We start from the raw sequence: 61,364 nt of genomic DNA on the forward strand, positions 1-61,364 counted from the left end.
TTACTACTTACTACAATGCTGGTGCCTTAGTACAACCAAGAGTACCACACATAGAACAACATTATCGTTTTATTCTGGGTGGTCGTTATCAATGTGCTCACTTAGCAATACATTTCAGCGAATCTTACAGCATCGCGCAAGGTTTTAAAATAAATAAATAAATAAATAAATAAATAAATAAATAAATAAATAAATAAATAAATAAATATGTCTAGTGGTGTGTACATGAGACCAGCAGTAGCGTATCTGGGAGGAGTTTGTCAATACTGAATTGGAAGAGTAGCTTGTTCAGCATGTAGCCCCAGAGTAGTTATTTTTGTATTTCAGAAGGCTGTGGGTACTGTCAAGAGAAGTGGCGCACAGGTACTGTAAAGGCAACGCTATATTCGGCGACTTTTAGTAGACGAATCTCTTAGTCTGAATGGCTAAACAAATAAACAAGAATCAACTTTTAATTATAATTCAGAGACAAGCTGTAAAACGATTGCAAATACAACTACCAATCCTCTTTATGAACTACACAAAATTAATGAATCGCTAGCAATAGGATAGGCTAGAAGGACTGGACGGGCAAAACGGCACGTCGGGAAAGTATATTTCCAATAAAATGAACAATTGCTGTCTGTGTTGTGCACTTACTGTGTGCTTTTCTTCAGCATGCGAGTTCATCAGTGTGCAATGTACCTTGTGTAAGCAATGTGATGAAACGTTTATCCAGTATGGGCAATGAATCAAAAATAAACATTATGTTCTTGCAGGGTAGCAGTTAGAAAGGAACGAGAAAGCAGGCTGGATGCGAACGAAATCGAACAGAAACTGAACCGAGGAATGTGTGGTAAATCGTAGCACTGGGAAAGGTAAGTCTCAAGTGTGGCAGCATTCAGTTCGTTTCATTTGCTGCAAATTGCAAAGCCCGTATAAATCATGACAGTAGAAGCACAAAAACATTGTCCATGAAAACTGCTGTCAAGTTATCCGCATTCTGAAAGGTCTGTGTCAAACTATCCGCTAGTATAATTCGTTGGCGCGTCTACACTGAGTATAGTGGTACTTAATGCGTGAAATGTGGAGTACTCTTTTCATCTGCTTTTCGAAAATGAAATACCGTAGTAGTCAATAAATTAATATGAAAATTTGCTGAGTCACCTAGCATTTAATACTCTAGTAGGACAATGATATATTTTACTGTAGCCTACTGCTGCAACTTACAAATGCGATTTCAAAATTTACCAGTCTCTACATACATCAAATTTGTATTAAATGAGGCTCAGACTAAGAGCACACCAGAAATGAAAATGTTTTACCGCAGAAATTAATATCATCATAATTGTATATGAGATAAATGAAAAATACGAAGTATGAGAGTGTGTTACATGATACTTTTCCCCGATTAGTAATTAATCTGGATTAGTTATGACAAAGGTCCACACTGTATGAATACTAAATAAGATTATTTTTATTTATTTACCATCGAGGAGGTATTACGATTAAAGGCCATTATTACTGCATATAGGAATATATGATGGTACTATATGTTGGGAGTCCCTTACCCTGGAATTTTCTAAGATTAGTCAACACTTCCACCTGACTGGTGGAAAGCAATGCCCAGGTCATATGCATACAAATATGAAGTTAATTTACTGTCAGAAATGTTGTCATATGCCCATTTAAGGTCATTATAACAGAATATGGGCTTATATTGTAACGCTATCTTATAGAGGCCATTACACAGGATGTTTGACTGGGCATACTCTATCGCTGCTTCAGTTGTGTTTATATATACTTCAGCTATAAATGTTCACCGATTGAAGTAAATTCTAAGTTACCATTTAAAATTTAGAATAGTTTTGGGAAAACGTTATGCAACCAATGTATTATAATGAGTATAAATGAAAAATGAAGGTTGTAAACTACGCTGCATTTAAATCGCTGTTGAAATTTTTTATTTGGAAAAGCTGTACTTGAATTGCAGGTGAAAAGATCATTTAACCTGGAAACCTTTGAATTGTGAAATTATACACCACCAGCAATGCTGATTATTTTGATGAAAACCCCTTATCCATGACTGGAGTCTCTTTTCTACCCATTAGCTTTACACACACTTGCAGCAGCATTTTGAAATGCTTATTTGTCAACAAGTGTCTGGCTCTGCTCTGTACTTTCACCCACATGTCTTCCCTTTGTGTGTGTGTGTGTGTGTGTGTGTGTGTGTAAGTGTGTGTGTGTGTGTGTGTGAGAGAGAGAGTGAGTGAGTGATAGAGAGGGAGAATGCCAGAGAAAGAATTTGGACCCATTCTGTGTGTATGTGCGTGTGTTTGCACGTGTGTGTGTGTGTCTTAGTATTAAAAAGTCCAAACTAAAGTTATCCTGATCATATATTCATATGGAGAACCATTGAATCATAGTCACGAATCCACAGAAATGCATAGAAACTGACAACGGATTATTGATGTTGAGTTACTATTATGCTAATTTATACTAAAAGATTTGCTCATAATTTGATCCTTTTCCCCCATGTGTTTCTTACTTGTTCATATCTGGATTCTCAGTGTACCGTAGGATATTAACCTGGTCTCCCAAGCCTATGGTATGATACAGAAATGGCTGTGTTTGAAACACTACTATTAATGTCACCTGATCGGTATCGTTGGACTCCGAAGTTGAAGTTCAGTAATATGTGGGTGATGTCTTCCATATGAATAGGCCATTGTTGGGTGTATTTGAATGATAAATTCAATTCAGTAATTTAATGGGTTTTTTTTTTTTTTGTTATTTATTTATTTAATTTTCTTGCGGAAAGTGAACTTTAACTATCATTTAAGGCTTGATAAACAGAAGTATTTTCAAAAATTATATTTGATATATGTAATTACCAGCCTTGAAGATGCTCAAATTTTTATCTTTGTACACCAATCATACTATTTTATCTCAGCATACTATCTTTATACTTTAGTCAAATATGGGTTCATGTTCATTCTGAACTGAAAGGTGATTATTGGTGGTACCACTGTCTGTTTCCACAAGTAAAACTGGGTATCCAATGCACAATCCGATTATTTTGAAAAAAAAAAGAACAATGCTTTTTGTGCAATTTCACTTCCTTTTCCCCATGCTAACATGGAGGAAAAAATAGTTGAACTATGGGTTTATAAACATAGACCCTATCATGCAATCTTATTCAGGACATGAATGTCAAATTTACACAGTTAAACAGCAAACTCCATCCATTTACTCACCCATACAAAGAAAGCAAATAGAAGCAAGAAACAGCCATAGCAGTATCATTTACAGTATTATCATGAAATTCTGGTCATTCATGTGCACGGATATTAGCTTTTTACATATTTATTGTCACATTTATGGTATCACTGATATTTCATGAAATTAACATTTTGATGTTGCATATAAATGCTATAAATAATGATTTTCAAAAATTCTGATCTCTCTCTCTCTCTCTCTCTCTCACACTCTCCCTCTCTCTCTCTCTCAGGAAACAGAATGAGGAGAGTCAGAGTACTTTTTGTTGTCATTGGAGTTTTTGTTTTGTCACAGAAGTGTGATTCACTTTGTCAAATCAGCGGCGAACTAGCCTTGTGTGATGGTCGGTCCCTCGTCCAAGTTCCAATGTTACCCTCTTACGTAACCAGAGTTTCTCTCAGCAACAATTATATAGGCGAGGTCAATGAAACGTCTTTTGCTGGACAGGAGCAGCTGGAGTCAATTGACCTTGGGACACAGAAAACGGAGAAGCTTCTTGTTAGGAACAATGCATTTCGAGGGCTGACAAACCTGACATTTCTCCATTTAGGGGACATCCAAGCTCTTATTCTTGAACCCAGTGCATTTGCGGGACTGACAAACTTGAAGAGTCTGGTTTTGTTATACAGTGGCCTTGATGAATCCATTCTGGAGGGGGACTACCTACGTCCCCTTCAGTCGCTCGAAACCCTCAACCTCTTTGGCAACAAGATCAGCAGAATTCGGCCTGCCCTTTTTTTCCAAAACATGACAAAACTTAAAGAGATCAGCTTGAAACTGAACACCATCAGCAGCATTTGTGAAGGAGACCTGCTTGGCTTCCAGGGCAAGCACTTCCACCTCCTGGAACTGTCTAGCATTTATTTGCGGGACATGAATAAGTATGGTACAGACTGGAAAAAATGTGGCAACCCATTCGCAAATATTTCTGTGACAGTGTTGGCCTTGTCTGGTAATGGGTTTAGTGTTGAAAAAACGCAACTATTTTTCAAAGCAACAGAAGGGACCAGAATCGATTACCTCATTCTCTCCTCCAATACTATGGGCCGATCAATCGGCTATTCCAATCTGAAAGACCCAGACAAAAGGACATTTGAAGGCCTTGGCAAAAGCTCTCTAAAAATTTTGGACATATCTAAAAATTCAATTTTCTCTCTCCAATTTTCAGTATTCAGTGCTCTGAAAGAGGCAGAAGTGATCATGCTTGCTCATAACAAAATTAATCAGATTGACAAGGGTGCATTTTTGGGGCTCATCAGTCTACGAGGGCTTGACCTTTCAAACAACCTCTTGGGTGAGATCTATCCCTACACTTTTGAAAATCTTCCCAACGTTGTTCATATAAATCTGTCATACAACCACATTGGGGTAATTGTATACAAGTCCTTTGATGGGCTTTACAATTTAACTACTTTAGATCTCACAGGAAACTCTATCACTGTTCTTCATACATTTGCAAAAATACCCAACTTGAAGCAGCTCCTCTTAGGTGATAATGACATACAGTCTGTTTATGGTCTTCCTGTCTTTGCTAAAACAAGCACCGTAGTTGAATTAGGGAACAACAAATTGAGGGACCTTAAAGCATTGTATGAAATCCTTGCTAATCTACCTTATGTGCAGACAATTCTATTTGGATCTAACTTGATTTCGGTCTGTTTCCCCAGTCATTCCATACCACCACAGAACAGCCTAATGGTCCTTGACCTGCAGAAAAATGCAATGCAGTCAATATGGGCATCTGAAGTCTGCTTAGATGTGTTTGACAACCTCAGCAATCTCCATAGCATTTCTCTAATGGGTAATGCCCTCCGGTCCCCTTTACCGAAAGGTATTTTCAAAGGCCTGGTCTCTCTGAAGTCAATGGACCTTTCTTTCAACATGCTCACGTATCTTCCTAAAGATACATTCCCGAAAAACCTGAAATCTCTCGATTTGTCCCATAATATCTTAAGCTCTCCTGACCCAGACGCCTTTCTGTCTGTTGTGCTCATTAACCTGAGTGACAATCCTTTCTTCTGTGACTGCAGCTTGAAGAAGTTTCTCCCCTGGCTTAACAAAACAAATACAACATTCGCAAGCCCCAAGGAAAGCCTGAGATGTGAGTTTCCCAAGCAGTTGTTGGGTGTTAGCCTCGTGGATTGCAGTGCAGATGTATGCGAGGAGGATGACGAGAATCTCATGGCAGAGCTGAGGATCGTACTTTTAGTGACCTCCTCTACAGTCCTGGTGCTCACCACTGTGGGTGGCATTGCCTTTGCTCATCTCCGAGGAACCTGCTTCAACGTTTACAAAAGGGCCCTCGCCAGGGTTTTGGAGGGACCCCGAAATGATCCTGCCCAGGATAGGTTCAAGTACGATGCCTACCTGTGTTTCAGCCATACTGATTTCAGGTGGGTGAATCGTGCCCTGCTCAAGAGGTTGGACTCACAGTTCTCGGAAAACAACCTCCTCCGCTTATGCTTTGAAGCTCGGGACTTTATGCCAGGGGAGGACCACGTCTCCAATATAAGAGATGCCATCTGGCACAGCCGGAAGACCGTGTGCGTGGTGTCAAGAGAGTTCCTCAAGGACGGATGGTGTCTTGAGGCCTTCAGTTTGGCTCAGAGCCGGATGATTGACGAGCTGAGGGACGTCCTTGTCATGGTCGTGGTCGGGCGGATCCCGCACTACCAGCTGATGAAGTACCAGCTAATCAGGGCGTTTGTACAGAAGAGGGAGTACCTGCAGTGGCCAGAGGATAGCCAAGACCTGGAGTGGTTCTATGACAGGCTCACACTGAAGATTCTAAAGCAGGGGAGAGTTGAGAAGCAAAGTGACATCAAGCTTCAAAATATCCCCAAGTCGTGAATTTGCCATACCAAACTAAAACTAAACTACAACCTGAGAGAAAACCACCTCTTTTTGTATTGTTATGGAGGCTTGTGTAGGGGAATTATAAAAGAAACTGCTTTAAAAATGTTTTTAAATAAGTAGTAACCAACCCTGATCCTGGAGATTGTCACTTCCTGTAGGTTGTAACTTTAACCCTAATTTGCCACACCTGGCTCTACTAATTAGCAGCTCAACAACATCTCTTGCTGTTGAATGAGGTGTGCTTTATTAGGGTTTGAATGAAAACCTACAGGATGGTAGATCTCCAGGAACAGGGTTGGTTACCACTGTTTTAAGTGGTAAGTAAACAAACAGATGCAGTAATAAGATTTGTTTTGAAATTAGAAACATGAATCTGTTTTGCATTGACACTTAATACAGACCGCATTCTTTATTTTCCAAGGAACCCATTTAAAAATATCTCGGCAAAAGTTTTGATTGTGGGGAGTATCACCATGGAGTTTTTTGTGAATTTGTTCCTCATTTTCTTCTGACTTGTGGTGACATATTGAGGTCAGTGAATTCACTCAATTTCCTATACACGTTATGTCTTTCCTCCTCTTGTAGGAAGTAAAACTACCCCCCAGCTCATCGTACATATAGTGGACTGTGCACTTTGCAATCTTGCACACAGCAAATGTCATCCTAAAAGAAAGGAAATGCACAAGCAAGTGTTCAAAATATTACAGTCATTTGTCAATTTAGCCATTCTTTTTTATTTTCAAAACCACTGGACAATACAGTGGAACAATATGTGAAAACATTGCTCAGATGATTGGACTGCAACACTGAACCCAGTTTTCTGACCTCTTAATCTCAGTTTGATTGCCCCTTATTCTCTTTAGTTTTGTTTATGTTTCATATATTTTGTCAATGGAACATGAACTTTGTATCTCGGGATCAAGTGCTGTGCACTTTGTTGTCTTTTGTAATTTGTTTTCTTTCTTTTTTAAGCCATTTGATTATTTTTCTGGAGGAGTTGCCTATTTTTGTGAAGTCCAAAATATGCCGCTTACAATAATAATAAATCTGATAAAAATCCATCTGTTCCTATGACTGTGAGTGGATTCCTTGTACGCCTTATGTGAAGACAGAGGATCATTTGCTCCATTACAGCCATTACATTATATTACCTATTAAATAATGAAATTACATTTCAATGTATTACATTATATTTACTTAGCAGACTGTCATCCAGAGCAATTTACAATGGTACAAAGTAAAATGTCCAGTGTTAAATCAACTCTTACATACTACATGTGGTTCCGACTGCACTTAATGAATTGAATTAACACTGGACATTTTACTGCGTAGGCAAACTTAAGCCCAGCCTCTCAACTGCGGCTTCCAAGATTCCTATGCCAGCAAGTAAAGATGCAACATCAATAAATCAAAAGTGCACATTAACTAAGCTAACCAAGAACCATGATTTTTAAAAAAATAATTCTAAATAGAAACAGATTACATCCAAAGCAAAATCAAAGAAACATGGAACCATACAAATACAATTTAAAACCTTACAAATACCATAGCCTGCATGGTAAAGGTGGGAATGCTATGTCTGGGTCTGGGATAAGAGGGGTGTCAAGATGCAGTCTTAAAGAGGCAGGACTTCAGTCTGTCAGAAGAGAGCCCATTCTGCCTTCTTGACCAACAGGAAGTTTGCTCCACCACACAGTTCCACGTGCCTGAATGGGGATGGGCAAGCTTACAGTCTTTATACTATGACAATAATTATGCCTCTAATGTAATAATTAAAAAGCAACAATGCAGGGATTAGAAACTTAAGGGACCACATGCTATTTCTTATTTCAATGAATGAATGATAAGGAGATTAGGAAAAGATAAAACTTGCCAGTTACTCAAAATTTAGGGACTTCATAAAACAATTTCAGTCTCTAAGTGATTACTGTTTCTTACCCTTCCAGAACAGGGCGTGATGTGGAAGCGAGCAGTTTTACCACTGGGTAGCAGTCTAAAACTTTACTACAACTCTTCACAAACGCTGAATCCATCTGGTAGTGATTGCCTTGCAGATACATAATTCACAGGTTTAGTTTTTTCACAAATGTTTCTATGCTTTACGTAAGCACTTGGTGAAAGTATGTGGAGGAACATGCAGAATTCAAAAATGGCCATTTAATGTAAATTATGATCTTTCATTGTGCACAAGTGTTGAAATATGCATCCTTCAGATGCTGTGCACAATATGCTGTATTAACACAGTCACTTGTATGAATTGACTGAAAAATACTAAAAGTAAAAAAAAAAAGTTAGGGTCAGAGGTCAGTGCAGTGTTGCAATGTTTTAACTGGCTCATGTCCCAGAAAGGACAATTTCTTCCCCTTTCTGGCCACAGAAAGCAAATGTAAAAATTGCAGTTTTCATTTCAGTGATATTTCACAGTTCCTCTTAAGCAAAGCAGTTGTTAACACAATTGCATTGCATAGCCTGTGGTCAGAGCATGCATCACCCACTGACATGAAGCTAATGGGCACCAGCATGTGATGTAGCGGGCAAGGAAACAAGCCATGCTAAAACCTCAGCCTAGTCAGGACTGTGCTCTGCATGGCGTTTGATCATGAGGCTTGACAAACCCTGCAAGGGCAATGGCATGTTCCTCTCCAGCGATTTGGAAAGGAGCACCCCTGTTCCCATTCCAGGACAAAAGAGCACATGGCACCCCAGATGAGGTCCTGGGGTGAGCTGTCTGTACAGATGGTGCCTGCATCCCCGGTTCTTGAACAAAATGCTCTATATGTGCCTCCCTGGCCACCGTAGTCTGCTGTAGAAGGTGTGTGCCTTTAAAGCAGGGATTTACAAGTCCAGTCCTGTGGAGGTGTACACAGCGTCTCAAGGTTTTGTGGTTTCCTTTCAATAAAGAGCCAGTTTAGGCCTCGGTAACCCGGTGCGGTATATGGACTCATTTGCCAATCGATGACTCAAATTAAGCACTGAAAGCGCTGTTAAGAGCAAGCGCTTTCAACAAGTGAGCACTTGCTGAAGGTGTGTGGAGGAATGTGTGAAATTCAAAAACATGGCCAATAAATGTCAATTTCAGATCATTTCAGTGCTTTGGTAGTATAGGAGTGTTGAAATATGCAACCCTCTAGATGCTGTGCACAATATGATGTACTAACCCAGTCGCTTGACTGTGTTGACTGAAAAACAATTAATAGTAAAAAGAGTAAAATTGGGGCAGTGCAGTGTTGCAATGGTTTAACTGGCTCCCTGAATCCATGAATTGCAATGAGCTGTCAATTGTTCTTAATTAGATCCATTTAATGTCTCAATGTCTCTCTCCTAAATCGCATTGTGTCAGACATAGCTAGGCATAACATGAAGAATGCATATCCCATATTCACATCCCTGAACTTTTAATCAGTCAGATAAACAAATACTTTGATTTTATACAATGTTCATTATGGAAAATGATTCTTTTAGAACAGGGGTGTCCGATCTCATTTGAAAAGGACCATTAAATCACAGACTGAAGTCATTTTTATAAACACCTAGTCAGTGAAACTCTATCAATACATGAAGCCTGTACAATGTTAAGATGTCTTAAGGAACAATTCTGAAGGAACTTAAATACCAGTTTTCGATGACTTTCATTGCTCAAGAGATTGGCTGTAACAAAAACCAGTGTACGCAGGGAACCAAGTTTGAAAACCCATGCAAAAGAGATTTCTTATGTTTCACAGTTATTGCACAAGACCAAAAAAATAACTACTACCGCATGGAAGGAAGCAGTTGAATAAGCTTACTCTTATCCAACTGCCTTTATGTCTGTCAAGCTTTCAGCCGTGGTTTGTTGTGTGAACATCTCAGAAAAAACCTTGAATATCTTGAATTCTTGTTTTTCTTTGCAAAGTATTCAATTCTCTGATGCAAAAAAGTGGTGTAATATGGATTTGTTGTATTTGTCTGTATTCACTAGTATGAACAATGTGTCATCTCAAATTGCCCATGCATAAATCAAATACCAACTGAACAAAAAGCCTCAATCACAAAGAATAAGCTCAGCTGATTTCCCAGATACCATTGATGACTGTCCTGTTTTTTCAATGTTAATAGATACTCATCTATTACAAGCATCAAAATATGCTTGTAAATCAGTGGAAATAGAAAAAAATAAATATGCACATTTTGAAAGAATCTTCAGTTTATTCCATTTGTTGACCCTTTGTATTTAAAATTAGGTTTGATATGTTGCTCAGCATTACTGTGTCAGATCACACTGTTGATTAAGGTAGTTTATTTTCAATAAAATACACTACCTTTGAACTTTCTTCTAAGAAAATTAAACATTGGATGCAAGCCTAGTGCTACACCCCCAAGCAAACCACGCCACTTTGTTTGGGGGTGTAGTTTCTTTGAAATGGAACTCTGGAATTTGGAGTATGAAAGCAAACTGTTGTAACCACCGGTCACCACAGATGTCGCCTGTACCACCAATACTGAAAAAAAAAAAAAAAAAAAAAAAAAAATGCTTTTTTATATTGTTATTTTAATATTTTTATTTTTTAACTTGACAATAATGTAGGTGCGAAAAGACAGATACTGGGTCAACATATAGCGAGGAGCCCCTGTAGTCACTTTCAAGTTTCATCAATCTTTCATCAGTACGGATAATAACAGTACAATTTTTTTTTTTTTTTTTGTGTCCTTTTATTTTATGGCAATTTTATGGTTAAACTTACAATATTTTCCCATAATGTTAAGCAATTGAGAGATCCAACTAAAAATGAATGCACTTTACTTATTTATCAAACACAGAGCGGCACAGATTATTTTTGTTTGATGATTTTATTTTACTGAAAGGCTCAATGAGGAGATCAAGCAACATGTCATGGCTCAAAGCACTCAGCAGAGGTGGCTATTTTCTTCTGATATTATTGAGAACAGAACTTCACAGGTGGATTGGTTATTAGTACTCTAAGAATAGATAACGAGAACTTTATTATGTTTTAATGTAGCCTATATGGGTACACCACAGAATCTATTAATGCAAATTTGTTTGATCAGTTATGCATTACAGTGAAAGACCTGTTAAACAAATATGCTGGGGCATGTTGCATGGATACCTGGGAAGGCAGTCTTCAGGAATGTATTAGTGTTTGCTGAAAATAACTTGATTTAATTAATTTATTGAATTTTTAATAACCACCATAGAATTGCAGGCATTTTTGAGGATTTTGCCATCCCACAGTTCCAAAATCTTACAGTAAAAATGCGTGGATTATATATGAATACATGGGAAGGTGTTGTTCAAGAACTGAACTTTGCAGAAAACAGTTTGATTTCATAAGTTTATTGAATTTAAAAAAAATGGTATGTATAGACTTTAATGACCATTTTGGAGGATTTTACCATCCCATAATTCCAGATTCCTACAGTAAAACACACAAACACCTTCGCGTGGATACCTGGGAAGACTTCAATAGGTTTCGCAAAACTATTTGTTTTGATGATTTAATGGAATTTAAAAAAAAAAAAAAAAATTTTAATTGTCATGGAGTATTAAATAGCCTACTGCATTCTCGAGTATGTAATACTCCATTCCGGAGTATTTATTTATTTATTTATTCATTTGTTTCTTTCTTTCTTTATTGGAGTATTGAAAGCGCAAGTAGTGACTTCATCCGCGGTAGATTTGCGTCACAGTCGGGATATCGTAAAGAGCAAAGAAGAACGCGCACGAACTGTTTTGGTGCGGATACCTTGACCGATCTTTTTCATAGAGCGGAAGGCGTGACCGCAGTGAATAGACTGTTATAAATGAACGCGTGTGTTTCTTTTGCACCTCTACATCGTGAACCAATGCACTTGTTGTACGTCGCTCTGGATAAGAGCGTCTGCTAAATGCCTGTAATGTAATGTAATGTGTTGAAGATGAGGCAATTGGCAACCCACCACCAATATATTTTTTCACTGTCTTATCGTAAATTATTAATACTGAAGAAGACCACATCGGTTAAATAAACACGAAAATAATCATTTATAATCGACTGTGGGGGAACTCCTCAATTTTAATAATTTAAATGCCAAGTTACACATACAAAGCACTGTTTAGCTGGCCCTACCGCTACCATGGTGACTGACAGGCGAAGTCTTCTTGAAATAAATTGGAATGTAAATATGCCTAAAATAAATACGTATATAAATATGAGAGGAAATTAATAAAATCTTAATTTATAAAAATAATAAAATTTATAAAATTAATAAAAATTTACATTTTTGTCACATTTTGTTTTCCAAGGAAAACGTAGGGCTCTTAGTGTTGTTTCTTACATGTTAATGAAACAGTTAAACTGATTAGTTGTACCTCATTCGTCCTAAGCGACGCGTGAACTGTATAATAATCGCCTAGCTGTCTGAATTCCCTTTTTTCTGTGATTACGATTTGGTAGCCAAGTAACTATGAGGGAAAGTCACCCCACTGTTATCTGTTAAAGTAGGGTAAATATGTAATATTTAATTGCGACAAAGAAAGTAGGACAAAGTGTGAAGAAACCTTTGAAGATACAGGCTACCATAAAATCACAGTGCAGTCGTCATGAACTGCGGGGTGTCACCACATACGGCAGCCTAACAGAGGCTTGTGGTGTCAGTTGCGTTGAAGAAGCCGTCATGAACAGAATATCATTAGTCTTCTGGTCAGTAGGCTTGCTTTTTTCCTACAAAACATCGGCGGACACCAAAGGCAAGTAACAACAGCACACCCCTTCTCTTGCATTCAAGGCGCAGACAACTCTCTCTCCGAGCAATCGTGGATTTAAGAGCTTGTTTGTTGTGATGCGTTACAAAACATACTTATATTAAATTGCGGAAAAGTCGTTCTTGCAGTGTTAAGTTTTGCAGTTGACAGATGGTTTCTAATTTAGTTTTTGCATATGCTTTTATAATGTAGTTATATTGAAGTCTCCCATAGTCTATCTGTAAAGGAACGGCGAGGTGAGTTTAGATGTTATGCAAACGGAAACACTAGGGATCATCGAACAAGTGCATAACTACGACGCTGAAGTTGGCTCCCGATTCGCAGCTCCCGATTCGAAATTTCCGGTCCACCTTAAATCGGTTGCGTTATATGATTGGACGGTTTCTCGGTCGTAGACCCTTTCTGCTAGGAACAAGTGTCAGAATTTTGTGAACTTTTACATTTGGAGAGAAATTCTAATCCAAAAAATCACTTTTTTCAGTTGGCGTCTATTGGATTACATGGGAAGTTTGAGGTGGGACTATTTAAAAAATGCTACACTAAAATTTCACAGAAATGGGATAGGTTGTAGACCAGGACCCCTTCTGCTAGGTACAAGTGTCAACATTTTGTGAACTTTTACATTTGGAGAGAAATTCCAGTCCAAACTTTCATATTTTTCAATTGGCGTCTATTGGATTACATGGAACGTTTGAGGTGGGATTATTAAAAAATTCTACAGTAATATTTCACAGAAATGGGGTAGGATGTAGACCAGGACCCCTTCTGCTAGGAACAAGTATCAGAATGTTGTGATCTTTACATTTGGAGAGAAATTCTTGTCCAAACTTTCATATTTTACCATGACCAGAACACCAATATCTTCCTGGCTAGACAGGCCAGTCACTAGACATGTACACGGAAGTGGGCATAACAAGATACACTCTGCGGTGGTTAGCTAGCTGGCTAACCGCCGATACACTACCTTGTTGCAGACCCATCTTACAATATTCCCACACTTTGAAGGGTCTTGCAACCAAGCAGGTGCGCAATGCGACCGTGTGCCCCTCCGGGGACAGGGCACCCTCTGGTGCCCCTCTGACAGTGCAAACGCACGCTCAGACCCCAACAACAGACTGGAACTGAGGAGTAGCGACTGCTGATGGGAATTGGGGACTGGTAGCTGCTGGCTGGAACTGTGGAGTAATGGCTACAAACTGGAACTGGGGGGGGGGGTGAAGGTTACTGGCCAGAACTGGGGTGCGGCGATTGCAGGCCAGAACTGAGGAGTAGTGGCTGCTGATTCGAACTGGGGCGTGGTGGCCACAAACTGGAACTGGGGGGCTAGAGTTAATGACCGGAACTGAGGGCAGCGATTGCTGGGCAGAACGGGGGAGCGATGACTGCTAGCTGGTGCTGGGGAGCGACGTACAGCAGGCCCTGGTTCAGTCCCACTGGCTGATCAAAGCCTCTACCCCTGTGGAGAGAGCAGACAGACAAGAGACAACAGGCTACCGCCTCTCCCGCACCTTCTGGAGCGCCTGACCTACTTCTGGGTCCTCCCTGTGGGCCTGCAGGAGCTGACTAGGCTGAATGTTGTTTAGGATGCGGGGCGGGGCTGGAAGCAGCTACTTGTTTAGGGTGGGGGCTGTGGCTCGGGGGCGAACTCTTGGTCTCTCCTCAGCTCCTCCTTGAACTCACCACAGTAGCAGTGGCAACAAGAGCTACTCGCACGAAGGCTACGTGACAGGCTATTGCTGTTGCTGTACTTCCCCCTTGGCTGGTGCTTGAGGGCAAAGTGATAATTCTGTAGCAGCTCAATCCAGCAGGCTCTGTCCCTCTGGCTTCTTAAACTTTTTTCAGCCACTGTAGCGAGGCGTGGTCCGTATGGACCACTAACTCACAGCCATGCTGATACACCTTGATGTGTTGCACCACTGCCACCATTTTTTTTTTCAATTTAACATGATTACAGATCATACTCTGTAACCTCTTTTACCTCTTTTCATTGGTCTGTCAGGAAGTTGATGATTTTATTTCCAGTTTGCATGTACCGCTATAGGATGTTTTACATCAACTTTATATATACTGTATGTATATAGATATTCCCTATTCCCGTCGCTCTCTTATACTCTGTGCTTTCTCTGGTCCTTTTCACTTCTATCTCCTCTGAGAGTAATAAGTTCCCACGTTGTAATGCAGAAAATCAGATCCAAAAGTCACCAACACATTTAAATGCAGCCCTCCCTCTCTTAAAGTCTCCATGAGTCTCAATGCCCAACTGTCATTCCCAACAGGAGCAAACAGCGTAATCTTTTTCCTCAAAGCACTTTAGCGCAAGCCACGCCCCATAGTTGCAACGAATGTTCAAAATCGATTTCATTGGTCAACCCGATGAGCGCGCTGAGCACGCCCCATAGTTAAGAAAATAAGGCCTTATATTTTTTTTAATGCAGTCTGCTTTTTAACAATTTTTTGCCAGACATCTCCCCTACCATGCAAATCATCTAATTTGTAAGCAAACTTGGACATGTGTAATGTTTTCCTCTCTGACCTCGAATGAGTGATTCCCCGACGAAGGCCCGTGTTGATATAACAAATCAGCTTTTTATTTCCAATAATAATAATTAATTTATATCACAATAATTATTATTTATATGCAGGGTTTTAGCACACAATGAAAGTGTTCAGAGTGCTGAACATGGGTATGGATCTGTTGAAACAGTTGGGTTCAGAAAATGAACATATTTATTCCTCACGTCCCCAACAGGTTCAAATTGTTTTAATTTGCACCAAAATCTACACATAGCAATGAGATCATTTGGGATATAATGTGCCCAAATAAACCAATGTTTCTAAGGAAGGAAAAAAAAAAACATACTTAGGCAAGCAGCATTTAGGATTCAATGGATTAAAATTCTTTTAATCCATTGAAATTGAGAAAATTCCTTTGCTGTATACTATGTAGTTTATGAAGTGTAATTGTTCTGAAAATAAGTCTAATACCAGATTACTTTGTCATTTAGGTTAACTTACCTGTTCAGGTTAGGTCTTAAAATCTATGTATGTTACATACATATGTGTGCGGTTTTGGAAATGACTGTGTTCATTGACAGGTCCACTGGTGACCCTCCAGTCTGGGAGCTTAAGAGGGAAGTATGTGAACGTGAAGGGTGTGGAGACTGGGGTGCACACCTATCTGGGTGTGCCTTTTGCCCAGCCACCTACTGGGCCTTTGAGGCTGGCACCACCGCTGCCCGTAGAGCCATGGGAGGGAGAACGGGACGCTACACAGAAGCCGCCCATGTAAGACCAGCCAGACCACACCGTCAAGATATTACTCAATCAGTACATAGTTCAGTGCAGCAGTTTTTCTCTTAAAACTGCCATTACATATTTCCCACAGTAAAAATAAACCAACATAGTCACATGGCCATTACTCATGGTAATGTCAGACGATATTTTATTTCTGTCCTGAACTATGTCCCTCTCACACAGGCTTTACCGATTGCCAGTCACACATTAAGCCTTCTTTCTGCAGTTCAGCATATGCCTTACACAGAAAATGGCAATTTCTATAGTTTCTAATTACCCAAGTTCGCCAAATCTTTGCTTGCATGCTGTTGCTGCGCGAAGGAACACTAACAGCTATTGTCACAAAAAAAAATGTATTCTAGGTGTCTACAAAACAGGACATTCATGCTGGACTTACTTGAAAAGGTTTCGTTGCACATGGAAGTCCCTGCTGTTTCAGAAGACTGTCTCTACCTGGACATATATACACCTGCAACCTCAACAGCAGAGTCTAAATTAGCTGTGAGTCTAAATGATCCCCAGTGACACAGTTTATGGTTAAAATGATAACAGATGTGTCTTTAATGATCACAGAGCATGGTAAACATATGTCTGTATGCACGTTCACATGTGTATGTATAGATTCTAACTCTTCCGCTTTCCATTGATTCTAGGTCATGGTGTGGATCCATGGTGGAGGGTTTGTGATGGGGTCATCATCACTCCAGGATGCTTCTGCACTAGCAGCATATCAAGATGTGGTGGCTGTGGTGATTCAGTACCGATTAGGAATTCTGGGATTATTCAGGTAAGTTTGCACAACCACATTTTTTTTTTTTAAATTGGTCATATTAGGGAAAATTGCAGTGAGTAAACAGGGTGGGTGAGTGGTCACCATAGTGGGTGAACAGTGCGGGTCAATGGTCACCGGCAATGAATTAATCTCAATGAAAGAACCGCAATGAATGTTTGTCTTGTGGTCACTAGTATGGTTCCTACATTCCCTACCCAGCACTGGAGATGAACACGCCCCTGGGAATTTTGGATTTCTGGACCAGGTGGCTGCACTGCGTTGGGTGCAGAAGAATATCCGGAGCTTTGGAGGAGATCCGGGATCGGTCACCATCTTTGGGGAGTCGGCGGGTGGCGCTAGCGTGTCGCTGCAGGTGTGAAACTGAAAAACGAAAAACCTGGCACTAGCGAACACAAAAAAAACCTGAGCAGACACAGACTCATCTCATCTCAAGCACGTTTTAAATGTTTTAAAGATGATGTCGAAGATTAGTCCATTTTGTTTTATGCACAACAGAATGTTAAGCTCTCCATTGTTTTGTGTGTATGTGCGTGCGTGTGTGCGTTGTCTGCAGGCCCTCTCTCCCTTATCCTCTGGACTGTTCCATCGAGCGATTGCACAGAGTGGAACTGCAAAAATGAGAGGTATCTTCAATCCCAACCAATTTCCTACTGCCCAGGTATGTAACATACAAATGTCACACTCTTTCTTCAGAATAGCAAACCATGTCATAATGATACACCACAATTGCTATTAAGGAAAACTAGTCTCATCTAATTTTGTTATGTATCTCAGGATTAACTATGCTGTGTACACAGATGACCTGATCCCATGGCCCACTATTGTTGTTGTCCACATATCACCCCATACCCTGCCTGTTAATGGCTGTTAGATGACTCATCATTGTCAAACTGTTAACGTCTAGATGGTGGGTAATATGTCAGGCTGTGACATCACTAGTTCCAAAACGATTGTGGACTGCATGAAGCGGCTGACTGAAGAGGAAATGCTAAAGATTGTTGAAGAGGTGAGATACTCTGAACAACTACTGCCAGAGAGATCCAGAAAGTTAATATTTCAGACTTAGTGGTGACCATTTTGTCTGCACATAGATTTAGCCATCCATGATGAATTTTATCAGTGGCCTTGACAATATGATTTTGACATGGAAAATATTGCATGCGACCAACCAACTTTGACAAATTTGTTACTTCAAGAAATCAGGTTTCTAAAATATGTATCAATATATAATTGTCACGTGCCTCGACACACCCCTGAGGTGGACAGAAGAGCTGTACACAGGGACATGACGTAACATGATTTTCACCAGTGCTGGGGAGTTGTTGGAGAGGGGAGTTGTTGGAGAGAAAAATCAAACAAAAAGCTCTCTGTTCAATCTCACGGGATCTGGCTAAAATAAACGAAACGAACAAAGGCAAAATAAACAAACCACAATTCAGCCTTTCAGCTTCAGTGGGCGTGGTCCTCCAAGTGCCCCGATCCTCCCCTACAAACTGAGCCCTACCACAATAATGTGTCCTCATTAGTGGTGTGCATGGAGTCACGCAGGTTGTGCATCATGTAATTGGTAGCACTTTATTTGTGCTCATGTTAATCATAGAGTCTATTAAGTGTTATTTGCTGATTTGTATACAAGGAAATATACAGTTGATAGCTTTTTTGATTGTCAAAAAAATAAGTACTTTAAAGAAAAAGGGGTCATAAAAGGTCTGGCTAGTTTAGAAGGCTTTTGCATTTAGCATTCCAGTAGCATTCAAGAACCTTTCCACTGGTGTATTAAAATATTGATGATTCATCTTGCGAAATTGTTCTCAGATGATATTTCACTGTGCAGGCTGCTTTGGAGTTATTTGGAGCCTCTTTTCTTGCTTTAGACCACAAGCACCATATGCCCTGATGCTAAGCATTGTAAAGCTGGCAGGTCATGAGAAACTTCTCTAAATATGTAACATTTACAAAACATGTCCAAACCTACAGTAAAACTAAAAAAAATACCATATACCACAACAAGTGGACTATCACTTTAAAGCAGAGTTCAAGGGTAATAGGTGTGGAAGTCATAATTTGTGTCACTTCACATAGCCGATTGGACCAGAAACAGAGCATTTTCTCCTAGGGTTGTTCTCTACATTGGATGTGAATTTTTTTTAGGATGACATACTGACCCTTAAGTAAATCATGACAACTGTATGGAATAAAATGATGTCTTATCTGAAGAAATTTGTAATGTTCAGCTCTGTTTAATCTCCTTTGAAGGCAGCGCTTACTTATTTTTTGGTGACAAACGATGGACAGTTTCTCACAAAGTCGCCAGAGGAGGCCTTCCAGAATCATGAGATCCACAAGGTTCCATTTATGACGGGCGTGACAAACCAGGAATGTGGGTGGCTGCTGCCCAGTGTAAGCTATCTTAGTCATCATCTCAAGGATCAAAGGTGCTCCGAGTTCAATGAGATACACTCCTGTGGACAATGTTGGGGTTAATAATGAATACATTTTATTCAGCTTGGTGCTAGTTAAGCCCGGCTCTGTATTTGGATGATGATTTTTGAATTAACTGCACTCTTTGATATGGCTGTTTGTTGTACATTTGACAAAGCTAATATTAAATACCTAATGGAAGAAAGACATTCTCCCTCCTCCCCCCACCCAAATAAACAGTTCCTGGCGCCTCAAGGCTGGGAGGAAGGAATGGACCGAAGCCAAGTCTTGTCAGTCATGTCATTTTTATACCAAGAGGTGAGAGATCAGTGAAAATGTAGAGGTAACATGAGATCAGATAGCATGCATTAAATTACTGATGAGGACTGTGAACCTGTTCAGTGGTGTTGTTTGATGAGGGTCGTTGATGAGGATTGTAATGTTTTGTTAGAAAGCTAGAGGGAATTCCAGATGTATTACACAACGGATTTGTAGAATGTTACATGCAGTCAGTATGTCCCACTGTTGAAGCATCTCTTTCTCAAGGTCCCCCCAGTCTCAATGTGCTTTATTTTCTCCTGGTTAAAGTGAGATATTAAAGTAGCCTACCGTGCGGGACTTGTTTCATAGCCGTCGGATGAGAGGATAAAGGAACTGATGGCAGATGAGTACCTGGGCACTTCGGAAGATCGGCCGGCGATTCGGGACAGCGCCTTGGAGTTGATGGGAGACGTTATGTTCACCATCCCTGCCATCCAAACAGCCAATTCCCACAGAGGTGAGACCCTGAAGGTCAGAGGTCATCCTGAATCTACATGGCCATCATATTGAAGAACTCTCTGTTGTAGGGATGAGACAATTGCATATGCATATGGATATATTTATCGTTATTTTATTGAGTAGTCCTCCATTTAAGCAATCATGAACAGATTCAAATGTCCAAAGAAGAGTAGTTCCTAAGATGCATAAGAACAGAAGGGGGAAAAGAAAGAAAACAAAAAATAAACACCCCGTTTGTAATTCCCAGACTAACACACCCTCAGTATTCCTCAGTTTAAGCATTGTAACAACTTCATACCATATGTTTTCTGACACACAGTCTTTGATATGCATGTATGTAAATATGAATGAGCTGAAATATAAAACTGTTTTATGAAGTTGAAATGTATTCAGTGGTTCCCAAATGGGTTAATGAGTGCAAAGAGTACATGAATATTGACAAGGATTTAAAAAGGAGGAGCATACAAGTTTGAAACCTTTTTTTCAAAATCTTTTTTTTTTGGATAATAATTATGCAGCTGTATGCTAAAATGTTTTACATATCTATTTTAAAAAAATAGAAATGTTTTAAGTGGATAAATCATATTCATATTAGCAGTATTCCCCTACAATCTCCCACATCAGTGGAAAAACAATTTTGAGAGGTTTTAAAATATCTAAATGGGTTTCAATAAATCACCCAATGAAAAAGTGAAGCACATTTATGACCTAAACAGCTAGATTGGGCAGTTTTACGAAGGTACTCCAATTTACCTCTGCAAACACCATCAGTCTCCTGCTTTAAGAGGTCTCTGCTGTCATGTCTGCGTACGCCTGTGTGAATGTCCCGCTAACCCTTCCTTCAGACGCAGGTGCGCCCGTCTACCTGTACGAGTTGCAGGAAGCTCCCAGCTTCCTGCAGAAGAAGAGGCCCAGCTTCGTCAAAACAGACCATGGCGACGACCTCATGTTCGTATTTGGCTTTTGCTTCCTGGACCTAAATGTCACAATGGAAAGTACTTTGAAAGGTAAAAAGAAAAAAAATTGCATTGAATGCAGTCACAATGGCGTGCTGCGGATGTGTTGGAGCTGATCATTCGACAACCATACCGAGTATCATAGTATGCCTCCTCTCTCTCAGTCCAGTGCACAGAGGAAGAGCAGGAGCTTTCCAGGACCATCATGGCGTACTGGGCCAACTTCGCTCGCACTGGGTAGGGCCTATTAGGCAATTTGAGAGTCCTTTTCACAAGTAACAGAGTGACACCTAAATCAAAATCTGGCCTTCAAGGCCATTAGTGCTGCTAGATTTCTTCTCTACCTGATAGTTAATTGATTGATTATTGCCACTGATTAGCCAGAGATCAGTCCTGATTAGAGGGGACGAATGAAAACCAGCAGTGCTTACTGGCCAGATTAACTAAAGGTCCAGTTTCAAACAGGGATGTGCGTGGGGGGACACTTTTAAAAAGAGTAAGTTCTTTGATGGCATACAGCAAAAGTGCATTTTGTTTACTGGTTGGCTGCACAGTAGCTGTAATCATGAAAAAGACGTCCAAAATGGCATCCAAAAAAATAAGAATTTGAGTCACTGTGGAGTAAAACATACTTTGCCATTTCAAAATAAAAGTGGCACAAGTATGTAAGATTGAGCTGTGAACCACAAAACCCTTTAGTTTAACAGCTATTTGTTTCTGTCCCTTGATGATCTCTCCCACTGTGAGAGATTATCTTTGTGCCAAGCTTCAGATCCCTGCCTGTATGTCTGTCAAACTGTCTGTACGCTTAACATGGGACTTGGGGGGTACGGTGGTATACCTTTGTTCTGTGGAGGCTAGTGTTATCCTTGAGCTTGCGCTGTTGATGTTAGTGTTATTGTTGTGTTCATTATTAGTATTTTTTGATGTTGGTGTTATCGATGATTGATGACTTAAGTACAAAAGAAAATGACCAAACATAACGCACACACTGGGAAATCAATTCTAGGATAGTTTCATGTTGTGGTTTGCGTCCTTCCTTTTAACAAAATCTAATTTTGGGGCAGTGATCTACAGTGCCATGAAAAAGTATTCCCCTCCTTCCTGATTTACTCTATTATTGCACATTTGTCACACTGAATGGTTTCAGATCTTTACATAAAATGTAATATGAGACAAGGGAACCTAAGTAAATACAAAACATATTTTTCAATTATTGTTTCATTTATTTGATGAAATAAAGCTAAACGCCCATATAACCCATGTAAAAAATGAATTGTCCCCTTAGTTACTCAATTAACCAAATTTAATTTTTAATTAGATTCAGCCGGCTGCACACAACCAGGCTTGATTGTAGCCTGCTCTGTTGAATCTAAACCTCACTCACATTGGACTTTACCCAAGTGAAGTAGTCACCACAAAGGTTTTACAAGCACACTATGCTATGATCAAAGTAAATTCCAAAAAAAATTTGTAGAAATATATCAGTCCACAAAGGGTCACAAAGCCATTCCCTAGGCTCTGGGACTCCCTCGAACCACAGTGAGAGCCATTATTTCGCAATGGAGCACTGGTGACTCTTCCCAGGAGTGACCAGCCTGCCAAAATTTCTCCAAGGGAGCAACAACAACTATTCATCCAGGAAGTCACAAAAGATCCCAGAAGAACATCCAAAGAACTGCAGCCCTCTCTAGCAGTAAACAAAGTCAGTGTTATGACTATGCTGTTAGAAAGAAACTGGGCAAAAATGACATTCATGGGAAAGTAGCAAGGCGGAAACCACTGCTAACCAAGAGAAACATGAGCGCTCATCTCACGCTAGCAAAAAAAGCACCCAGATGACCCCCAAGCCTTTTGAGATAATGGTCTGTGGACGTCACAAGTCCCATTATGTAGGCTGTAATGCAAATACAGAATTTCACAGTAAGGACATCAAACCAGCAGTCAAACTTGGCAGTGTTAGGGTGATGGTTTTGGGATGCTTTGCTGCCTCAGGACCTGGACGACTTACCATTATTGAAGGAAATATGAATTCTGCTCTGTACAGAATATTCTTAAGGAGAATGTCTGGTGATCTGTCCATGTGCTGAAGGTGAAGTGTAATTGGGTTATGCAACAAGACAATGACCCAAAACACAAAAGCAAGTCTGCATATGAAGAAACAAAATTAAAGTTTTGGAATGCCCTAGTCAAAGTCCTGACTTGAACTCAATAGAGTTGCTGTGGTAGGACCTGAAATGAGAAATCAATGCTCAAAAACCTACTAGTAAAGCAGTTCTGCAAAGGAGACTGGGCTAAAATTCCTCCACAGCGATATGAAAGACTGATATTGAATTATAGGAAGTGTTTGGTTGCGGTTATTGCTGCTAAATGTAGTGCAACCAGTTATTAAGTTTAAGGGGCTATTACTTTTTATAATTTGAAAGGGGTAGCCCACTAATACGTTTCCCAAGTGTAAATGATATTTACATGTGAATTACAAAATAATGTTACAAATTCAACAACTGTGGAGCAAGCAAGTTTACCAGCTAAATTTGTGTGATTCAGAAACAATGCATTTTTAACACTATAAAATACCACATCTTGCTACTGGTATCAGAAAAGCATTTTACTTGAATTTCTGTTGTAAAAAAATAAATAAATAAATAAAAACACCGAACAAATAAACAAAAGCCAACTTGCATATAAATGAAAACATTCATACCACTTGAGTGATATAAATGTTGCTCAAGTGTATGGGGTACAAATGACTTATGATTGTACATTCCATTTTGAGTCTTGTTGGATGTGCAGAATAACCTCAAGGTCATCACAAATGTGAATATTAAGTGAATGATGTGCAATATGGGAAGTTCAGTGATGTATGTAACATCCAAATCCTCAGGAGAGATATGATTCATCTGGCACTCCACTGACTCTCGAGCTATGACCTCAGATTTCCCACAATCCACATGTATGACAGTATATGCTTGAGTGATGGAATTCCATTATCAGTGTAGTAATAATCTTTGCAACTATTGTTGTGGTGAATGTTTCGGATTTAAACAATAAATCGGTAATAGTGCATTAGCATATCTAGTTGATACCTGGAAATTATTAGAAACATAAATTTGGGTAATATTAATAGGTTATTAAAGTAGGTCAAACCATTGCAACCTAGTTACAGCAGTGTATCCCAAGTGATATATTACTGTAAGTGAGAACAGCACCTGGAAAAACATTTAAAAGTATGTGGATTTATTGGCAAGCAGGCAAGCTGTAGCTTGGTTTTGCACTGAATCCTAAACATTCTACTCTTATAAGTGGCTCACTGTTTCGTTTTTACAAGCTTATAAATCAAAAACTGCAAGCCAGTGTAAAGAAACTGCAGCTAGACATTCCTCCACAACGATGTGAAAGACTGACATCAAATTATAGGAGCGTTTGGGTTGCTGTTATTGATGCTAAAGGTGGTACAAGCAGTTAATAAGTTTAAAAAGGTAAATCCTTTTTCACATGGGTGATATGAGTGTTTAATAATTTGAAAAATGTGTTTTGTTTTTACTCAGGTTCCCTTTGTCTAATACTGCATTTTGTCTAAAGGTCTGAAACCATTCAGTGTGACAAATATGCAATAATGCAGGAAATCAGGAAGTGGGCAAGGACTTTTTCACAACACTGTGTAAGACATTGTGCCGGTTGCTCAATGTTCAGAGTTTCAAGTTTCCATAGATGCTAGTTGAAGATCGGTTTACTTTGGTTCCCTTTGTCTAATATTATGGTTTGTCTGAAACCATTCAGTGAAACTATTTGGTGTGACTAACATACATTAAGGAAATGTAACATACATCAAGGTATGACTAACATACATCAAGGAAATCCGGAAGGGGGCAAATACATTTTCACGACACTGGACTTAAAATTGAGGACAGTTTGAAGATAATGGTTCAGATTTGCAAATTTAACACTCCGTTAGAAAACAGTCTTCAATCCAAATCATGACTGAGTTTAGTGACAGGATTTCATGTAACCAAATTAATTATTGACAGATGACTTATTTTATTACAGTTATTGCATTGATATATTTACCTTTGGTTGCTCTCAGTCCGTGTGTCACCAGTGTTTGTATCGTGTGCCTGCTTGCTTGGGCGACCCCTTACACTGCAGGTCCCCTAACGGACCGGGGTTGGTTCATTGGTCGCAGTATGGCCCAGATGAGGAGTTCCTGGCCCTGGGACTGAAGCAGGAGCCAGGCAAGAGTCTGAAGCGGGACCGCTATGTTTTCCTGACCCAGACATTACCAGAGAAGTTGCGCATGCAGGAGAAGCACAGCGAGCTGTAGAGAGCGCTACTTCCACCTAATGTAGAAAACACAAATCTACCCCTTTGATATTTTTGTGATGAAAGGAAAAACGTTTTCTTACATTGATTCATTAACTAGTAGACAACCTAACTGTGAAAACTACTCATTTTAGAAGTATGAAATTGTACAGAGAAAAGATTTTGTCTGAAATTAGATAAAGTCCTCTTAATATCTGTGACAATAAAATGAACAAAAACCACCATGTATATCTAATAGAAATTTGTGTAATTATTTGGTTATTAGACCTTAGAAGATTTTCTTTTAAATTTGATTAAATGTTCTTAATATCTGTAACAGTAAAATGAATAGAAACCTATGTTTATCTAATAAAAATTACCATCATTATATTTGCTCATTTGACTGCTTTTGAAGATTTTGCTTTAATTTGATTAAATCCTCTTAATATCTATAACAATAAAATGAACAAAAACCTATGCATGTCTAATATGAATAGACGTTATTATATCTGGGTAATTGACTGTTTTATTGTGACCCTGATGTAATTTCATCACTCAAAAAACCTGTTTGAAGCTGAAGAGTAAGTGAAAAATACACTACATGGCCAGAGGTATGTGGACACCTGACATCCAACGTCTCATACACAATTATGGGCATTAATATGGAGTTGGTCCACCTTTTGCTGCTATAACAACCTACACTCTTATGGGAAGGCTTTATATTACATGTTGGAACATCACTGCAGGGATTTGCTTCCATTCAGCCAGAAGAGCATTAGTGAGGTCAGGTAGCGATTGGGCGATTGTGCCTGGCTTGCAGTTGGCTTTTCAATTGATCCCAAAGGTGTTGGATGAGGTTGAGGTCGGGGCTCAGTGCAAGTCAGTCAGTTCTTTCATACCGTTCTCGACAAAACCATTTCTATATGGACCTCACTGTGTGTCCGGGGGCTATTTAAATTTAAATATGGCCTCTCACTGAACTCAGATGAACTTATTAAGGAGAAATAGTTCATCGGAAGAAGTGCTTAAAAAATACACTGTATTTTTTCCACATGTCCACTAGAGGGTGCCCATCAAGCATGTAAATGCATTCATCTGGAAAACGCTGAGGAGACAGAGGCTGCACAGTTACCTCCATTTTCAGAATTTGTGTATATTAATTCATATTATTTTAAATTTGTATATTTCCATAAAAAATGAGTTTCCCTTGGCTTTTAGCATCTCAGAGAGGTACTTTTGTCAAAACAAATACATTAAACTCTGCTTTTGCCATGGCTTATCTTTTCCTGGTTGATTTAAATTAAACTTATTAGGATGTTAAGCTACTTGTTTAATAATATGTGTATAATACTGCACATACAGAACTTCATAGATCCACATTTTGTTGATGGTTGTAAATAAGAAATCTGCCCAACTGGGGGGAAAAGAGAGGGCAGGAAACAATAGTTCATTCAAATTCCTTAGAATATAATGTCAGTGAATGAGGCACATAGTGAGACAGTTATGAAAGTAAAAGATGTTGCCAAAACCTGCCATGTATCTGTTGTAACAACAACAACAAAAACAATAGTTTCCTATGAACATAACATGCAAAAACATGAGGTGTAGTCTTGCCACAAAAATTCAGGAAAACAAAATAGCCTTGTTGGATTACCAAGTATGTTTCTGTGATGATGCCATAGGCCTTGGGGGAAAGGGGCCTGTAGTATAGTGCCATAAAAATGCTCCATCTTCGGAACAGATGAGAGTGATGGTGTGATTCAGAGAGTGGGTTGTGAGTCAGAAAAGAGATTCTAATCAGATTCCTATAATACCCACCACAGCAAACTGAAAACGTGAAGTACCTCCAGTGTTCCCGGTACTGTGATGATTAATGGGAACTGGCAAACAAGTGACCCCCCACCCTCCCTGATGTCTGATGTCACCTACACAGGGAACTGCAATCCCCCACCTTAGGCATGATGTCATCTATGCAGAGAACATTAAAAGGCTCACGTCATGTTTCACCGTTTCAACCACAATAGGCTACTCATTCACTCCACACCCTTCATATGTTTCCGGGGGTATCGCTACATTTTACGCAGCGCAGTACTTATTAGTCAATATGGAGGAACTTTCAGAGATTCACATATATGATCAAAGGCAACATTTTCATATCGCATTTGCTTTTATTTTTAGTCAGTAATGCATCAGGTACAACCAGTCAGGAAAAAAACAAAACTGCATTAGATGATACATGCATTCAGTAGAAATGCTGCATGTAGAATTCATTTCCATACATTCCATTACATTTATTTAGCAAAAGCACTCACCAGTGCACCCAACAATCCCCATATATTACAATGTGAGGTACTCTGAACCAAAGTGCTAAGGTCAAAAAAAGCTTAGATACAAAATAGAATGCTAATGAGAAATTACAATTTGGAGTATTTATTCACTTTCAAAGATACCATGCAACAACATATGCTTACTTACAGAATAATATATGGAATTTGTATTGTAGGTGTGACAGAGACAGAGGTACAGTTTCTCCTACATTGTAGAAGATAAACAAATTAATAAATACATTTGGGAAACAACACAATTTGAATAAACATAAAAATATAGTTTGCAGCTATTTAGTTAGATATGAGAGAAAATGTCGATCCTTTTGGGAAAGTGTTCAGTATATGATGGGGTGCCACACACAAAGATTTAAATTATTATTTTTATATATTTTTAATGAAATATTCATAAGCATTCTTTTAAAATTAGTATGCATACATGTGCTGTCATTGATATAGTTGATATTGCTGTTAATATTGATTTAATTTTAAGTCAATTATTTGGCAATGTTTTGTATGGTCATATCATTAAATCATATTTAAATCTGAACGTATTTTAATGAATAACTAATTGGTTGCATCGTTTTAACTGTTAACGTAACATATCTCTGAAAACAGTTCTTGTCACAATGGTGATGAATGAAGCCTTTGCCTTTAAAAGTGGGCCGTGCAGTTGTTGCTTCTTTGTAACTGTCAGTCGTGATGTAGCACTGGCTCAGAGGGTGATGTCAGCTTTTCTAGGGAAGGGGGGGGTCGACATTACAGCAAAGTATTAGAATAATATACGGGAGCTGGTAACAATAGACCGGAATAACGCTGCTTCAACACTTCACTCTGCAATTCTACTGTGGTTAGAGAAAGAGCATCAAACAACCATGGATAGCGATGACGAAAATATGGAAGAAATCGTTGAAGGTGAGTTATTAAAAATTAGTTCACGTATTTTTTCATTTAGGCGCATAAATATATGTCCTACTTGCTGTGGGCTTGTTTTTAATTTTAGAGCAACTTTGCTATGTGTGTTTCATAATCTGTAGTTAGCTTAGCTTTTGACAATCTTGGTGGGCCCATTACAGGCGGAAATGTTGTCAATGCCAGGGAGTTTATTTGCGAAGGAGACCGGTAACTGAGGGGCTTGGTGTCGGAGAAGTAGGAGACTAGGTACCGGCATCTGCTTTTAGTCTTCAGACTGCAAACATTTTTAAAGATATAAACAATAGCTGTGATAAATATGTATGCGAATGTTGCAATAACTAAATGTTAGCTTTATTTCCAATGCCGCTTTATTATGTTACAATTTGACTCTTAAACGCTGTCTATGCAATGTTACTCTTTTAAAATATTGCCCGACTGCTGTAGGCTGTTTCCCTGCAAGTAGCTGAACATGCTGTGTAGCCTTACTCTTTCACATGTGGTATGCAGTGTCTTGAAGTTTAAATGTGTCATTGGTACGTGGTATTAAACCATACCGCTGTTACAGTTTGCTACTCATTATCTTATTAAACGGCAACTTTCCATGCTGACTAGCAGCTGGGTATATTTTCGCTGAAAGTTTTTAAAATATTTATTAAAGTTCCTATAAATTGTTTTTCAGTAGTTGTATATTTTGGTATTGTCAGACGGCCGTTTTGTATTCTAAATATAGGCTATGTGCTCTGGTAAACACTCATTCGGGACACAATTGTTAATTTCTGAAATAGACGTAAATGTTTGTATTTAATATAACATTCCCATGCGAAATATGTGATTTGCCAAAATCAGCTCTTACTAGGACTGTCCTGGAAGGATGCAGGGTTTTTTTTACACTTCAAACTCAACAGCTGTTTCGGACCCAAGCAACCAGGTGAAGTAAGATAGGCGAACTATACAGTCAACTGCTTTAACTGATCAGTTAGTGCTGAGCGACAATTAAAACCAACACAGCCTGCCACTCTCCAGAACCAGGGGCAAAGCACCTGCATTAATGTGTTAATGGAGGCCTGTCATGGTACAAGCCTCAGTATTTTGGGGGGAAAAGCATTCAGCTCTTGGCTACATAGGCATAATGCAATTTGATAGCTGGTATGTGAACATCCGACACATGTATTATGGGATGTTTGGCACTGAACCTTTATCTTAATTTCACATGAATATAGGCATATTTGTTATAGGCCTATTAGAGAGGGCTTGCTCAGTCACAAGATATCGGCATTAATACAGGGGATGTTTTCAGGTGGTGCACCACTTGATTTTTAAGAAAGTTTGCAAAACTATGAACCTTGGCGATGCAGTCCATCTTTAACATCATTGTTATTATCACAACTCATTACAGAGAAACAACTTTAAGAGCTGGAGGCTGAAGATTAGCAGGTTCCAGACAATGAGATAACTCATGCCTTAGGTTAAAATGTTTAGGCGGTGCATGCCAGATGATTCCAAGATGCATAATATCATAGTTTATTTGGAATGGTTATTGTCAGTGACACCAAGTTAATGTTGGAAACAGTTCTAGTGAATATGTGAACTTTGCACTTGTATTGCTGTGCGGTGCGTTTGAAATAAAATGGCGCTAAGGCTATCAGGATGAAATAGGTTTGATTTTTAATTTTGTGCTTTGAATATTTAATATAGAAAGTAGGCTAATTGCTGATTTTCGAATGTAGGTCATATTCAAATTTCTCACCAAATCACTAGGTTTTTGATTTTTTGATTATTTGATTACTAGTAAACATGCATCATTCAGTGCATACAGTGTATACTTGTGCTTTGGCCTGATACACAAATTTTGTGTGTATAGAACCTGTAAGCTAGTTGTCCAAAATAGGGTAGGCCTAATTATTGAACAATTCGATTTCATGCTACAGTAAGAATGGTGTGTCTGTCAAGGGGACGTTTGGCAAATCTGTATTGACAATGAAATCTTGTTGCTCTACCCTAGTTTTCAGTGCTTCTCTTGTCAGGAACTTGGCCACATGAACTTCACTCTAAATGAATGCCAACAGCTGCCTCTGTTGGAGAAAACACCATAAAATAAAATAAAAAGGCCCTAAATGACTGAAGCTTGGAACAGCGCTCTCACAATCTGAGGGGAGTTCTGTTTTGCGAGTAATTTGAAATGTCGGTTCCAAGTGGATAAAAGGGGAGTCTGCACGAGACAGTACACAAAAGGCAGCCTTAAAAAAATTTTGTTTATTTTTTAAATCAGCTCCATTCTATAATAGCTGTTTGTAAGTGTCTGAAGGAATTATTGTTTATTGTTAACGTTATTAACAGATTATTGTTGTGACGATGTCGGACCGTTGTGTGTTACAGAGCTAAAAAAACCTTAACACGTGCATGACGAATTGAACGTGTGATCGAGACATTTAGTGTTAAGATTGTTCCGGAATGAAGGAAGCGTTTTTACTGGGTAGGTCTAACAGTAGGCTCTCTGTGCTGGTGGTCGCGTGAAAAGCTTGGGCGTCTTCGTACCGACCAGGCGTTGTAGGCCTTAGGCTTCTTCCCTCTTCAGCTGTGCTGATGTGGCCTTGTGCATTCCATTCTCTGTCAGTCGGGTCGTCAGAATGCAGGCAAAGAACTGGGCCGTGAGATGGCATTCATATGGTCCATTAGAGTGTGATCTTGCATGATATACGATATATTAATGGCACTCAGTTTTGTTATGGAAATGCCCGGTAGGTAGAACAAGCTATGAACCAATGATCGAGCAGTTGAATAAAGGTGGTCGGCCTACATGGATATTTAGCTTTCTCCCAAAATGCCCTCCAAGTTATCCCCATATATTAAGCATGGTGCAAAAATGTCAGTGGTATATTTTGCATAGTATGCAGATTGCATGTAAAAAAAAATTATTTGTAGTCAGTAATGCATCAGGTAATAGCAGTAAATAAAGTTAAAAAAGGAATGTAATCCGATTTTTCCACAAGGGGTGGGTTCATCCTCTGCTTATGATGAAATAATGGTGAACTAGCCAGTGTGCAGTTTAAATTGTGTTTTATCACTAAATGTGCTTATAGTAGACTCCTGATAATTGCATCTCCACAGGAGTGTATTGGATTGCTTTTAACCAGGGTAATTTAACAAGTATAATTAAGGTCACTGGGACTATTATGAGACCAGCTACATACTATGCATTTGAACGAGTGTGAGAGTTGTTGGAAGAAGGTAGGAGGTAGAAACTGTAAATAATCAGTGTTCTTTATTCTGCAGAAGGAGAGTCCGTTCACACAACAAGATCTTATTTTCAGAGACCCCCGAAGGGGCAGTCCCTCTGAGCATCTAGCCTTTATCATTCATATCACATCACCCATGTTTACTTCCAGTGTTAGCAAGTCATCGTTTGTTACATTTCACTGGTCCCCCCCAATTGAGGTTAATGAGTTTAAAGTCATTGCTTGTGAAAGAGAGCTTGGGCAGAACTCGCTTACCAGTCCAGGCCCCCTCTCATCTAAAAACATAGCATTAACCATTAATTATAAACTATGGATAATATTAATTAGTCATGTTGGTAAAACATGCACACATGCACACACATATTTATAACCCATCTACACATTTTTAACTCTGACAAGAACATGTAGTGTAGTATTTAGCTACAGTATGTATCCATGTATTAGGTTTCCTGTAGAGGTTTATTTTCCACAGGTAATCAAAATGGACCTCCTTCCCACTCAAAAACCAATCACTGGGTCCCACACATTAGCTTTATGACTGATTTCTGTTCACATCTGCACTGTCCCCTGTGAACTTTCATTTTTGTGCATCTTGGCACAACCTATTTAATGTAAATGCATATTTAGAGATGAGCGACAGTAATCCCGATGGGAATAATTCCCGGACGGCGGCGAAGGGTCTCTTCAGGGGGTGGCCGCCGCGACGAATAAACGTCCTCCTTTCTTTTCGCGCGCTCCTCTCCTCAGGCCCCCTCGACGAGGACGGCCAGCCGCACGGCTTCTGCACCGTCACGTACTCGTCCAGCGACCGCTTCGAGGGCACGTTCGTCCACGGGGAGAAGAACGGCCGAGGGAAGTTCTTCTTTTTCGACGGGAGGTGAGGAACAGCGACAGATTGTGATACTTTTTTTTTTTTTTTCTAAAATAAGAGACCTTTAGGCCAGAACGCTTCTTCTTGACCTCACTTTGGCTCCTGTTAGTGTCGCTTGTCCTAGATTCTTTCTGTATTCATGCACTGTTTTTGGACGTGGCCATAGTGTGGGCTGTTGGAGGGGTGGAAGGGATGGGGAATGCCTACCACGGGTGGAAAAACAACAGTAGTTCGCCTCACAGTTATCAGTTGAAATGTATTGATTGTTATTTCACTTAATTTGGAAAATGTTTGTTTAGGAGCCAATGCATATTTTACAATCAACCCAAAGGAAAGTAAGACGTGCCTGCCAAACATGCAACCAGTTGATGGGTTATACAAAGCAAGCTTGTAATTTTTTGGTAGATCCAATATATACTTTCCCTGAGTTTTATTCTTCCTGTGGAAGATGATTGGTGTGTCATCCCCTCCGATCAGTTTATTTTTTTTACCTAGGGAATGCTGTGGTACATTTTTATGGTAGCACATTAGACCAGGGGTGTCCAGCCTTATCCAAATGGGCAGGTGCGGTTGCAGATTTGTGTTTTAGCCCAACACTAAGGCACCCGATTCTAATTATTGATGTCTTTATTAAAGACCAAGATTAGTTGATCAGTTGAATCAGGTGTCATAGTGACAGGCTAAAGCAAAAACCTGCACCCACACCAGCCCCTTTTGGATAAGATTAGACACCTCTGCATTTCACTTAAAAAAAAAAAAAAAATTATGCATTTAGATTGTCTGTGTTTGGTTTAACGCATCAAAAGAAGGTTTGCAACAGTGCAACAGGTATTATGCCAAATGTGGGTGGTGGGATGCTTGTAAATTTCTGAACTGGCTAATAGGATCACTGGTAACAAATAATAATTTGATCCAATAACATGGCTTGTATTGTAACCAGTGGGCGTGCCTTTCAAAGAGGCCCTCACATGTCGATGCATGCAAACTGTGCTCTAATGGCTTTGGACGGCGGTACAGCAAAACCGAATTGGTAGATATGGTTCCAACCCTAGCGGAGAGACAGGCCGTCTGACGCAGTGCCCCGCCCCTTTCCGCAGCACGCTTGAGGGGTTCTACGTGGACGACGCCCTGCAGGGCCAAGGCGTGTACACCTACGAGGACGGAGGCGCGCTGCACGGCGCCTACGTGGACGGGGAGCTGAACGGCCCCGCCCACGAGCTGGACGCCGACGGGCGCGTCGTCTTCAAGGGCCAGTACAAGGACAACAACCGCTGCGGCGTCTGCTGGATCTACTACCCCGTGAGACCGCGCACGCTACCGCTTTCCCCAGGCTGGTTCTGGCTGCCGCACAGGCACAATGGCACAAATGTGTTCCCAGCCAGCGCGTTAACTTGAGGCTAAAGGGCAGTTTACAGTTCGGCGATGTATAACGGTCACCACCGGCGATTATCGCATTCGATAGCCGGTCGCGACGGGTTTTCGGTTTATACTGGAGCGACGGACGATTTCTCGTCGTCGCGATCATAAACGCCCGTCGCTGAGACCTTAAATTGTGTTGAACTATGACCCCAGCGCCTGCTCAGTTGTTATGACAGAATTATTGAACGGTCATTAGCGTAAAGTGAAAATGACTGGTTCTATTATTGTTAATGTGTTAATGTGTTTATACATTTTATGTGAAAGTGAAAGTGTTCAGTATCAAAGATGAGCGATGATGGGATGTTGGTGAAAGTGTAGCGGTATGTGTAGGGCAATTGTACATCGCCAAACTCGTAAACTGCCTTGGAGATGTTCTCCGATTCACAAAAGCATTGAGGAATTTTTTTTAAATAGGACCATGGTATGGCATCCATAATGCAGTGCGCTCTCTGTCGTGTTAATTATTCATGTGTCTGTCTCACCAACATATTCTTCTGCGTTGAGCAGTGAAAACACGCATATAAGAGTACGATAATGATCGTTAACCCCTCGAGTGAGTTATAGGTCATTCTGTTCGCCTGTATGTACTCCTGACAGGGTTGTTCGATTCAGTCCATACCACTAAACAACCAGTCTGGTCTGTATTACTCTGTACCAATGTGTCTTGTCCTGTGCAGCAAACAAGGGGCAGCAGCAGACCTGCCTCAAATACGTATTTGTTTTGTATTCAAATACTTTTCTACGCTTTACTGATCTTGTCTGGTTTATTGGAACCAATGAAATACTCTCAAAAAGTGCAAACCCCGCCTTCTGGTCATTTTGGCAGGCGCCATTATACCAGGCAAGATCAACAGAGCTCAGAAAACTATTTGAATCCAAAACAAATGCAAAATTTACCCAGGTCTGGGCAGCAGCATGACTTAAAGTTTTTGCTGTTGTTGGGCTGTGTCACATTAACAGGCTCTTCTTTGGCTACCTTTCAACTCACAAATCCCTGAAATAAAGGCCAAGGCATAAATAATGTCTGTGTTTTTTTAAATACAGCCATTTCTTGGTGCAGATTTGTGTGTGGGGTGGTGGGAATTGTAGCTGAAGTTGATTTTGTGGCCTTGTGGATTATCTGGGGTAGGGTTGTGAAATTTAGACATTTTCCATGGAAATGTTCCATGTGAATTTGGTCTCAGAAATGTTAGGAATTGGTGTTTTTTTCTTTCTTTTATTAAATCCTGCACATGCAAGCATGCTCCGTTTTTGTTTTGAATCAGACCCACCTTTAAAATGACCAATAGAGGGTCACTCCTAATTGTTGAACTTAATACTTAAACAGTTTCTGCTCAATACGTTCCTTGAACAAACATGTCCCAAGATCTCACTTCTCAGATCAGCAGTTAGCTACACTTTAACATTGCAGGACAGTCCGTACTCGGTGAAACTCTTGGGGGTTAGGGTGGGGGGTGGGTGGTGGGGTTTGTAAATGTTGGGTTGCCAGTCAGCCACCCCAAGGACTGCACCACATGCTCCCCACATCAATGTGCAGTTAAATGTTTATGATTGCTAATCGTTTCAAGTTTTCAAGAAGCTAAATTTTGGTATATTTATGGGCCTTGATTTATGTGCATTATGCTTTTTAACCCTAATTGTAGTTCTGACATTTGAATTTCTGTGGAAAATTCCCCTTTTAAAAAAAAAAATTCCTGGCATTCTGTGACCTTAATCTGGTCTTCGCCGTACGGCAGGACAGGGGCGGCGTAGTGGGCAAGGTGAACGAGGATGGCGAGATGACGGGCAGCGATGTGGCGTACGTGTACCCCGACGGCAAGACGGCCCTGTACGGGAGCTTCGTGGACGGGGAGCTGATCGAGGCCCGGCTCGCCACTCTGTCCTCGGTGGAGAACGGCCGACCGCACTTTGACGACGTCGTGCCTGGCAGTGAGTGAACTCACACTGTGAACCAGAGCCCGGCCTGTGCATGTACTGAACGGACTTAGGCTATCATCATACATTACCTCCATTGCAGTTTACCACTTAGGATTGTCCAATTAATACGACAAGTAGTTTTCTTAGGAAGTTAGGAAGCAAAGCAACGTGGGTGTTCTTGTTGTAAGGATTTTGTTGTTACTCTAAATGGCCTGTTCAGAGTGTTACCAGAAATTAGGTGACTAATATGCCTGCAGGCACATTCATTCTGCAGAATGTTTTGGCTATTGAGAAAAGGGATGGAAACTTGAAGCTTAAGGGGGATTGGGGAGATCATCTATAAAGCATAGGCAGGTATCTTTACATACTCACTTGAAACTAGAGAAATGCCATGGCTGTATACTATCTAGTTTGTATATAAATGGTAAGCGTAAGTGGGCTAAATGTACTGTATGTACATCATTAAGTATTCTTCTGTTCTTAAGTGTATTTTTTTTAGCTGTGTGGTAGGAAAAAGGTGACCAGCTTATCAGTAAGTGCATGGATGGGGCTGGGTGGAACTTTGCGCGTTTCTCCCATACATTTGTCCCTGTGATTCCTTCAGGCGCGGTCTACAGGTACGACAAGTCAACCTCCACCTGCATCGCTGCCCACGGCATGCTGCCTGATCCCTACGAGGCCCAAAGGTACCATATGTTTTCTGTTTCTGCAAGCCAACAATCTCCTTGATGGACTTGTACAAGGGTGATATTTTTAATTAAAAAATAATGATAATCCTGTGATAAGACTAAAAATATGGTCATTAAATTGTATTTAAGATCCTTGAAAGTCTTTACATCTATATTCATTAAGTTATCTTTAAGATCCTTTACTGTCCTTTAAGTCTTTACTGTTTGATGTACTAGAGGAGCCCTGTCAATCCATCATAAATGATTCATTGGTGTTGTGTTGATCTCATTTACTCCTGATACACACTGCGCAGTAGGAAGGTGACGTGGTTTCTCTCATTTCCGAGGGTGTATGTGGCAGACTCTTTAATCTCAGGGGCGGGGGAGGGGCTCTTCGCCAAAACCGACGCGGAGCCCAACACCGTGATGGCCTTCTACAACGGGGTCCGCATCACGCATTCGGAGGTGAGAGGGGACTGAACACGGGGAGCAACTCAACACATGGCTCTGCACCCACTGGGTTGAGTTTGACTTATTTCTTTTTCGAATCGCTAAGTCTGATTTACCAGGTCATGCTACCTGATGCCATTTCATCAGACGTATCTCGTCTTCTGTTTGCCGATTCATCCAGTGTTGATTTCATGAATTGATTCATATGTTCATTGTTCATTTATCTGGTGGTGGTGAGTTTTTTTTTTTTTTTTTTTTTTTTTTTTTCTTTCTACCTATGTGTATTTTTCACTAATGGGTCCCCCCAGTTTGAGTACAATGTGTCATTAATTGGCAGTTGATGTCATTAAACGTTGGTTCCAAATACCTGTCCTTGTTCCATTAAGTTGATCTAATGTTTGCTTCAAATCGGTCCAAAAAATTCCACTCTGAGAAGTTTAATTTCGATGCTCTGCAAATTGAGTGTTGTCATCACATAGAGATGTGAGTTCCTATTATTTTATTGATAATCATGTTGCACTGCTGCACCGTAGGTGGACAGCAGGGACTGGTCCCTCAACGGGAACACGATATCTCTGGACGAGGACACGGTGATCGACGTGCCGGAACCCTTCAACGGCACAGATAAATACTGCGCTTCACTGGGGCATAAGGCCAACCACTCCTTCACTCCTAACTGCACCTACGAACCGTGAGTAGCGCATGGGGCGACTTTCGTTTCGGGCCTGCATACCTGAACATTGTTGTAAAGGAAACCCTGACTGCTCACTTGGGAAAGGACCCTCAGTGAAAGAGTTTAGGCGGTCATGTCAATTGCATGTCATTCAACTTAGATTGTGATGACATTCATCTTGATGTGCAGAAATGCATCCTTGATCTGATCAGCTTTGTTTGCTTAGCACATTTCTATGCTTTGTGGGACAAACTCCCCCGCGTCCTTGGAAACACAGTAGAACCTCCCAGATATGTAGAGATTGGAAATGCAAGTGATTAAGACAGCTGTGAGGTAATTTGCTGATCATTTTTTGAGGAAATAGTTTCTCATGGGTTGGGGTGACAACAGCAGCATTCACATGGAAACTGTCAATCAGATGAATAAGCCCTGCCCCCCATACTGCTTGACTGTCCTTCCACAGGTTTCTCCACCCTCGTTTTGGACCCATCAAGTGCATACGCACGGCTAGGGCAGTGCAGCGGGACGAGGAGCTGACGGTGGCATACGGCTATGATCACACACCCTCAGGGAAGGGCGGGCCGGAGGCACCCAACTGGTACAAGCAGGAGCTGAGGACCTTCCAGGGCACTCCAACGAACCCTTCGGAATGAGACCCACGCCCATCCCGACCCCTCACCCTCTAAGCCCCTTTCAGCCCCTCTCAGCGCCTCAAACCTTCACCATCTCAACCCCTTAAACCCTCAACCCCTCAACCTCTCAGACCTTCAGCCCCTCAAACCTGCAGACCCTTAACCTCTCAACACATCAAACCCTCAGTCCCTCAAACCTTCACCCTCTCAACTCCTCAAACCCTCAACCCCTTAGACTCTCAACCCCTCAACCTCTCAACACTTCAAACCCTCAACCCCCCAGACCCTCAACCCCTCAACCTCTCAACACTTCAAACCCTCAGGACGTCAAGCCTTCAATCTCTCAACCCCTCTGTGCCTCAAACCACCAACCCCTCAAACCCTCAGCACCTCAAATCTTCACCCTCTCAACCCCTCAACCTCTCAGACCCTCAACCCCTCAAAACCTCAACCCCTCAGACCCTCAAACCCTCAACCCCTCAAACTCTCAACCTCTCATCTTTTCAACCTTTCAACCCTTAAATGTCTCAAACCCTCAGCCCCTCAACCCCTCAACCTTAAACTCAAACCTTCAAACCCTCAGCCCATGAAGCCCTCAACCCCTCACCGCAAGCACGGTCGCACTAGGGACTAACAAGACAGGCAGCGCGTTCCAACACACGTACGCACATTCGCGCGCGCACACACACACTGTGGAACTATGCACTACCGACCAACCAGGGAGTCTGTCCATCTATCGCTCTGGCCACTCTTCTGCTAGCATTTCAACGTGCGAGCCATGGGGTTGTTTTCTTTGGTTTGCTAGACACACTTCAATTCTGTGCCTCTTTTTTTCCCCCTCTTTCCAAAACAGACGCCAATTACCCTTGCAGTGATGCTGTGCAGAGATCACTGTTCAACTTCAGGCCCCATTAAACAGTTTCTGAACATTTTTTCCTCACCCAGAGCGTTGGAAGTACCTCAGACCTCCTGACTGGCAAAATGCATCTCCGTTTGCATTAAATGTTGGTGCTTTTGAGTGCGGTCAACAGAATTCTTCGCTAGTGCAAAATCGTTCTCGCCTCATCTTTGTGCGTCTCTTCTGTCTTCTGTAACGGGAAGGGATGGCTTATCCAATGACATGGGCTCAGGAAATGTCAACCAATTGGCGTTTTTGTCAAAGAAAAATATACAGGCTTATTTATTGAGGAAAGTGAGATGCTTGAATGACTCTTAAGTGTAACTGTCCACTATGCTAATTGCTTGGACGAGCTTAACATCACCATTTTCAGGGTGAACTAGTGCTTTTTGAAATCGGTTATGAAACTGATGCATTTTGTACAAGATGAAGTACATTCACTGTACTTAACAGCTTTGTCCTGCAAGCAGCTTCTGGACCTGGAGTATTGTAAAGGGAGCTGTTTGAATTTAAATGCTTATCATTGGCTGTTTTCTGCTTTCTTATATCGGCAGAAAGGTCATTCTTTTTTGTCAAGATAAAATAAATGTGGTTACTATGTGTACTAGCTTTGTGCTTATGAAATTATCTGAATATTTCTTTTGCTACAAGTATCTAATAATTTTTTGAATCTTTAGATTTCCAAGATAAAAATTAAGTTGGGAAATGAAGAAACATCACCACAAAAATCACATCACAGTTCACAGGTACAGGCTGTGGAGAAAAGATCCTGAAACCACAAGTCTGATTTCTTCACCAGTTTGTGTGTTCCATGGAAACCTAATCCTGGACAAAAAGGACAACGTTAGCAAATGAACATTGTAGCTCTGTGTAACGTGATATTTGTGCAGCTTTTTATCGCAAATACTGAATCATTTATTCAATGCAGTTATCTTTTCTTTGCTTATTTTTTCCTCAGAAATATTGTAAAATGAAATACCTGCATTTAGCTCTGTATTTAATGCCTAGTCAATAAATTTTTAACCTACATTCAAAGAACAACTTATAGCTAGATCTGCATCCTGTACATATATGTAGTCTGAATAGTACTCTCTCTGAATGCACATTATCTGCTTGTGTACACTTCTTCCTAACCTGAGGGTAATCATGTGATCGGGTACAAGGCAGCTCTGTGGTTTGTTGTTTGAACTCCTAGGATCCAGTGAGCTGGCTAAAAAAATCTGTACCCTTAGTTTTTGGTCAAGGATCATTAAACCATGTCCCTGCTGTTGCAAGTTGGCAGCCTTTGTGCCTTCAGTGTAAAGAAGCGAGGAACAGGAAGTACATTGATTTTACTATGAACCAAAGCACCTCCCCACCACAAAGTGAACCGTTTCAGAGAGAGGAGGGTGACTGAGGGGCGGGAGGTGGGTTTGATGTCACAGGATTTCGGATCCTGAAGGAACAGTAGCCAGCCCCAACGAATTTGATTTGGAGACCCTCAGCTTCCGACTGCAGGTAGCGCAAGTTTCAGCATTTCGGCTTCTTTACCTTTCCCAATTCAATCTGGCTTCAGTCGTAAGTGCTAAAAATGATACAAAATCGCGAAATAATGTATGGCAACTGGGATGAATTGTAAGTGTCAGAATTAAATCCAATTCTATTGTTGACTGACAGTATGATTTTTGGACACCAATATGGTGATGGCTACATTTAAAAAAAATAAAAAACTTCCCTTGAATCTGTTAACGGTATCTATTCATTGTGCTTCCTGTGTCCTTCCAACTTAAATAAGTTCTTGTTCATGGGGGTCTAATTTGTGTCAACAATTTTGATATGTTATATATACTGTTTGAATGGACCTTTTAAAAATGTGATATCTAATATCCCATGTGTAGCAATAATGTCATGGGTTTATGATTGTTTAAAATTCTGATTATCTCAAATGTGTTTATCAAGGCAGACTTTAAAGGGGAGTATTCCTTAAATATCAGTTTTCTCACATTTGGCCAAGATGGTGGTATTATCAATATATATTAATCTTTGTATAACAAACAAAAGATACACTTTCATGGTTGAGCATTACTGTTCTTTAACAAGTGGGATTATGTAATGGCTGTTTTAACAGGGTGTATTATGAGATCTTTTTGAGCAATACACCATATTAAAGGTGTACATCTTACAGTCACAAAATGAAGGGAGGACTGTAAAAACATGCAATAGCAAATCTGACTGAACTCCCAACATTTGTCATTTGTACTTTAAATATTGTTCTATGGTTAGATATCTAAGATGTATGTTTTGCACAGAATAAGGGCAATGGTGGACACATCTGATGCATTTGTGTTAAAATAATTATAGTATACAGTTGTCAGTCATTCCAGTTGGCTGGGAGATTTGGACATTTAAAAAAGTGAACTGCTTTGTGTTCAGGATTGTGTTGATGGTGATTGTGATTTTTTTGATGTAATTGTGGGCTCGTAAGAGATTGAAAATGGTTTTTTGTGTGAAAATGGTTTAAAATGGAGCTGAGAGGAAGTGAGCTAGAGGCTTTGGACTACAATCACAAAAGTGTTTGAATATTTCCCATGAGCACATTGCAAATCATGGTGCTGCCATGTTTTACTTATTTCACACTTTTATGTTCACAAGCTGTTGAATATTTAACAAATTCATTTTCCAAATGATGGGATTAAGTGTTTTTATTTGTACTGGAGGATTTTTGTATTATATTTCTGACTATGAAACTTGTGCGATGACTGTCACAATTGGCAACCCATGTTACCGGTCCATTTAACAACCAGTATTATGTATTATTTTTACAGGCACCAATCATGTCTTATTGATAATTTTGAACACAGTGTAGCAGGACAGTGCCCTTGCATTAGACATTTGGTGATGAAACTGTTCTGGTGGAATACTTTGAGGTCCCAACCTCACGAGTTTTACGCAGGAATGCCTGTAATCTGTTGCTGTTCTTTTCCTAAGAATTCCTAGCCTTAGATCAGTGGATTCCAATCTGCATATGATCAAATGAGCAGGTGAGCCCATGTGGCGATGTTTACAAGAAGCTGTGTTTGCAGAGTGATAGTGTGAGCATGCGTGTTGAATGTGTATTTTTACTCGTGTAAAGACAGGTATATGAGAATGGTAGAGTATGTGAAGATGGCAACGGTGAGCCTTTAAAAAAAAAAAAAAGTTGTAGCTGAAGTGTCTCTTGTGCAATATTCTAAGGAATAATAAAGCATACATACATAACCACTGGCCCTTTCTTTTCAGGTTACTGGCCAATAGGCTGTTTTCGATTTGTCTTTACAGTGTTGACCTCGGCCCACAGAAAAATAATTTTCCAGTGTAAATGCAAACATTTAAGTTCTTTGAGACCACCATTACACACAAACAACCAAGGACCCCAAATTTTATGTTGGAAGTTTTAAACTTGGTACATATGGTTTCAATGTAATTTCCCATAATAGACTACTATTTTGCACTATTGTCCCCACTATTATGTGTTCGGCCATCTAGTACTTTTTGGTTTAAAAATGTACAAGTGACTATAAAATGTATGGAATTTGGGGCATAAATTATTTATGTATGCGATTTGTCATCCTTCTCAGGATATTAGATAAATGGGACAAAACGGAAGCTCAAGCCCAATCCAGCTTTATCCTATTTATACCTTTTATTTAATGTATCTAAATACAAATGTAAATGGCCCACCGATGTTACAAAATATGTGGTCATTGGGCTGAGAATAGACCAGCTCCGGTTCTGGAGGGTCAATCTGTATTTGCATGTATTTTCCCCACTTCCAAACAAAAAATGTTGCATGTAAAATTAATTAAAGCCTTCACGTACGATTGACCTGCTTCCAAGACAAAGGAAACCGCGAGAGATATAATGAATCATTTTCTTTATTAGACATGTTAATAGACCTCCCCAATGACACACTGGAAAAAACGTACCAGATAGCGACGAAACTCCTGGAGCGAAGAGCTGTGGAACCAGCTTTGAATATCATATCTGAATGAGTTCTTTTAACAGTCTTACGCTTGCTTTTTAAATTGTCCACGTAAATGCACGTTCCATTTTTGTAGGGAAAGTGCTTCTACCTGTGGCTGATTTCTTTGAGGAATTTTCCTGGTACATTTTATCGTCATTGTTTAATTTTCTAGTGTGTCGTGATGATGATGATAATTATTATTATTATTATTATAATTATTATTATCATTATTATTATTATTATTATTATTATTATTATTATTACATTTGGCTCTTTCCATTTTACGAAACGCAGTGATCAATTTAAGTGGCCTCTGGGCATGCGTTTTTTTTTTTTTTACTAGAAAAGAAAATCCGCAGGTAAGGAAAGAGTTAATTGTTTATCGCACCAGCTCGGTGCACCTGTGCTGCCAGGTTATTGGATAACAAAGGATAGCGCAACGACTTCACTTGTTCCATTAACAAAGAGTAAGTGAAACCTGCCGGTGGTTTCTACAAGTAAGTATTTTTGTTTTATTTACTTTATAAACTTAACAGATGTTGAGATATCAATGTGTCTCTTAGCCTGTGATTAATTCAATTGTTTGTTGCAGTTCATTTCAGTAGAGTATTAGCCCATATTATTTTGTTTTGATGTTTTGACAATCAGTCCGGGATTGATCTTTTTAATGGTAGTCGAGACTACATAGAATATTTGCAAGCATAAATATTTTTATATTGAGACGTATGTCTAGCTATAAATAATTCTACAATTCATATTAACCAGTCTGAATGAGACCGGAAATTGAATGGTACTCATGTACAATGTTTAGGCTATAATGATAGAATCAAAATGTTCGCCTCCTTGCGACTGGAAGTTATATTTATGTAAATATCATGCTTTGTTCTCTACATTTTAAACTGAAGTAAGTGAATTATGTAGGTTACTTGCCGCTCAGTGTGTGTCATGGTCAATGGTTAAGCTCCTGTTTAATCAGTGAAAAGAAGCCGACACTTGCAGGTGATGATTTGCTTCCGGTTTTGGTTTCTGTACTTTTCATTAGTTTGACCTATTTAAGATGAGAATTTACAAGTAGTAAAACCGAGTGGAAGAGACTAATAGTAAAACCGCGTGATTTGGTCCAATGTGCGTTTCTTCTTTCAGCATTCCTGTTCATGTTTTTGATACCCAGAATTGTGGAATCAAACATAATAATTTTTAGATCTGAACGTGTGATAAATGCCTTCAGAAATTTAATGTTTGCAGTAACATCTCATCTTCCCTTTAGTAGCCTATTAGCACACACCCACATTGGTGAATGGATTGCATACCTTAAATTACATATCAACTGTTTAAACAAAACTCATTTTAAAAAATGGACAGTACATGCAACAATGCAACAATTTCCTATTTCTTCAGAGATGGCAATGCATAAATTCCTTAAATCAATGTAATAATGGATCCAGTTTGATGGATCAACTCTCAACTCTTCCAATATATAACTCTGTACATGATCATTTTTAGATTTGTTATTCAGTGAGGAAACCGTAACTTGTCATTCAACCAACTCACTGTTCTAACATTTCCCCTTTTAGTTTTCATGTGAGATATTTCAACTAAATGTTTCATTTATATTTAATTTACTGCAATTTTATCCAGTTTAAAGATATTAAGGGATTTCCCTCCAAGACTGGTGTCTCCCATCCTTGCTTTTTGAACCAGCAAGTTGAGTAGATTAGTGAGAATGTGAATTATTTGGAATATAAAAGGGTTACCACAGTAATCCATGAGAAAATTAATAAATGGGGAATATTTAGGAGCAGACAATTTGACAGTTCATCTTTACACAAGCTGTGCATTACAGCACATAACTTGTGATGTGTGTGTGTGATGAATTTGATTGCTGAAGAGCTTCTGCCTGATCAAGTGCTTCCAGCGGTTGTACAAGAGTTTTGAGTGGCCTAGATAGTGGTAGGGACAGCACACTCTTCACAGTAAACTCCCCATGAAAGGACAAGCTATGCCAACCCTCTTGCTATCCTGAGATAGCGACCATGCCAATCGTGTTGCTCTTGACGCATCCTGGACGGATGCAGTGAGACGTGGCGGTGCGCCTGACACTTTTTTGAAAATGCTTGCAGTCGGCTGAAGGGAGCAGACGAGATCGGGGGATGGACCGCTACAGATACTTCACCTTCAACCAGCGGTGCACGGTGGTGTTGGCGCTCGTGCAGATGGGCTGTGCGGCGCTGTGCGTCGCCTGCGGCTTCATAGACGCCGTCTTCCGCCGGGACTCCGCGCTTAGCGAAACTAGGGCGCCCCTCTGGGCCGGAGCGGTAAGCGCACGTCACATTGGTTTCCCCCACCATTGATCGGAATAGCTCAACCGCAATGCTGAAGAGTTTCCAAACAGGCAGTGACCTGCCCCTGTATCTGCACTGAAGTTGTTACTTCTATGGTGACAATTGATTGTGATAGCATGGACTACTCTTATAAGGGTGGAGGATCTTATTTTTATCTTTGTTTTTTTGTTAATTTCAGGTCATGGCACTACCAGGGATTTTGGCACTGGTCTCCTCACAGAGGAAGAACCCTATACTGGTAAGTGAACTGAACTAGACTGATTAAACCTTCATGACAGGCAAATGATGCCAGTGTATTGTGGTTAAAGATGAAAACAGTCTTCTCAACTTCTGTTTTATCATGTCCCTTATGTAATTGTTGCTGGTAGCAACTAATCAATATGCCACAAACTGTTTGTAGCTCAAATTATTTGTCGCTGGTGATTATTTGTGGTATGTGATAAGTCACCTACCTGCATACAAATACTAACTTTTTCCCCAAAGATCATATGGATCATATGGAGGATTTGAGTGGTTGTTGATCTTGGACCAATAATATACTACGTTTGTTCTAAGCTTTGTCGCTTTAAAATAGCAGTGTTACAACTAGTTTGCTGGGAAATGCCTATAATTTTCTCCAGTCACAAGCATCTTCCTCTAAAGTTCAGGCTTTATGTCTGTTATTTATCAAAAATACCTGGAATACTGATCTGCTTTGAATAGTGTCGTATTCCACTGTTTCTGGTTTTCAAAATTTACAAAAGTGCCTAATAAATATTGCATTGTCATATTCAAACCTTGTGAATAGTTGAATGATTTTGTTCCACCTGAACATTTGTTTAATGGCTTATAAGTTAACTGCATCCAGTTCCTTATTTATCAGACCTGTCAGTTCTGTCTGAGCATTGATTATCTGAATGTCTCTCCCTCCCTTGAGTGACTGTCATTTTTATTCTTCTATTTCACTTCCTATGTAAATAGTCTTTTGCCTCTGTAACATTACATACAATTGATTCAGAATCCATACGACTCCTTTTCTGAGTGATGCCATAAATGTATGAGGAATCTGTAAAGTTCTGAACCATGGTGTCGGAGAACCTGTGAGCATCAGAAGTACTACTGAAAGGGTGAAAGATTGATTTGAATGAGTATTTAATTGTGGCTATAATTCATGATTCATTCATGGGAACCTTGCTGCAGATGTTAAGCTGATGATTGGCCTGCATCTTTGCTGTGCTTTTTCTTTCCTACACAATTTAGAAAATTGATCCGGAACATTTTTCGTTAAAGATTGTATGGGCAGAATTGAGGTCTGTATGCGGTTGTGAGGTCTCTGGGTAGAGGGTGTATGTGCTTGTGTGTGGCTGCTGTAAATGTGCGATTCTCTCTCTAGGTGTACGCCATGATTGTGGCGTCCGTGTTGTCCTGCTTCACTACAGCTGCAGCAGTCACCTACGCCTGCTTGACCCTGAGCTACGGGGAAGAGGATGATGAGCTCTTTCACCCTCATCACCTCAACATCCCAAATGCTGTACGTAATGATACTAATTGAGTCATTTGACGGGTGCTTTTAGCCAAGGCAGCTTACAGAAGTGCATTCAACATGGTAAGCAAACATCCCTAGTGCTAGAGCTGAGCAAAGCTATAATCAAATGAGTCAAGGTGCATACCTAAATGGGCAACAAATGGAAGTGTAATCTGAAATGGCAGGCTAGATGTTTGTGGAGGAGTCGTGAATCTGCCTTGCTGATTGGAGCAAGTGATTCCACAATTGGGACAAGGGTAGGGAAGAGCTAGGACCATGAGGAACAGCTGCCCAGTTTTTTAAGAGATATGTCAGCCAGCTGATGAGAGAAGAATGAATGGAGTATGGAGTATGTCTGTGTATGGTGCAATCATTGTTCAAAGATAGTAAGGGGCAGCAACATGCACAGCTTGGTATACCTGAGTGAGTGATTTGAATTGAATGTGGGCAGCCACTGGAAGCTAGTGAAGGGTTTTCAAAAGCGGTGTGGCACGTGTGAATTTGGCTACTTTGAAAATCAGGCCGGTCACAGCGTTCTTGACCAGGTCTGGATTTACCGGCCTGATGAACTGTCTTTATGTGAACACTCCTAGGTATCCTAGATGTACTGATAGAGAATGAAAACTATGAACAGGATATCAGAATAAGTGTGAAACAGTCGTTCAGCAGTTTCTCTTTCTCCCCCCCCCCCCGTAGAAGTTTGTCCTGAGCAGGACGGTGAAGGGAGCCAATGCTACACTGCTGCTGGCCTGCCTCTGCAGCTTCCTGGTGACGGGCCTGATGGCTTTCCTGGGCTGCCGGAGCCTGCCGTTCTGTGCGTGCTACGATAGCACCACCGGCATGGTGAGTACAAGAGTATGCGCACCACACAACCACTTACCTTCAAACTGAGAGGGCCTAGCCTAAAGCTCATAAGAGCTGCTTCTCTCTTAAAATCCTTATAAGGTGTGAGATCACAAACATGTGATTAGAATGTTCTTAAGTTAACATTTGAATGCTGATGTAACAATTGCTACTGGTAACTGAAAGCAGAACACTAACCTAGAGTTTTGAAAAAGCATTCCGAAAAACCTTCCTTATTCAAGCTGCTGTTAACAGAAATGCGCCTTACAAATAGTTCACGCGTGCAGGTATTCATTTCAAGCTTAAAATTTTCACAGTTTTTTCAGAAGTGCTTGGAGTGCACCTCAAGGCAAGGTGCATTTAGAATGTATGTTTATAAAGGCTACTTTTGCCCAGCTTCTCAATGAGAAACCTCTGGTTTCCTGCAGACGTAGGGGAAAGAGTTCTCTGACATAACATTTTCTGCTATTTTTCTTATGTTAGGATAATTGAAAAGACACAGAATTCTGATCGGCATTAAAAACAAACAACAAAAAAAAAGAGGATCGATTGAATTGTTCTGTTTGATTTCTTGCAGGAGATGCTGGTCCCCCAGAATGACCACAGTTCACAGACAGAGCTGGTCTGTACCTGGCAAGGTGAGTAAAGGCAGTTTACATTGTGACAGGGGAACCTCTGGGACAACCATAAATTTGCCGGAGGGTCACAAAATTCATATGTAGTCAGTGCAGGGACAAGCTAATATTGTTGTTAATTTCTCAGAATCAAACTTTTCAGAAACTAGTCTTCTAATGTACTAATGTACACAATGTCTAATGTGTAAGTTTGGGTAGGCGGTTGTATGGTGACTGAGCTATTTTAATCATTAGTAATATTCCGCAAACTAATAGGTCACTGAATGAGTTACTAAGTTACTATATAAGTTATGGCATTTTATCTGATGGTGCTTTTCTGTTCTTATGCATGCATACATTCTGGTCAATTATGAGAAATGCATATGTCCAGGAAGTAAATTTTGTGATGTAATACCTCTTCCCCCTCAGCAGGTGGCGATGACAGGCTGTTCAATGCTCCAGAGCAGCTCAGCGACAGGAGTACAGAGCAGCAGGACAACATAGCCAAAGCCCCACCTTACACCAGACTAGTTTAGACCAGTTCTGGGGCCATTGGCTCAAAGAGGTGCAAATGTTATATATAATATGTTTGTATAGCCTACATATTTCAATTTGCTGAACATTTCTTCTTTATCTTTTTAATGCAATTATAGTTACTTTTTGTAATGGAAATCGAATTGGCTGGAAAATGTCTGGACTCTCGATTTTCTGCTCTGCTTTTGTCATACCAAAAGAAAGAGCCGAGCTGTTGTTGGTAGTATTTTGCTTCTGTTGACCTTCTAAGATTAACTGATATTTATGAATAAACCATAACCTTGTTTGTAATTTTAAAGTAATTCTCATATGGCAGCAGAGTCTTCCTCCTCTGCCTGCTTTTGACTGAAGTCTGTGGTCTGGCTTCCTGTTTAATAAATAAGCTATGGATTTATTTTACATGGCAGTTTATATGTGGTGTACATAATATAAATTATTTTAAACTAATTTATCTATATAGCCATGATGGAAAGAGTAACCGTAGTCTTTCCACCTGTTCATGTAAGAATGGTTACCTTCAAAGTTCTTTTCCCCTATGTAGAATTGTGCTACTGAAGAATGGCTTTACCTTTGCTCAGATGAAGGCTAATATGAAGACTATAATTGTGTCATGCTAAACCTTTACCTGGTATGCATATGGCAGAGTTCAGGTAAAGGCATCTCTTAATATTGGCAGTGCCATTGCAGAAGACTCATTTGAATCTGTAATATTTGCTGTTTGCAAAGACTAAAATACTTTTTCATTTGCTGTTTATTTTAATATTTTTAAAAATGGAAAATGTGCCAAAGAAATGATTGTATGCCTTTGCGAAGGTTATGTATGTTTATGTACGCATTTCAATAGTCTACCCTCCGGGGGGGGGGGGGGGGGGGGTTCTTCATAACCACTGGAGACTTGTGTCTGAACTGATGTCAGATGTGACTGTGCATATATGAATTGGAATGTATTTTTGAATATTTTTTTAATAATGAATTTTTTGACAAATAAAATATTTTAATTTATCACTAATGCATGAAGTGGTGCTTTTTATTGTGGTTGCAAATGGAGATATTGACAATTCACATCTGATGCAAAGGTGGCTTATGGGCAAAACATGGTACAGATACAGTTGCACTCCTTGAATTCCACACAACTACTAAAAAAGGTCAGAGTGTCAGTGCTATATATAGAAAGGACCATACATATTTGGGACAGACATTTTTATTCTTGATTGGTAGTCAAACAATTAACAAAAGGTTAAAGTGCAGATTCTCTGCTTTTATTGAAGGATATTTTTATACATTTCGGTTTCACCATGTAGAAATTACAATACATTTTGCACTTAGTCCTCCCAATTTCAGGGCACAAAAATGTTTGGGACAAATTGATTGACAGGCGCTACTGATGTGATTCTGGTGTGTTCAACTGTATCGGTGCATTGTATATCTATCTTTGATTCTAGGTTTTTGATTGTCTTTGGAGTCTGCTATTGATGATTGTCAATATGAGGACCAGAGCCGTGTCAATGAAAGTCAAGGAAGCTGATTATGAGGCTGACAAATGAGAAGGAAAAAAAGTCAAGCATAAGCCAAACATTAGGCTTAGAAAAATCAACTGTTTGGAACATAATTAAGAGGAAGGAGAGCACCGGCTAGTTCAGTAATCGCAAATGGCCTGGTACAGTTCCTGACAAAATAATTCTCAACATAATGAAGAAAAAACCGTGAACACTTATCCAACACATCGGAAACACTCTTTAGGTGGCAGGTGCGAATGTTTCTGTGATTATTGTCTACAGAAGACTTCACAAATAGAACTACAGAGGCTATACTGCATGATGCAAAATAGTAGTTCGCTGCAAAAACAGGATGGCCAGGTTACGGGTTTGCTGAGGAGTACTGAAAAATGGTCAAAAAGTGGGTTGGCATTTGAACTCGTAAAGTTGGACTCATCTCTTTTCAGTGACTGTTACACTGAGGCACCCCCTTGTGGCCAGTGTGGGTTTCTGGTTAACTTAACTTCAGTGTGAGGAAATTAAAAATAAAACCGACAATCTCAAGTTAGTGAGATGTGGGAGTAAAGAGTGGCCCCCTGCTTCTCCAGAACTGTGCTCTTCCTTGTTTGTAAATACGTAATTTAATTACTATCAGTAGAATTATTCTGTGTTAAAATCTGCATTAAATCAAAACAGAAAAACATTTTGTATTCTCACATCCATACATTTTGTGAGCATTCTACACACAGTTTGATCAGCTTGGTGCATTTTCAATTAATAAGTTATAAGTGTACTAATAAATTCAGTACCTTTTAACAACTGTGATAAATAGAAAAATAACATGGCATGTAAGGTATCACTCTCCATCATAACCTACAGAGAACAACCACTGTAAATGAACCAAAATGGAAAAATGTTGTAAGTTGAAACCATCAATGGAATATTTTCATGCAAGTGGGCTGAACGGACATGCAAGTGGGCTGAACTTGATAAAAGTTTCAGATGTGATTCGGAAACAAAAATATGCATCATAAACTTATGTTTGTAAAGCTAACAAGAACGCAAATCACAGCATTATACAAAGTGTCATACAAGCCATTTATTTATTTATTTATTTAGTATTTGAGTGCCAACTAATGAATTCTTTGCGTATTAAATTTCTCAAATTGATTCTTTAAAATTCTTTAGGGCTGTTTCCTCTCATTTTGGCAGGGCTTACTGAAAGTACTGCCTGTCAAATTTACACTACATTTACTTACTGGAGCTCAAAGGTTCTCACGTTACACTCTACTGCTTTCCGATTCGTTGACGGGTTTAAAGGCCATTTCCAACACTTCAAAATGTATGTGTAATCTGGGAAGAAAACTTTGGACTACCTGTGTTCAACTTGTACGGTATACGTCTTAAGTTTTTTGATCTCGCCTTCTTGTCAATATTTGCCTCATAATGCTTAGGGTTGAAGAGGTAGTTTCCAGTGAGAAAACTGTCTAGAATGTGTCGATATTATATTTAACCCTTTACTGTAGAGTTAAACAGGAAATTAAATATTTGAAAACCACAAGATGTATACCTTAAAGTAGAATATGACCGTATGTCAATCTAGAGGCGATATAGGCTATTATACATAGGTCAATGGCATATGTACATGTCTTTTACACTTTATGTATATTATATAAGTGTATTAAGATTGGTGCCTGAAAACCATTAACAATGGAATACATGATGAATCAGCTGTCTTAACATGTGTTATGACACTGAGCAGCATTATAGATTACATTTTAAAAATAAGACAAAGCACCTGTACCCCATTGGCTATAACTGTACCCTTGTTCCACACGGTAAACATACAGTTCAAACAGAGGTTTGGTGTTCCCTGCCAAAGTCCTCAACCTCTTCGGACAAACAGAGCAACCAAAATGTCTGTAAGTACTATTTATCTTATTTATATGATTCAACTTAGTCTTTATGTGGAGAAAAATGTTATGACTTTAGTTTATAAAATATGTATTTGCTGTGACATGCTATGATTAGTCTTAAGTTACCATATGCAAATAAAGACAATTTAAGTTGCCTGCACAAACATAGACTCCCTACAGACATATTTGTAAGTCTATAGAGAATGCTGTTTACTAATAAACCTACATTGGATGACATTTGGTGCTTTTTTATAGATCTCACCAAAATTTTATTTTATAAATAATAGTAATTTTCTTATTCTGTAAAGAGAACTAGTTTACATTTGATACAATGACGGAGATGACTTTTCATGAACACCATTCTATTTTTTAGAACACAATAGCACTAACAAAGTTAGTATGTGAATATGTCCTAAGTATCTCATAAAAACAAACTAGGTAATATGTTAAAAGGGTCTGATAGCATTCACTATAAGCTTAGCTTTTAAGTTAAACTTTAACTGTCTGTACAATATGTTCTAAAAAATATAATTTGGCAGGTACTCAGTGGAGTCGAACTAGAACCTCCGCCAAAAGGTTTGATGGAAGCATACCAGACCCTCTTCACTACCAAGTCCATACTGTTCCTCACAGAGCTGACTACCACATTTCAAGGAGAGGTTGACAGGGTGAGCAAGTACGCATGCTGTCTTTTTCATTTTATCTTTAAATGTAATAACTTTTTAGCCTCATTTTTTGAAATATGCTTTCAATTTAGAGTGTCCAATTGTTATTGACAAATGGGAGGACACATGCAATAGTCTGTTCAAAATGCACACAGCTGGACCTTGACTCACTTTACAGTCCACCAGCTGAGCTGCATAGTTATCTGCAGTTATCTGCCTGCCCCCCCCCCCCCCCCCCCAGCTACTGACATGGTCAGGATTCAATCCCTACACCACCTGGAAGCACTTCCCTAATCTGTCTTTGAATAGGAAATGTTAACAGAATTCTGACTGTTCATAATTCGTGGCTTGACGTCAGTCTTAATTGACCTTCTGCCCTCCCTGCAGTAAGACTGATGTCATTCTCTTTTCTTGCCGCTTTGAACCAACAGATACTAAAGCTCAGGATCTCCAGGAAGGTTTCTCTTGACCTGACGGGAGATTTGCCGGGATTCTCAGATGAAACGGCTCACGTCCGCAACGACGCGACATGGAAGGTGCTCCCAGTACCCGAAAGACTGAGGAAGAGGCATGTGGACATTGGAGACCTGGCGCCCTGCGATACAGAACGGTTTATGCAGGGCCTGAGATCCTCAGCGCAGGGCATCCAGGTGCATTTTTAAAATTCATACTTCAAGGGTCTGCTGGTCACAGGAATAAGCAAGCCATGCTGTCCAGGCAAATAACAACAAAGAAATAATTGTTTTAATTTATAATTTGGCAATGGAGATGCAACCACTGACCTGCACTTTCTGTGAACTGCACCTTCTGTCTCTTACTAATTAACTTATTTCTTCATAGCGAAGGTCAAAATATGCATAATAGCATACCGTTTACAGACATATTTGCTGCAGAAATATCTGCTGCAGAGAGCTAGATAGATAGATAGATAGATAGATAGATAGAGAGCGATAGAGAGAGAGAGGGAGAGAGAGAGACTTTGCCTGTACTCATTGAAATATATTTTCCTGTGAAAAAATAACATTCCTTTGATTTCTTTGTTTTGTACTACAATTCTTTCATTTAAAAATGGCCCACTTGATGATGAGGTGGATTTTGTGGAAATGATTGTTTTGCTTATTCATTCAGTTTTAATAAAGTGTAAATTTTACTTAAACAGTAAGATCATAGTTTTCCCATGATCAGACAAGCAAAACAGATCAGAGCCTCAGTTAATTGCAACTACTAAATTGTCATCATTTGTTTGATGAGAAAAGTCGCAGTAGAGCATTACAACGCTGTCTGAACTAATGTTTATTTTTGCAGGTGGATTTTGATGATGGAAACTGCCCAACATATCATAATCAGATCAAGGGAATTTATAATGTTTTCAAGGTAGTTCATAATCAGTTTCATGGTGAGCCTGGTTTATTTTTTATTGAGTCCCTGTTGCTATGACTTGATTATACATTATACATATTCATGGTATAGTGTGTGCACTGTATATTGTACAGCTATTAATAACTTTTATAGCTTGTTTTGTCACGTATTTATTACGAGGGCAATCATTTGAGCATTTTAATATTTTAAGTAGGAAGAACAAATTACAATAAATATTTCCTGTTGATTTTGTATTCCTGCACGTAAAAAAAGATTTTCTCCACTTTTGTAAGGTCTGGATAAGAGCTTTGGCTAGTTATTGTAATGTAATGTAATATAATGCAATGTAGTGCATAGCCTGATCTCAACATGTTAGAGCGTTGGGAAAGCCACAATTTTCTAGAGAATCAAGCAAATGTAAATGTTCTAATACCAGTTAAATGATACAGTATGTTCTGTAAGTAAAATGCCTTGCATTTCCATTAGTTTATCAAGTAACGATACATGATGCATAAAGTTGTGTTTATGTCAGGAAATTGAGTGGCACACAATGGAAGGCTCAAACTATAAAATGTATTAATTTTTTTATTTTTTATTTATTTATTTTTTTGCCCAAACTACTGCTCAGATGCCCCACCAATCTCCCAGGCTCCTGTTCTGATGCTCCGCCCACGAGCCTGGAACATGGTGGAGCACAACATGATGGTAACACCGCAACTAAAAAAAAAAAAAAAACTGAACACTCACCTGACCTTTCAATTGTGAGCATATTTAATTCAAATTTGTCTTAATAGGTGAATGGAAAGCAGGTGCCTGGGCCTCTGTTTGATTTTGGGCTGTTGATGTTTCACTGTGGGATGCAGCTTTTCGAAAACAACAGCGGACCTTTCTTTTATCTGTCCAAGGTGAGGTGCCTGGGATGCAGGAAGATTTGTACACTTGAAAAGGGCAATGCACTTTAAAGGGCTATGTGTTGCAGCATCATGGCCACGTCCAAACTTTGTTAATCCATGAAAAGTAAACCCCAGGAAAGAGTTTAAACAAATGAAATGTTTATGAGCCTTCTGAATACCATTTTCTCTACATGTGGTTGGTATGTTCAACACCCTGGGGTTTCTAAATAAATAATGATAATAATGATAAATAATGAAAATAGTATGATCAAACAGTTGAACACTATTTGTATCTCTATTTTCTCATAATTGTTCGGCAATTCCTTAAAACAAGCCAAGAAACCAATGAAAGGCGTTGCATAATAAAAGGTATTGTATAGTTGCAGTTTAAAAGTATACAATGGTATTTGATAATGTTTGTCTAATGCGAATAACCACACAACTCCTGAGCGTTATTTGATAGCCAGCTCAAGTGACTAAGTAGTACAGTCACTTGATAGTGAGAGTAATTCTATCTTTGATTACATGTTTGAATTTCATCATACCATTCTTTAGATTGAAAACCATCTTGAGGCAAGACTGTGGAACAATATATTTCTTTGGACTGAAGATAAGGTGAGGGGGAGAGACACTGTATATAGACTGCAATGTGAGGTATAGATTTAGCCTGGATTGTAGCCTTTAAACATTTCTTCCAACCTTGTTTTCATCATTTTTTTCTTGACATTAGTTATTTGATAGATTATAAACATTAACATTCTTTCCAAGCCAATCAAATGTTTTACTATTATCAATGTAATTGTTTTATTGAACCTGAATGATTTTAAAATAAATCATACTTCAGCAGGTGGTGGCCTTGTCCAGTGATTTGTGTTAATTGTGCTGTCATGTAGCCTACTATCAAGTTAATGGTAACCTGAGTGTGATGTGTGTGTATGTGTATGCATGTGTGTGTGTGTTCAATGTGACTTCTTGTCTAGCTGGGCCTGCCGGTGGGCAGCGTCAAAGCCACAGTGTTGATTGAAAGCGTGCTGGCTACCTTTGAGATGGAGGAGATTCTGTATGAGCTCCGGGACCACTCTGCCGGCCTAAACTGTGGCATCTGGGACTACTCTGCCTCCTTTGTCAACAAGTTTGGTAAGCAACCAGATAGACCTCTTCAAACACTCCTTTGTTTTCTTTACAATTCCCCGGTCTCTTAAACAAAGATACTCCTCAGCATCAGCCAGGTATCAAGCCAAAGGCAACCTTATTGTATGTAAAGAGTTCCTGTACTTTCTTTAGGAGTTCTGTGTGTCATGTGATACATTTGAACCTACCACAGTGAGGGTAAAGAGAATAGCTCCGTACCCGTGTTCATGTTCTCTTTCAGGTCACCGCCCTGCGTTCCTGCTCCCTGACCGCAGCAAGTACGTGAACATGGAGAAGCAGTTCCTGAAGTCCTACATGGACCTGCTGGTGCAGACCTGCCATAGACGAGGGGCGCTGGCCACGGGAGGCATGGCCGCGCTGCTGCTGCCCAGGGACAAAAACAGCGCCCTCTACAGCAAGGTCCTCGCTACTGTCACCAGGCACGCAACTGTTATCTAGATCAGCGTCTTTCAATGTTTTCCAGCTGTGTTTTACAGTGGCTCAGCATTCAATTAATCAGGTTTGACTGAGCAGCGAATAGAACACTGATAGTTTGTCATTTCATATGTGACAAAATATGTGTGAGGCAAATGTACTGCTAAAATGGCATTTGTGAAAATATAAAGATAAAGTTACATATTACTCTTTTCTGTTGGGACTAATGCATGGCTCAAGCTGTCATGGCACTGATCTAGTATGTGGATGGGCCACCCGGTCGCAGAGTCTGATACTGAATTAGGATTTTTCCAGTTCCTACTGTGGCCAGCAACCCTACAGAGTGAAGCATGATTGGCCATAGGATTGCCTAGGGGTGGGGGTGGGGACTTCAGTCTCTGGTCAATTAAGCAGTGTCTGAGTTCACGTTTTTCAGAGGAGGGCACGTGCTTGTCTGTGCTAATTTTATTACTCCTGAGCTTACAGGGGGCAGTGTGGCAATAAACACAAACACAATTGGGCATTCTAAATTTGGAGAAAATAGGGGTCATTTAAGAAAAGAAATGTACATTTCATAATATTTACCCTGCCTTGAATAAATTTGCAATAGCGGTCTCAGTTAAGGTTAATTCATTGTTGAATGAATTCCACTTGGCCATTGAAAAATCTTAAAAGAAGTTTGATTTTTAACTAAATTTTAAAATGTTGCCTTTATTATTGTATCGCTCAATTATGTTTGGCTCAGCTGAAAGAGATAAATTCAACAAAAACAAAAATATTTTCTACAAAAATAAAACTATTAACTAATTAACTGAGTCCACTGGGAATATAAATCATCATATACCAGGTACACCCTTAAGACCATGGTTAGGAAACACTGATTTTGATCTCTTGTGTTATTGTGATCTCTTATTAGGTTAAAATTACTGGAGGTCAGTGCTGGAGTTGATGGTTTTATGGTCTATGATCTGGACTTGATAGAACCAATGCAACAAGTAAGAATTTTTCACCTTTTTTTGAAAAACGCCAACCACAGTGGGTGTGCTGATGTGCTTTGATGTCCTTTGTCATTATAAGCTGAAAATGACCCTGTGACTGATAGATGTCTTTTAATGACCGTGATTGACAGGTCTGTGTTACGACCTGTGATTGACAGATGCCTATTGTCTTTGTTCTCAGCTGTTTCAGCAACACACTCAGGGTGATAACCAGTTAAATGAGCTTCGGGATGACCTGTCAGTTACCCCTACCCAGCTACTCACCATGCCAGCGGTCAGTTAATTAGTTAATTCTGTTAATCAGGAGTAGAGTGGTACAAGGATGCATGACTGTGGCCTGTGCCTACCAGTCTCAATAAGTAAATATCTTTACCGTAGACAGTTAAAGACTGCTTTATTAATGTCATTTCAGGGAAATTTTTACCTTTGTGGTTGATCATTTACGCTAGCATTGGAAAATGTTAATTTGGCTCAGAATTAAGAACATGATTTATGATCATTTTACTCAACTGAACAGAGAATTCGTTTTAGGGTGGGGTCACTCTCTATGGCCTGAAGTATAACATTGCTGTAGGGATCCTATTTATTGAGGCATGGCTTAGAGGTAAGATTTTTTCAGGTCAGTGACATTCTCTAATGTGTCACTGTGAGCTTTGTGAATAGTATTATTGTAAGCTGGGTTTGGCTTGTACTGTACAAACATTGATCCCAGATAACCGGTAAGCTTACGTGTGGAATTGAATCTGTGAACACAACAGGTGCATGTGGTTACAACTTTAAACTCCTTCCCATTTGACAGGGAAAGGTCATTTCTTCTACAAGGGACAAGTGGAGGATTCAGCCACAGCAGAGATCTCCAGATCCCAGGCATGGAATCTTATTTATAAATGGCTGTGACTATGCTCACAAAACGCTGCTCTTTATGGATGCACAGACCTTTAAGCTTATAGCTTGTACAAAAAAAGCTATATCATCCATCTACTCGTATGTACAGGTCTTCCTCAGAAGTAATATTGAATATGACCATTGACATCACACATACTGACTTGTACTACACTACAATTCATAGAAGGAGGTCTCCTATTGATGGCAGCAAAAATAGTGGCAAATGGAGATATTTATACTGTCAGTGGGAACCTAGGGTCACAGGTTGCCTGGTAATCTATGATGGACAAGAGGGAACTTCATTCACCCGAATTCAATTAGCAATATAGACATGCAGTATTGGAAAATAATGCTGCAGTTTGTTTGATGTCATCTCGTGCCAAACCTTTGTGCCATCAATACTTATTTTTTGTGCCTTTTCACTGGATGTCCTGTTTTAGCTCTCTGCCTCATAGCATACTTGTCCTTTCAGGTGTGGCAGTGGATCCGTCACCATGCAAGGTTAGAGGACGACGACAGCGAGGTCACCAGTGGTCTGGTGAAGAGCCTGACCCAGGAAGTGAGAGAAGAGCTAAGGGAAGTCCTACAATGTTCCACTGTGAGGTACAGTGGTTACTGGTTTCATTTGACGCTTCTGTACGGTATAGCAAGTCTCAGTTCGGGATGTACCTGGCTCACGGTGAATCAAATTTGGACAAAGCCAGTGTCCGCCGTGGTTGGGAGTCCAATGAGGCAACATACACATGATTTATCATAATGTCTTACATGGATTCAGTCTTCAGGGTGCCCCTTGCCCCATACGCCAATAACAACCTCTCTGATTGAGTGGGCACCTCTGGTCTGCCTGTGCCATCAATGCCAGCTGCGCTGTTTTGCAGTGCAGGAGCTGTGGCTGCGCAATGGATGGACCACTGAATGGAAATGATACCACATGCACGTCAGAGGATGTGTGTGCTAGTCTGGGGCTTACCATATTGACAGAGGACTTTGCTATGACTGGTCACCATAAATGTCACTTCAAAATGATTCAATTCTGGATACTTTTGCTTACTTTTTTTTAACCTTTATTTAAACAGGGTAGTTGCTTTGAGATTTACATTCCTTTTGCCCTGGAGTGAGCCCTAGAGCCAATGTGTCTTTGGACTTCTGTATCTACTAATTTGAGTGCCACACACCAAACAATATTGAAACAAACACTTATATTTGCTTGTTACCTAATTTACATAATACTGTAGAATGTATCCCTTTTATAAAACATATATTGCAATATGTTTCAACATGTAATTTTTCATCAGCACTGCTTCTTCCTCCATAGAGATGTGCAGAGGCTTCTCACTGCTACTTCCATGTTCCTGGAGGTTGTGCAAAAGAGCGAGTTCCCAGAATTCCTCACCACCTACCTGAGCCAGGACCACACCTTCCTTGCCTCCCAGGTAGAAAATGAGGAGGTAGATGCTGGGGGGGTTCCCAGGCACAAGCTGTGACCCTCCATTTTGGATACACATGGAGAAACTGCCTGCCTTCCATTGAAAAAGATAATAAATTCTTTCTTCAATTGAATAAAGCAATAAAATGCATTCACATGCGTCTTTGTGTATCTTTACATAATAATTTATCCTTGTAATCAAAATGAATTATGAAAACACCAGGGTTCGGAGGTTCAGTTGAAGTTAAAGTTTATGTAAGTCAACTATGGTTGCATTTGCCAGGGTTACCCATCAGAGCCATTAGATGTGGTTGATTGCTCTTCCAGCTTTTGTCCTCAATTAACATCTCTATCTATTGAGGCATGCCTGTGATACACCGAGCTGCCAATATTTCACTTGTATAATCCCTCAACCATTCACAGATACAACACCGGCCTGCACAGAGAAATGTCCATACCAGGTAGTGAATATAAAGATGAAAAACACAAAAGTACTGTACATACAGTATATATAGATGCTGATGACTTTGTTTTTGATGGTAAATACAAATGTGTGAGTGGGAGATAAGCTAAAAAAAAAGTCGGACTTCTATGAAATGTAATGCAGAATAAAAGTATTTTGTGTTTATCAAATTCTCAAATCCAGAGCGTCTTACAAGTCATATCCAGAAAGGGTGAGGCACTGGACAGAGATAATGCTGAATCATCAGTGTCACAAAATAAAGTTAAAGTTAAATTAAATGGGTGCTATGTGTTTGATTGGTTGGACAGTTTTTTGTGCAATTAAGTAATTTTTAGATATTTACAAATGTTTCTGATGACCTGTCAGCTATACAATGGCTGATATAGGGGCATTTGTTGGTTTGTGGTCAAGAAAATATATTTCAAGTAACTCAAAAGCAGCTTGTATAGCAACTTTATGCTTCCACAGGTTAGACTTGTGCATATTAATCAATTACTAAA

The 61,364-nt window shown here is 39.8% G+C and overlaps 5 protein-coding genes across 12 annotated transcripts; all 5 read left to right on the forward strand.

Annotated features, from left to right (window-relative positions):
- The first annotated feature begins 226 nt into the window (after window positions 1–226).
- LOC118232444 (toll-like receptor 5) lies at window positions 227–7,181 on the forward strand. 2 transcript variants are annotated; one of them, XM_035427437.1, is made up of 3 exons: window positions 227–363; window positions 759–857; window positions 3,491–7,181. In XM_035427437.1, exon 3 carries the CDS (start codon window positions 3,499–3,501, stop codon window positions 6,106–6,108), a length of 2,610 nt encoding a protein of 869 aa, XP_035283328.1. In that variant the 5' UTR covers window positions 227–363; window positions 759–857; window positions 3,491–3,498; the 3' UTR covers window positions 6,109–7,181. The 2 variants fall into 2 exon arrangements, with proteins under 2 accessions (XP_035283328.1, XP_035283329.1); XM_035427438.1 differs by having other exon boundaries at window positions 246–363; window positions 764–857.
- A 5,330-nt stretch (window positions 7,182–12,511) lies between these two features.
- LOC118232364 (cocaine esterase-like) lies at window positions 12,512–25,791 on the forward strand. The gene is made up of 13 exons (XM_035427297.1): window positions 12,512–12,838; window positions 15,949–16,138; window positions 16,510–16,648; window positions 16,801–16,934; window positions 17,139–17,292; window positions 17,494–17,598; window positions 17,845–17,946; window positions 19,197–19,340; window positions 19,602–19,679; window positions 19,992–20,139; window positions 20,987–21,148; window positions 21,262–21,334; window positions 25,244–25,791. Exons 1-13 carry the CDS (start codon window positions 12,766–12,768, stop codon window positions 25,416–25,418), a joined length of 1,677 nt encoding a protein of 558 aa, XP_035283188.1. The 5' UTR covers window positions 12,512–12,765; the 3' UTR covers window positions 25,419–25,791.
- Window positions 25,792–28,363: 2,572 nt separating this feature from the next.
- On the forward strand, window positions 28,364–42,636 carry setd7 (SET domain containing 7, histone lysine methyltransferase). Of its 4 annotated transcripts, none has more exons than XR_004766196.1 (8): window positions 28,364–28,635; window positions 32,619–32,748; window positions 33,840–34,041; window positions 35,898–36,090; window positions 36,683–36,764; window positions 37,108–37,266; window positions 37,730–37,887; window positions 38,333–38,471. XR_004766196.1 is itself a non-coding variant. In XM_035426535.1 (8 exons), the coding sequence occupies exons 1-8, from the start codon at window positions 28,596–28,598 to the stop codon at window positions 38,520–38,522; spliced, it is 1,113 nt and encodes a 370-aa protein (XP_035282426.1). In that variant the 5' UTR covers window positions 28,368–28,595; the 3' UTR covers window positions 38,523–42,636. The 4 variants fall into 4 exon arrangements, 2 of the variants coding, with proteins under 2 accessions (XP_035282427.1, XP_035282426.1); XR_004766197.1 differs by having other exon boundaries at window positions 28,367–28,635; window positions 37,108–37,211; XM_035426535.1 differs by having other exon boundaries at window positions 28,368–28,635; window positions 37,094–37,211; window positions 38,333–42,636.
- Window positions 42,637–43,740: 1,104 nt separating this feature from the next.
- Window positions 43,741–50,203, forward strand: zgc:113425 (uncharacterized protein LOC541425 homolog). Of its 2 annotated transcripts, none has more exons than XM_035425149.1 (7): window positions 43,741–43,878; window positions 45,502–45,696; window positions 45,902–45,961; window positions 47,096–47,233; window positions 47,924–48,070; window positions 48,648–48,708; window positions 49,117–50,203. In XM_035425149.1, exons 2-7 carry the CDS (start codon window positions 45,532–45,534, stop codon window positions 49,218–49,220), a joined length of 675 nt encoding a protein of 224 aa, XP_035281040.1. In that variant the 5' UTR covers window positions 43,741–43,878; window positions 45,502–45,531; the 3' UTR covers window positions 49,221–50,203. The 2 variants fall into 2 exon arrangements, with proteins under 2 accessions (XP_035281040.1, XP_035281039.1); XM_035425148.1 differs by having other exon boundaries at window positions 43,744–43,878; window positions 49,114–50,203.
- Window positions 50,204–51,947: 1,744 nt separating this feature from the next.
- mlsl (malate synthase-like) lies at window positions 51,948–60,556 on the forward strand. Of its 3 annotated transcripts, none has more exons than XM_035425028.1 (16): window positions 51,948–52,087; window positions 52,544–52,615; window positions 53,149–53,277; window positions 53,706–53,924; window positions 54,580–54,670; window positions 55,262–55,338; window positions 55,428–55,538; window positions 56,082–56,141; window positions 56,507–56,663; window positions 56,899–57,097; window positions 58,009–58,087; window positions 58,272–58,364; window positions 58,622–58,694; window positions 58,890–58,957; window positions 59,448–59,578; window positions 60,291–60,556. In XM_035425028.1, the coding sequence occupies exons 2-16, from the start codon at window positions 52,610–52,612 to the stop codon at window positions 60,457–60,459; spliced, it is 1,662 nt and encodes a 553-aa protein (XP_035280919.1). In that variant the 5' UTR covers window positions 51,948–52,087; window positions 52,544–52,609; the 3' UTR covers window positions 60,460–60,556. The 3 variants fall into 3 exon arrangements, 2 of the variants coding, with proteins under 2 accessions (XP_035280919.1, XP_035280918.1); XM_035425027.1 differs by having other exon boundaries at window positions 52,014–52,082; XR_004766039.1 differs by lacking the exon at window positions 58,622–58,694 and having other exon boundaries at window positions 52,013–52,082; window positions 60,291–60,552.
- The last annotated feature ends 808 nt before the right edge of the window (window positions 60,557–61,364 follow it).

The sequence above is a fragment of the Anguilla anguilla genome, chromosome 7 (genome assembly GCF_013347855.1).
Source record: "Anguilla anguilla isolate fAngAng1 chromosome 7, fAngAng1.pri, whole genome shotgun sequence".
NCBI classification, from domain to species: Eukaryota; Metazoa; Chordata; class Actinopteri; order Anguilliformes; family Anguillidae; genus Anguilla; species Anguilla anguilla.

Bases quoted from the DNA above. Each gene is read 5' to 3' on its own strand.
- LOC118232444 (XM_035427437.1), top strand. From the start codon at position 3,499: ATGAGGAGAGTCAGAGTACTTTTTGTTGTCATTGGAGTTTTTGTTTTG.
- LOC118232364 (XM_035427297.1), top strand. From the start codon at position 12,766: ATGAACAGAATATCATTAGTCTTCTGGTCAGTAGGCTTGCTTTTTTCC. The intron at 12,839-15,948 runs GCAAGTAACAAC...GTTCATTGACAG, and splicing joins AACATCGGCGGACACCAAAG to GTCCACTGGTGACCCTCCAG. The intron at 16,649-16,800 runs GTGAGTCTAAAT...CATTGATTCTAG, and splicing joins CAGCAGAGTCTAAATTAGCT to GTCATGGTGTGGATCCATGG.
- setd7 (XM_035426535.1), top strand. From the start codon at position 28,596: ATGGATAGCGATGACGAAAATATGGAAGAAATCGTTGAAG. The intron at 36,091-36,682 runs GTGAGTGAACTC...TGATTCCTTCAG, and splicing joins TGACGACGTCGTGCCTGGCA to GCGCGGTCTACAGGTACGAC. The intron at 37,888-38,332 runs GTGAGTAGCGCA...GTCCTTCCACAG, and splicing joins CCTAACTGCACCTACGAACC to GTTTCTCCACCCTCGTTTTG.
- zgc:113425 (XM_035425148.1), top strand. From the start codon at position 45,532: ATGGACCGCTACAGATACTTCACCTTCAACCAGCGGTGCACGGTGGTG. The intron at 48,071-48,647 runs GTGAGTACAAGA...GATTTCTTGCAG, and splicing joins ACGATAGCACCACCGGCATG to GAGATGCTGGTCCCCCAGAA. The intron at 48,709-49,113 runs GTGAGTAAAGGC...CTTCCCCCTCAG, and splicing joins GCTGGTCTGTACCTGGCAAG to CAGGTGGCGATGACAGGCTG.
- mlsl (XM_035425027.1), top strand. From the start codon at position 52,038: ATGTGTAATCTGGGAAGAAAACTTTGGACTACCTGTGTTCAACTT. The intron at 52,083-52,543 runs GTACGGTATACG...GTAAACATACAG, and splicing joins GGACTACCTGTGTTCAACTT to TTCAAACAGAGGTTTGGTGT. The intron at 57,098-58,008 runs GCACGCAACTGT...ATCTCTTATTAG, and splicing joins GTCCTCGCTACTGTCACCAG to GTTAAAATTACTGGAGGTCA.